The sequence below is a fragment of the Salvelinus namaycush genome, chromosome 18, assembly GCF_016432855.1.
Source record: "Salvelinus namaycush isolate Seneca chromosome 18, SaNama_1.0, whole genome shotgun sequence".
Taxonomy (NCBI): domain Eukaryota; kingdom Metazoa; phylum Chordata; class Actinopteri; order Salmoniformes; family Salmonidae; genus Salvelinus; species Salvelinus namaycush.
Window position 1 is genome coordinate 27,521,517 of NC_052324.1, and position 60,948 is coordinate 27,582,464.

At 44.3% G+C, this 60,948-nt stretch overlaps 1 protein-coding gene across 1 annotated transcript; it reads right to left on the bottom strand.

Annotated features, from left to right (window-relative positions):
• Positions 1–1,674: 1,674 nt before the first annotated feature.
• LOC120063283 (coronin-1C-A-like) lies at positions 1,675–59,530 on the bottom strand. Its single transcript, XM_039013564.1, has 11 exons — positions 59,413–59,530; positions 35,826–36,025; positions 13,098–13,220; positions 9,966–10,095; positions 7,944–8,125; positions 7,669–7,788; positions 7,444–7,548; positions 7,095–7,240; positions 6,540–6,597; positions 6,103–6,345; positions 1,675–4,764 (listed from the first exon to the last, which is right to left on the bottom strand). Exons 2-11 carry the CDS (start codon positions 36,021–36,023, stop codon positions 4,645–4,647), a joined length of 1,425 nt encoding a protein of 474 aa, XP_038869492.1. The 5' UTR covers positions 36,024–36,025; positions 59,413–59,530; the 3' UTR covers positions 1,675–4,644.
• Positions 59,531–60,948: the final 1,418 nt, after the last annotated feature.

Here is a 60,948-nt window from a genome sequence, read left to right on the forward strand (position 1 = left end):
GCTGTTTTTTTGGTCCATATGGGTTTTTTTTTTATATATGATTTTTATGTTTTTTTTTGTCAATTTTTTGGACCATATGGGGTATGGTCGCATACATGGGTTTCAGACAAGGAAAGCTAGAATCTCTTGATAAAGAATAGCAAGTATGTGAGAGCAAAAGTATATGAGCGTACACTTAATACCTTGACATACAATGCATTAGTAAAGTATTCAGACACCTTCGCATTTATTACGTTACAGCCTTATTCTAAAATGAATTACATCAAAATTGTTTCTAAACACAATACCCCATAATTGACAAAGCGAAAAACAGGTTTAGAAATTTGTGCAAAACTAAAGAAAATTAAAAAAATAAATACCTTACATAAGTATTCAGACCCTTTGCGATTAGACTCAAAATTAAGGTACATCATTTCCATTGATCATCCTTGAGATGTTTCTACAACTTGGAGTACACGTGTGGTAAATTCAATTGATTGGACCGGATTTGGAAAGGTACACACCTGTCTATATAAGGTCCCACAGTTGACAGTATATGTCAGAGCAAAAACCAAGCCATGAGGTCGAAATAATTCCTCGTAAAGCTCCGAGACAGGATTGTGTCGAGGCACAGATCTGGGGAAGGGTACCAAAACATTTCTGTAGCATTGAAGGTCCCCAAGAACACTGTGGCCTCCATCATTCTTAAATGGGAGAAGTTTGGAACCACCAAGACTCTTCCTCGAGCCTGCCACCCGGCCAACTGAGCTGGCCGCCCTGCCACTCCTCAGTAAAAGGCAAGACCGCCCGCTTGGAGTTTGCCGAAATGCACCTAAAGGACTCTGACCATGAGAAACATGATTCTCTGGTCTGATGAAACCAAGATTGAACTCTTTGGCCTGAATGCCAAGCGTCACGTCTGGAGGAAACCTGCACCATCCCTAAGGTGAAGCATGGTGGTGGCAGCATCATGCTATGGGGATGTTTTTCAGCAGCAGGGACTGCGAGACTAGTCAGGATCGAGGGAAAGATGAACGGAGCAAAGTAGAGAGAGATCCTTGATGAAAACCTGCTCTAGAGCCCTCAGGACCTCAGACTGGGGCGAAGGTTCACCTTCCAAAACAGGACAAAGACCTTAAGCACACAGCCAAGAAAACGCAGAAGTGGCTTCAGGACAAGTCTCTGAATGTCATTGAGTAGCTCGGCCAGAGCCCAGACTTGAACCCGATCGAACTTCTGGAGAGATTTGAAAATAGCTGTGCAGCATTGCTCCCCATCCAACCAGACAGGCCTTGAGGATTTGCAGAGAATGAGAGAAACTCCAAATACAGGTTTGCTAAGCTTGGCGTCATATCCAAGACTCGAGGCTGTAATCGCCGCCATAGGTGCTTCAAAGTGCTGAGTAAAAGGTTTGAATACTTATGTAAATGTCATATTTTAGCAAATGTATTTAAAAAATAAAACTGTCTACAAACCTGTTTGGTGCATTTTCATAGGGTATTGTGTGTAGATTGAGGGGAAAAAACGACTCAATCCATCTTAGAGTAAGGCTGTAATGTAACCAAATGTGGAATAACTTGAGGGATCTGAATACTTTCCAAATGCATTGCATCTCAGATATTGCTTGTTTGAAGATGGTCAAGTCATGTTTGCCCAGTCCTCTGCATCACTCATTAACTTGACAACAGAATACACTTTAATTTTTTTATTTCTTTATTCATTTCTGATAATCGATAAGTTTGATACTTGAAGCAGAAAAAAAGAAAGAAAAATGCTCTACAGACCTCCACAAGAGGCTGAATTCTAGTTTTTTTTCTTCTTCTGTTATTCATTTCTCTTTTGTATTTGTAACACGTGATAGAATGGAGATTCTGTTCAGTCATGACGCATTATGGCAAGGAACGCAGACAAGAGGTAACGTTCAAAACCCACCAGAACCCAACTCCCAAACACACTGCAGCCCAAAACAATAAACAAAACAAATAAATGAAAACAAATATTTACAAAGCTTTAAATCATTTTCTATGCCTTTATTTCAAACATCACATACATCTCTCTACAGCATATTTCTCCAACCTACAGTGTCCCTTTGAATAGCTATTCACCAATATTCCAAACATCACAGCTCTCGCTGCCTTGAGTGGACCAAGGAGGCTGAGAAGAAGCACTTACAGGGCAGTACAGGACAAGGCCCAAGACACCCTCCCCTGACTGATTCATATCTCTACAGCACAGTAGAACACATTGAAGTAATTCTCAACCCCATTAAAATATTACAGAACACCAGACAATGCATATTTCGTGTAAAATTGCATCCTCGGATGTAATCTTAGATCCTGTGAGGCCAAGATGGAGTGATTGATAAGCATACATCTCAGTGCTTTCTATGCCCAACACACACTGTCAAAGTTCCTCTCAGGGTGCCTATCCACTCTCCTGCTAAATAACTCACACCATTCTCAAACCAGTCATCATTAAGCACTTCCTGTGCACAACTATGGCACTTTCTGATCTCTTCAATGGCAACACACTTTAAAGGCTAACAAACTCAACCTTAAACCTAACCCACCCTCCCGCTGAAAAAATATGCATAACAAAAATAGCATGACAACAGAACTATTATCGCAGTTGGCAACACCATCAAATATTCGGACGATCCAAACGACTCCGTGTTCCTCTGATTCTCTAGTGATGTGAGCGAGTATTTAAGGGGAAACTATTTAAAATCCTGATAAGTACATAGTGGGATATCTGCAACGGGAGAGCCGGAGAAGGAAGCACAGGATAAAAACACAGTATATTAACATCACCACACAATTCTGTTATCATTGGCCAGAACCTTGGTCACACCCTATGGTGAATCCATATAATAATCTAAAAATCCCCTCACATTCTCTATCTGAAAAAAAATAAAACTACAACTCCAACCAGGCCAAAGACATTCGAGACAAATTCACACATCCTGAAAGCCTTCCCTCTCCACGTTACATCTTGTCAAAATTGTTGTTTCAGATACACCCCTGTTACTCACCCTCTGGTTGGCTGTATGGATATGGGCCAATGAAGTGGTGAATAGTGAGCATCCTGACACACCCTGAACACAAGGGCATGGTTCAACATTGGGGTTTATGACAGCACAAACACCTCAAATCAAATCAAAGGCAGAACAAGGCTGATACACTACTAAACTTCTGGAAATGTTTACCAGCTACATAGACCACAATTCCATTGGTCCTTCTCCGGGCAGCACACAGGACATTGCCACAAGAACCCGTACAAGCCACCCAGGTGACTCCATGTCATGAGTCAGCAGAACTGTAACTTACAGTGCAGAACTTATTACAGTACATACATACCATCTGTGTCACAGGGCCAGAGGGGGACAATGACAAACAAGGAACATAGTGGCAAACTATGGCACATTTGTTTCATAAGACTGGAATGCTAACAATGCTGATGGCAGAGGTCACCTAAATGACAGGAACGCTAACAATGCTGATGGCAGAGGTCACCTAAATGATTGAAAAGGATTTTTGGATTGGGGCATGTGCATTGTAAACAACTCCAAAAAAGAAAAACAGTTCAAGTGAACATCTAAGGCTACGAGAAGTACAAGGTGCAGGGTGACATCTCACCTGTCGTTTTCATCTACAAAGCTAAGGGGAGTCCACTGATACCCCTTCTGTTCCATAAAATTGATGGAGATGATCAAAACGTTGTTCAAGTTGCAAACATAAGTTATACCTGGTATCAAATTATATGTAAGGACTGCATGTTTGCTGCTTGCTTAGTAAAACAAGCTAGAGTAAGAGAGATAAAATATGGAGAATAAACAGTGGAGATTCAAATCTCTTGAGTAGAATATATATGAATGTATTAACTCTGGTCAGAATCAGGAGATGTTAACAAGTGTACAGACAGTGGTCCTGTTAAGATGGGAGGAGAGGGAAGAATTTAGAGGTTCAGAAAAGCCAGGCGGGAGAGCGAGAACACTTACAGCAAGAATCACACCACCACCTCAGAGCTTTTCAGCAAAGACAACAGAACTACTATGATACATCAGGATTGAGTGTTTGATAGTTTCTCATAATGAGTTGGTTCTCCTCCATTGTCTTTTACAGTAATTGTTTGATTATTGAAATCTGCCATCCCCCCTCGCATTACCAGCCTATTGCATTGGTCCCTTATAGTTTGTATTTTGAATCTTCCTGGAAAACAAAGAGAAAATTGTTTTTGAAGAAAAATACTGTCAAGGAGGTGTGTAAACATAACTCCTTTAAAATTTGGCAACATAAGTAGTTGGGGTAGACAAAATACTGATATCTACATATAAAACATTTGGGTTTACCCAAATAGAAATGGTTCACGTTGGAATTTTTTGGGTCACAATCTTAAAAGCAAAAGGAATATGCAAGACTTTTTCATACAACAAACAAGACTAAACCGCCACTTATTAAAAGGAATGGAATAGTTTCCCATATTTCTCTCTTATTCCATCATGTTAACTGAGGGTTAGGGGCTGGCTAAGAAAAGTTCATCTCGGGAATGTTGCTTGGGATCGTTGCTAGGCAGGTTTCAGGCGGAACGCTGTCATTGAGATTGGCAGTGACGGGTCCTGCCCACCTCCTAGCCAATGGATCGTCCTGAATTTTGGTGGGAGGGTCCTTAAATGGCGATCTTGGACATCTGCTCCTCGAGTTGGATGATTCGCTTCTCCTGACTGCTGACCAGGTCCTTGAGGGATTTGATTTCTTTCAAGACCTCATCCAGCTTGGCTTCGTTTTTCTGAGGAATACAGAGACAGGAGCAAGACATGAGGCCCTTTCTGGAGGTGTTGGTACCAGTCCTAGTATAATTAAAGCTTTTGCACTAAGACAAAATGACAGTAAATGCAACAGATTTGGTATATTGTTATCTAAAACCAAATTTAGTCGACAGCAGGGTTCCATAACTGGTGATTTTATTTGGACCCCAAATTAGCAATTGAATATATATATTTTTTAAATAATAATAAAATATTTTTATTGTTGGACATAAACTAAAAACACCAGCAAATCAGCTCCAAATGATTATTTTGGAATTCTGTTCCAAATGTTTTCTTCAAATATTATATCCGTTTTGGGCTTCTTGTGGTCATTTTGCAGTCTACAAAATATTTGTAATTATGTACCAGCCCCTTGACCATCCGTTCAAGAAAAAGAAAAACATTGGCCCGTGACTGAATCTAGTTGATGATCCCTGGTCTACACACTGTATATATCTAGTGAATTTCTCCAGATGCCTTTTTAAATCCTGAGATCCATTCTATCCCTGCAGGCATGCAGGGCTCCAGTATCCCGTAGCACCCTGAGGGTTAACATGGTGCGCCTGCAGAGCAGCAGCCCAGTCTGCCATGATTACAGGCCAGAGCTGCAGATCGAAGCGGAGGCCAGGGCTGGGCCCTGCGCGGGCAGCTGTGTTGTGGGCGAGGTGGGGCAGGAGCAGCAACCGCCCCTCATTGAGTCAGAGAGAGTGAGGGGGGTGGAGACTTCTAGTAACCACCTTATGAAGTCAGGCAGCCACCCCCTTCTAAAACACACCCAGCCAACAAACTCTTCATGTTCCAAGGCCCCAGCTGCAACATGTCAAGGCCAAGGCTGAACTAAAGGCCATTTGATGACTGTTTCAGTGGTGAAGGGTGTAACAATCAGACTAGTCCTGTGAAAGCACTGTACATACCCAAGGAGATACATACTGAAATGTTGATATACTGATCCAGTCTGGTGTCAACTTTCACTCAAAACACTAGTGGTACATTTCACATACAGAATAATATCCTGGTGTCTGGTGAGTAGTACTTGTTTACATAAAATAGAGCAGTGTTACCCAACTCCTGTCCTCTAGTACCCCGAACAGTACATATTTTTATTGTAGTCCCGAACAAGCACACCTGATTCAACTTGTCAACTAATCATCAGGCCCTCAGTTTACTCAGGTATGTTAGTCAGGACTACAACACAAATGTGTGCCGTTGAGGATACTCTAGAACTGGAGTAAGGACCACTGAAATAGAGTGGAGAGAGACTATGTCTCTCCCATACAACCCAGTCAGAGTCCACCCCAGACAGAGACAGAAGTCCTCACTCTAGATGGAGTGGGCGAGGCAGACTTGTTGGCTGGGCCCCTTTTCTCCGTGTTCTTGCTCAGCTTGTTGTCCAGGATGTTTTTCTTGACCACCTTGAGGTCGCGGTTCTTGCCAGGGACGTAGCCGTTCTTCAAGGATATGAGGATGGGCTCGCCATTCTTCCCCTCGAACCAATCCTCCGCCTCGATGGCACAGTCTGGTCCTGCCGTGTCTGGGTACAGGTCGTCCTGGAACAGGTCAGACTGCAGAGCGAGAGCGGCACAGAGACTGCTGTTAGAGAACGCTGTACCAAACACATAGGGCCCGTTACCTGGACACAGATTAAATGTGTCCAGTAAAACACCCTATAATATTCTATCCCTCAAAACAGACAGTTTCAGTTAAAATGTGGCATTGATTGTTGAAATCATGAAGATTTCAGAATGAAGAAGCTCACCTTTCTGGGCACAGTCATGATGATAGGTTCACACTTCCTTTCGTGCAGTTTATAAAACCTGCCAACATAGAAGCAAAAATAAGTATATTATTCAAAACATCACATAACAGGCCCACTGTCTAACATCTTCATCTTTTTTTCATCTTTTACAAACACTGCAGCCCAGCCCAATGCACTTCTACTTCCAGGACACTGGCAATACTCAGGCAGCCTCAGTAAACATGGAGTTGTATAACTGCATGGTACACAATTCTGGTTGGCAGGGCCGGAGTTAATCTGTTTATACGGAGAGAGCTCTCCTCCAACATGTGGTTATGTGCTGCCTCCTGGTGGACATGGACAGGTAATAGCGCCACATTACAAGTCGTCTTCCGTTTAGGGCCACCTCATAGACCCTCATCATAGACCCAGCCAAGCACCACCCCACTTGGTTCTAGACCTTCCCACTAGAACTTGCTGGAATGAATCAGGGGTGTGCCCAACAAAACATGATATTCAGATATGATAGAGCAGTCCTAAAATGGCTGATCCATTTCCCTATTCAGCGAGCCCTACCTGGCGATCTCACACTTGTTGACATCCAGACCTCTCTTGGGCATGTATCCCATCCCCCTCTGGGGCTCCTTGGTGGTGAAGGTGCTGAGGTAGTGGACAAATGGGGCCTCGTCCGTGATCTCAAAGTAGCGGATGCTGCTGTCACCCTACAAACCACAGATGACGGCCTTTTAGTGTTTGTCTGAATTCCTTTTTTTTTATGACTCAATGAGCAGCAATAGACTCAAGTTTAAGATACAGTATAATGTTTTAGTAATGACTTCATCGATCAAAGTACGACTTGTTATAAGTCACTTGCACAGCAGATCAAATGGATGTGTATGTAATCTTCCGGAAAAACTCCACTCACCTTACCACACAGGTAAACCACATTGGTGTCTGGGTCATAGAAGGGCAAGAGAACTCCATTGCTGGTGTCCATCTCATGCACTGAGATGGCCTCGTCCATGGCTTGCTGTAAATGAAACATTGACATAGTCAGTTACTGAACAGTCCAGTAACATCTTTAATATAGGGAATATAGGGTTCCGTTTGGGACTCGAGTTGTGATGGTGAGGAGGACTGGGTGACCCACCGGGTTCCACAGGGCTAGCTGTCTCTCACTCATACGGCTGAAGCCCGTGGTGAACACGTTTCCGTCCGACAGGAAGATGGCCCTCATGGGCCGTGCCCCCTCATGGGCCTTCTCTTTCTCCTGTGACAAAGAGGGTCAACATCAACATAATGTACGTACATCCTAAATCCTCACCTCAGAGATCCCTTCAAATTAGATTTTTAGGGAAAGTTACCGGAATTTGACAACCCTATACAGCAGGTTTGTTAGTGAAAATTATTGTCAGTGGTGCTCACCCCTACGATCTCCTCCTTGCGGGGGTCGATGACACGGATGGTCTTGTCCTTGCAGGCAGTGCAGATGAGGCTGCCGTTGCGGTTCCAGCAGGCGCTGAAGATGACGTCAGGGTGCATGTCCTCCAGCTGAATCATGGCTTCGCCTGTCCCCACATTCCAGATGATGATCAGGTTGTCACAGCCTGAGGATTAAACACATTTAACAAACACACAAGAGAAGCATGGACACAACCACTGATGTGGCAAGATAATATCTACAACTCTTAGCTCATTCTGGTTTGGTTCCGACATGGAGGGGGAAAACACGGTGAACATGGTCATTCTCAAAGGGATACTGCAAGATTCTGGCAATTAAGCAATGACGAAGTCTACAGGTAAAGTAGCATACGCTAGCGTACCTGTAGACCTTCAGTCATTTCTCTAACGCTAGTCAGCATTGGCTTGCGAAACTACCTCTTACTTCTGCATGTAAACATAACAAATGACATCCACAAGTTCATTGGAGTCTTGGTAAGTAGAAAAACAGCACAATTGCCAAAATCTTGCAGTATCCCTTTAAGGCAATTGTCAGTGTGTCAATGAGGACAGATGTGCGTTGATCAGACATCTGTGTTTGGGGAAAATTACGCCACAAGCTCACAGCAGGTTACCACTTTTCTCAGAGCGAGGAGGGGATGAGAGCTGATGGCGACTGAGAATACAACCACAAAAGCAGAGGCACACAGGCTGAACCAGAACTATAATGATAACAAGGACAGGAGGACACTAGTGTTGTCACGATACCAGAATTTTTACTTTTGATACCATCACAATACCACGGCAAAAAAAGGCATGGAGACAGAAACTTCACTACTGCTCTGTTCAATCGTTAGGCATCTTCTGAGTTCATCATTACATTGGAAATGTTTGACATCAGAGACAGACATGTACGCATTAATGAATCAATTATACAATCAATTGGACTTTATTGGTTAAAACAAGTACATAACAATGGTAATCATTTATTAGTACGAAAATGTATACACTCAGCAGTGAGTCACTTCGGATAGGAGTCTGCTAAATAACGAAAATGTAAATGTTTTAATTGGAATGGTAAATCTCTATTGATAAACTGGATAAATCAAGATGTAATCTAGGCCTATTCGCAATACAGATGAACGCATATTCAATAGGAGTGTGTGTGCATGCATTGAGTAATTGAGCTTGTTTTGGCTAATTTCATCTGTTTCCCTTCCATTTGGGACTTATAAGCATTTCACTGTAAGGTTGATACCTGTTGTATTTGGCGCACGTGACAAATAAACTGATTTAATATTGTACCGTACTGATCAACAACATTTGCATAGAAGTAACTTATTTTATAAAAGAGTGCGCCGTCTCTTTAACCTCTAATGACATCATTCACGAGGCAAGAGGGGGGCGGTCCGTCAGCCTTATTCACACACAGTCAGTTCGCTAAGGCAATAGATCATCTTTGGGAGAGACATGAGAGAGACCGATTAAGTGAATGAATAAAGTTTGTGGCAATCAGCTTTGAAATCAGCATATTTTGCATTATGGTTTGCATATTATCACAAACAAAGTACTCGGGTAGTGAATTGATGTTAGCTTCAGCTGTAAGCTAGCACGGAAAGTTAGCCTACAAAGCAGGAAGCTGACGGAATCTTAATGCATTGTAAAGTGTTCTAGCCTGTATAGACATTGTTTTGCGAACAGTAATTAACAGGTTCAACATTTCTACATGCCGTGTCGCATTATTCAAGTGTGTAAACTTCTGTGCAGCATTAGTGGGGAGCAAACCTGATGCAGCCCAGACTCCCAGTGCAGACTAAGTGGAGCAGGCACAGTGCGCTCGCACTAAGGGGGACCTTCAGCAGCGCTGATACAGACTTGATCCGTGAGAAATTTGACAGAAGTAGCGAAATTAACAAAAATGATTGTACCGAACCATTTTTTATGTTCTAGTATCGAAAAAGTACAGACGTTTTGGTATACCATGCAACACTAGAGGATACCACTCACCAGCACTGAGCAGGACGTTGCGTGCCGTGGGGTGCCATGTGATGATGCCAACCCTTTTGGAGTGTCCCTCCAGGACCACCACAGGCTCAGACAGGCCAGTAACCAGTCCGTTCTCAGGGATCTGCCACACCTGCAGACAGAGACAAGGGTCAGAGGTCAGGGCATAGCTAGGGTCAATATAGCATACGGAATTTAAATCAAATTTGTCATATACGCCAAATACAACATTTCACCTTACAGTGAAATGCTTACTTAACTGCATTGTTGGTTTAAGGGCTTGTAAGAAAAATGTGTTAAGTAAAAAATTGAAAATAAAAGTAACAAATAATTAAACAGCAGCAGTAAAATAACAAGAGCGAGGATTTATACAGGGGGTACCGGTACAGAGTCAATGTGCGTGGGCACCGGTTAGTCGAGGTAATATATACACTGCTCAAAAAAATAAAGGGAACACTTAAACAACACAATGTAACTCCAAGTCAATCACACTTCTGTGAAATCAAACTGTCCACTTAGGAAGCAACACTGATTGACAATAAATTTCACATGCTGTTGTGCAAATGGAATAGACAAAAGGTGGAAATTATAGGCAATTAGTAAGACACCCCCAATAAAGGAGTGGTTCTGCAGGTGGTGACCACACACCACTTCTCAGTTCCTATGCTTCCTGGCTGATGTTTTGGTCACTTTTGAATGCTGGCGGTGCTTTCACTCTAGTGGTAGCATGAGACGGAGTCTACAGCCCACACAAGTGGCTCAGGTAGTGCAGTTCATCCAGGATGGCACATCAATGCGAGCTGTGGCAAAAAGGTTTGCTGTGTCTGTCAGCGTATTGTCCAGAGCATGGAGGCGCTACCAGGAGACAGGCCAGTACATCAGGAGACGTGGAGGAGGCCGTAGGAGGGCAACAACCCAGCAGCAGGACCGCTACCTCCGCCTTTGTGCAAGGAGGAGCACTGCCAGAGCCCTGCAAAATGACCTCCAGCAGGCCACAAATGTGCATGTGTCTGCTCAAACGGTCAGAAACAGACTCCATGAGGGTGGTATGAGGGCCCGACGTCCACAGGTGGGGGTTGTGCTTACAGCCCAACACCGTGCAGGACGTTTGGCATTTGCCAGAGAACACCAAGATTGGCAAATTCGCCACTGGCTCCCTGTGCTCTTCACAGATGAAAGCAGGTTCACACTGAGCACGTGACAGACGTGACAGAGTCTGGAGACGCCGTGGAGAACGTTCTGCTGCCTGCAACATCCTCCAGCATGACCGGTTTGGCGGTGGGTCAGTCATAGTGTGGGGTGGCATTTCTTTGTGGGGCCGCACAGCCCTCCATGTGCTCGCCAGAGGTAGCCTGACTGCCATTAGGTACCGAGATGAGATCCTCAGACCCCTTGTGAGACCATATGCTGACACATGCACATTTGTGGCCTGCTGGAGGTCATTTTGCAGGGCTCTGGCAGTGCACCTCCTTGCACAAAGGCGGAGGTAGCGGTCCTGCTGCTGGGTTGTTGCCCTCCTACGGCCTCCTCCACGTCTCCTGATGTACTGGCCTGTCTCCTGGTAGCGCCTCCATGCTCTGGACACTACGCTGACAGACACAGCAAACCTTTTTGCCACAGCTCGCATTGATGTGCCATCCTGGATGAACTGCACTACCTGAGCCACTTGTGTGGGCTGTAGACTCCGTCTCATGCTACCACTAGAGTGAAAGCACCGCCAGCATTCAAAAGTGACCAAAACATCAGCCAGGAAGCATAGGAACTGAGAAGTGGTCTGTGGTTACCACCTGCAGAACCACTCCTTTATTGGGGGTGTCTTACTAATTGCCTATAATTTCCACCTTTTGTCTATTCCATTTGCACAACAGCATGTTACATTTATTGTCAATCAGTGTTGCTTCCTAAGTGGACAGTTTGATTTCACAGAAGTGTGATTGACTTGGAGTTACATTGTGTTGTTTAAGTGTTCCCTTTATTTTTTTGAGCAGTGTACATGTAGGTAGAGTTAAAGCGTCAGAGAGTATGGCTGCAGTTCCCCTGCAGTTACGTGTCGTAAAGCACTAAACTAAAATCGACCGCAGAAAGCTGTACATTCACATGAACAAACTTGTCAAAAACTCTTCTACATTGACATTACTGTGACAGGAAGTTAGTAGATCACACAACCATGAGACTCAAGGGGGCAGCAGAGATCTAAAGTCACTCACCATACTGACGTACATCCTGAGTAGCTTACTTCCCACTGACAATACAGCCAGTAGACTACACAAATACGGTAAACATTGCAGAATCAGAACATTGATCTATGGAAATAAAGACTAAAGTTGAAAGTCATTATCTCACCGACAGCAGTAGACTGACATTATGAAAGGCATGTGTTTCAGTAGTCAAACCACAGCATTACTACTGAACCTCTAGACTAATCAGAGCTCCTACTCCAGCTGCAATAGGTCACTACGGATACAGCAGTCTCAACAGCAACAGCAGCTCATCAGGAAACGTCATCTAAAGTCAACATTACTTTTAGGGAACCAATTCAGTGTGTATTTCTAGCAGCAATATTAAATGTTCTAAAGAGAGGAACCTTTGGCCGTTCAACTTCTGTAAATGCACTCGGAACACTGCATCCATTTCACAGACAGGTCTTCTGGTGTTGAGAGAGTTGCATGGGGAAGTCAACGCCTACAGGTGGGGAAGTGGTAGAAGCATACCGAAGTACACTGAGCACACTGATCACTGCCGTTCACAGCCCAAATAAGGACATATGGAGAAAAGTACAGTACCAGCCTCAAACAAGTTAGTGACCTCAGCCATATAAAAAAGGCTAAATCATTCCCCAGAGCTGATTCCTATACGACTTGTCTCTCTCTGTGTCTAATCTAATCCAGACTAGAGGGCGAGCCCTGCCTGCACCCATGCTTAGCTACCATATCACTATCTGAATCAGCACCCTTCCCTACGCTATCAGTGTCTGGCCTTTCACAACCAAAACTTGTCATCTCCTGTCGGTTGGCATTGGTGAGAGGGTGTGTGTAGATGGACAGGTTAAGTATGAACAAACATTGCTGTACGGCTCCACTGAGAGGCAGTCTCTGCTGAGGCGTGTGTCAGGGAGAGGGGTGATTGGAACCTTACCATAACTGTGCAGTCCTCCGAGCCGCTGGCGATGACCTGGTCATTGTGGGGGCACCAGTCGATGTCCAGCACAGGGCCTGTGTGACCACACACTGTGGGGTAGGCCTTGTCAATGCGGCCCGCCTGTGGAGAAACAAGCAGATACAGACATGAGATAAAGTCACGGATGTCTATAACGCCTGGTGATCTGAGGGAACAACTTGACCTGAGTTTAACTTAAACCATGAAATCACAGGGTTAGGCCGACCAACCAGAGACCATGTACAAAACAAGGAGTATGCAATTGAGATGTTCCCTGTGAGCCGAGGGCAACAGGCCGAGGAGGAGGAGCTCAGTCAAACATTAACCAGACACATTTTGACTACCTGTATTTAAATCTGTGTTTTCAACCAAATTACACAGTCCATTAATGCATTAAGAGCATAGAGGGGAACAGAGACACAGAGAGAGAGAGACTCACCAGCCTAGCACGGTCATAGCCTCTAAAAACGATTTCTGTTTGCAATTCTGCTGCAGAGCTATATCCTAGGACTCATTTAGATTACAGCTTACCCTTGTTGAATATGTAAATGATGGCGTGTTGGTGGTGATGACGTCAGACACACACCAGCAGAAGCTTATTTTTTGCTCTTTAAAGTGAAACCCTGAGCTAACCTCCAATCTGAGCCTCTTATATAATTCCCCTAAACAACACACAGGCCAGATGGCCAGGAATCACTTCCCCAGCCATCACATACACAAAACAAAGGAGCCAGACAAAGGGAAGGCTTTCCCACCCTATCAGCTGACTTCCTGATGACATCAGTCTGGTCTGAAGGCGGTTACTATCTTGACCTCTGGCCCTATCGTGACTGGAGGATCAGGTGCTCTCCACGGTGTGAAGAATGGGTAATGTGAGGTCTGAAGATGCTGAGGGGGATTAGGGTTGGATTCGGGAGACTGACGCACCCTTTTCCATGAACCCGTCAGTTGATTGCCCAACCAGACCACCACAGAGCCCGACAGTCAGATGATGTCACCGAGACAGAGAGCCCTGCTGGCTGCAGCCATATTTAAAGCATGATGGTCTGCCTCATGAAAATCACTCAATGCCCACAGCCATTCTAGCAGTAGACTGGGCACCATGACAACAATGGTTTCAGAGGGGCTAAATTTAAGTGCTGCATATTCAGTCACAGGGAGAGAAGAGCTTTTCCAGGTCTCTACTGTAGACATTAGAAAACATAATAACAGGGCCTGTAAGCATTAGGCACACCAGCCTTTAACGTTGACTTCAAAACTCAAGAGAAATGCTTAGAATGACCATTCAGATAACCTAAGAGCATGAAGTCCAAGAGAACGAACATATTCAGGTATGAAGAAACTCTGTCCTCATGGACATGTAATCGAGGCGTATGTGGACAGAGGGAGGTAACAAACGACGAACCTGAGTGGGCGGTCTAGGCCCTATGTCTAAATGCTTGTGTAACAGCAGGCAGTGGACTGGCCACTAGGACCCAGACAGCCATTTCAGACCAGGATATGAGTCAGTATGTTGTCTGAAGTCTCCTCCATATTGCTCTATTACTTCCCTGCCTGCTGTGGCACTGGGCCAAAAAAGGACTGGCCAGTTCAACTCTGCTGCTCACATGTCACAATACACCACACAGTGTTAGGTTAAAACCTGATTACAATAGTGGTCAGTGAGTCACAGTAGTCCAACACAAACTAAAATGAATCTCTTTCATTTTGGGAGTGCCAGACATGGCCATGGGGATAGTGGTCATAGAAGACTGTCAATTGGTTCACACCACAACACACTGCCCAGGACACAATCACAGCCCTCCCTACAGCAGCGCTGGGCCGTGACACAAACTCCAATATCAGTGATCAAAGTCTGAGTGTATTATACCTGTGTGTGTATATGAATCTAAAAAGCACATGACCATGCCTCGCCCTGTCCAGAGAACACTCCCGGAAATCTAACAGAATAATCAGCAGCTGTTCTGGGCCTGGAAGGGAAGGATAGGCTCCTCTGAATACATAGCCAGAGAGGGAGGTGAGCAGTTTCTGGAATGAGAGAAAGGTTTACGTGGTTACAAACAGCAGCCCATATTGCAGCAGTGGCCTGAAAGTAATTCTCAATCTCCCGCTGTTGGGGGGGTGGCCTGTTAGCAGCAGGATGTGCAGCAGGAAAGACAAATCAGTGTAGAGGGGGTGTAGGCTAGCTAGGCTATATCAGCAGAGGACCAGGTGTGACAGAGGGATGTAGGCTAGGCCTATAATAGCACAGGATACTGCTCAGTACTAGCATTTCCTCTTAGCTGCTTCGGCCTTGCTCAGATCAACAACATACAGCTAGCTAGCAGCTGTGTTCGAGAGCATCAAACTGATGTATCATGGGGGAATTGTGACTGACTGATATTATTGAGTAGTTATTTATGATGCATGGTGATTTGTACAGTCAGTTTCGACTCGCCTTTAAAGTCGGCTGCAATGTGGAACACGCCCAATGTTTTTCATCAGGCTGGGTGGTTGGTTGTATAATGTCGTTAATGTCAGCAGAGGTGTGGTTTCCCTGGCTTCATGTGATTGTGACATGTTGAGCTGCAGGTTTTCAGCAGACTTTATTTTCTTCACAGGGACAACAAAAGGTGTGAAGATGGCAGACTAGGATCTGGGTATGTGTAGTACATAGGCAAATACACTGAGCGCACAAAACTTGAGGTTCTTTCCATGACAGACTGACCAGTTGAAAGCTATGATCCCTTATTGATGTCATCTGTTAAATCCACAGACATGTTAAAAGAAGGCCTGGAGACAATTGAGACATGGATTGTGTATGTGTGCCATTCAGAGGGTGACAAAAGATTTAAGTGCCTTTGAACGGGGTTTGGTAGTAGTTGCCAGGCACAACAGGTTGAGTGTGTGAAGAACTGCAACACTGCTGGGTTTTTCACACTCAACAGTTTCATGTTTAACAACAATGATCTTTCAACCAAAGGACATCCAGCCAACTTGACAACTGTGGAAAGCATTGGAGTCAACATGGGCCAATATCCCTGTGGAAAGCCTTCGACACCTTGTAGAGTCCATGCCCTGACTAATGGAGGCTGTTCTGAGGGCAAAAGGGGGGTGCAACTCAATATTAGAAAGGCGTTCCTAATGTTTTGTTCACTCTGTGGTATTTGCTGCCTGCCCGTCTCTGTGGTATTTGCTGCCTGCCCGTCTGTGGTATTTGCTGCCTGCCCGTCTCTGTGGTATTTGCTGCCTGCCCGTCTCTGTGGTATTTGCTGCCTGCCCGTCTCTGTGGTATTTGCTGCCTGCCCGTCTCTGTGGTATTTGCTGCCTGCCCGTCTCTGTGGTATTTCCCGCTCCGCTGACATCAGCAGTGTCATGTCCTCTAACTGCTGCCTGGTTCACAGACCCCAGAGAGATTAGAGACAGTGCCCCAAATGGCATCCTAATCCCTATATAGTGTACTTCTTTTTGCCAGAGCCCTATGGGTTCTGGTCAATAGGAGGGCGTTATATAGGGGACAGGGTTACATTTGGTACGCACTTGCAGACTAGGAACATGTGCACAGAGTCTAGGGAGGACCTCGGCACTCTACAGGAGACTCACATTTCACATGGAAACTAATACACACATCACACACCAGTTCAATTGATACGCTTTGTTGTTCTTCACCAAAAAAAACTAGGAGTACAGTACAGACTGTCCCCCAACCAACAATCTACGTGGATGACTTGTGAAGAGGGGACAGAGACCAACAGCAGTGAGGGGCTACTGTAGGCCTGGCTGTTAACACACAGTTCACATGGCTGCTGTAGGCTTGTTTACACACAGCTCATAGGGCTGCTGACATGCCGTCCAGTGGGACTGAGAGCCTGTCATTCCAGTCATCCCAGGCAGCTCTGATAGGGCTGTGACTAATGGAGGGAGCGGGGGTGTTGAACGCACCACTGAGGTGTTAATCGTGTTTGTCTTTGCTATACACAATATGGAATTCCACGGTACGAGAGAAGTACAGAGGATCTCGCGTCAAGCCTGAATAAATATTATTTGATAGCGTTGTGATCAACTACAAAAGGCTGGAATGTTGTGTATGGTGAGGTCACTGATGGTTAGGAAAGGACTGCCAATAAACAGATCCTAGCCAAACTGTTAAAACATTTCCAAGGCAGGCACGGCACCACCATGCTGCTGTTTATGAGGAGAACAGACAGTATACACATCTCACTCTATTACACCACAACTTCAATGCATAACCATTTGTCATTTAGCAGACATTCTTATCCAGAGTCCAACTTCCTTGATTCAGGTGAACACAGGTAACTAAGCTAGATTCTCAGAGATAGTGAAGAGCAGTAGGATGACTGGCCTGTGGCAACCTGCCTCTGCTCTGACTGAATTGCTCCTCCCTGAGACGCAGCCTGAGGCAGGTATGTATAGCTGTGTTTACACAGGCAGCCCAATTCTGATAAAACATTGTGTTCTTTCCCCTCTTCACTAATTGGACTTTTGACCATTAAGATCAGCTCGGTAAAATGTGATGTGAATAGATGTGATTGGTCAAAAAAAATATTAGTAGGAAAAATATTGGAATTGGGCTGCCTGTGTAAATGTAGCCAAAAGATACGGCCAGCCTTGATTCTTATTACAGTGTCATAATATTTACCCCCATGTAATTCGGTAACCACAGAACTGTATTGAACTGGAACCATTCCGGAGGAGAAGGTGCCAGGTGAGCAATTGCTAAAGCTATAGATAAGAGGATAGGCACTGATAAACGATGCTTGTAAGTACAGAGAATAGTGCTCTAAGCTAAAGATCAGGCAGAGTACAAGGGCCGGCAACAAGTATAAACACAGTGAAAAGACTGTTAGCTATTTGGCACAGCCCCTTTACATGCCTGCCTTGAGTGACATCACAGAACACTTTCACCAAAAAAAAAAAAAGAGCTGCTCCTGAAACAGATCAAACCAGCAAAGAAGCACGGCATGGCAGACCAGACCACTGGTCATAATCGCCACGGCAAACAGTCCAGTGGGAGAGACCGGAGACTGGGTAGGAGTGTGTTTCATGTAGACAAGGAGGTGGGAGTTGAGACATGTGACAGCCTGTTGAGCAAACCACTGACTTGAGTAGAAAGGATGAATAGCACGGTCAAAATAATACGCAACCCATCAAATAAATAGGCTAAAGCCTGAATTGAATAAAGCAATCCAAATGTAAGCAGACTCCGTCCCCAACATACATTTTTCATTGGATTGTTAAATATGATACTGTATTCTGTAAATGACCAGAACACCTAAGGACCTTGACAAGGCTATGTGCTGTATGATATCCTATGAGAGAATGCATCAAGCAAGCAGACCTTCTGGATAGCAATAAGTGAAGCTACACAAAATTGTGTCTGAACCTCATAAGATATAACAAAACAAAATGGACGATGGCAAAGTTAACACTTTGAATCCGTAAAACCCAAGAGAGGAGTCACGCACAAACACATCCTTACAGCAAAACATGTGATACACTATGGGAGGGCTCGTACACGCATGCTTCCCCTCTGCGCACCATGGAAATGTCCACCTTTCCGCTTCCCTTTGAGTGTACGGCCTTGAGAGCACAGCTGAGGCTGCAGACCGGTCAGACCCTGGGCTGGTCTCCATGAGAAATGCAGCACAATGAGAGGAGAGGTACAGTACAGGCAAACTGGACACCACTGTGAGGCGCTCTACTCTGACTGTACATGGCTGGAGATATGCTCCAGCTTTAACACGTGAATGGAGGGGTAGATCAGAGGGCAGGTGGTCAGAAATTAGTGATGACAGGGCAGGAGCCAAGACCATCATGTGGCTGCCCAGGCCCAGTTAGGTTAGGAGAGCCTTCAGGTACACAAAGGGGGAGGGGGAAACTATTACCTAGGGAAAATGTTTTGTTTTAGATATCAAAAGAGGAATGAATCCTGGGCCCAGCATGTCTTACAAACCCCATTAACAAAAAGGTTTAGAGGGACATGACTGTCACTCAACCAGCAAAACACTACCACTAGTGAGAAGAAATTATACTTGGTTCATTCACAATGTTCCATACATTTCCTTGCCTTTCAGGGGAAAAAATGAAATGATATACACTGCTCAAAAAAATAAAGGGAACACTTAAACAACACAATGTAACTCCAAGTCAATCACACTTCTGTGAAATCAAACTGTCCACTTAGGAAGCAACACTGATTGTCAATTTCACATGCTGTTGTGCAAATGGAATAGACAAAAGGTGGAAATTATAGGCAATTAGCAAGACACCCCCAATAAAGGAGTTGTTCTGCAGGTGGTGACCACAGACCACTTCTCAGTTCCTATGCTTCCTGGCTGATGTTTTGGTCACTTTTGAATGCTGGCGGTGCTTTCACTCTAGTGGTAGCATGAGACGGAGTCTACAGCCCACACAAGTGGCTCAGGTAGTGCAGCTCATCCAGGATGGCACATCAATGCGAGCTGTGGCAAGAAGGTTTGCTGTGTCTGTCAGCGTAGTGTCCAGAGCATGGAGGCGCTACCAGGAGACAGGCCAGTACATCAGGAGACGTGGAGGAGGCCGTAGGAGGGCAACAACCCAGCAGCAGGACCGCTACCTCCGCCTTTGTGCAAGGAGGAGCAGGAGGAGCACTGCCAGAGCCCTGCAAAATGACCTCCAGCAGGCCACAAATGTGCATGTGTCTGCTCAAACGGTCAGAAACAGACTCCATGAGGGTGGTATGAGGGCCCGACGTCCACAGGTGGGGGTTGTGCTTACAGCCCAACACCGTGCAGGACGTTTGGCATTTGCCAGAGAACACCAAGATTGGCAAATTCGCCACTGGCTCCCTGTGCTCTTCACAGATGAAAGCAGGTTCACACTGAGCACGTGACAGACGTGACAGAGTCTGGAGACGCCGTGGAGAACGTTCTGCTGCCTGCAACATCATCCAGCATGACCGGTTTGGCGGTGGGTCAGTCATGGTGTGGGGTGGCATTTCTTTGGGGGGGGGGCTCGCCAGAGGTAGCCTGACTGCCATTAGGTACTGAGATGAGATCCTCAGACCCCTTGTGAGACCATATGCTGGTGCGGTTGGCCCTGGGTTCCTCCTAATGCAAGACAATGCTAGACCTCATGTGGCTGGAGTGTGTCAGCAGTTCCTGCAAGAGGAAGGCATTGATGCTATGGACTGGCCCGCCCTTTCCCCAGACCTGAATCCAATTGAGCACATCTGGGACATCATGTCTCGCTCCATCCACCAACGCCACGTTGCACCACAGACTGTCCAGGAGTTGGCGGATGCTTTAGTCCAGGTCTGGGAGGAGATGCCTCAGGAGACCATCCGCCACCTCATCAGGAGCATGCCCAGGCGTTGTAGGGAGGTCATACAGGCACGTGGAGGCCACACACACTACTGAGCCTCATTTTGACTTGTTTTAAGGACATTACATCAAAGTTGGATCAGCCTGTAGTGTTGTTTTCCACTTTAATTTTGAGTGTGACTCCAAATCCAGACCTCCATGGGTTGATAAATTTGATTTCCATTGATAATTTGTGTGTGATTGTTGTCAGCACATTCAACTATGTAAAGAAAAAAGTATTTAATAAGAATATTTCATTCATTCAGATCTAGGATGTGTTATTTTAGTGTTCCCTTTATTTTTTTGAGCAGTGTACAATGAAAACCTGCACCAAGCAAGCATAGTAGAGGTCGACCGATTAAATCGGAATGGCCGATTAATTAGGGCCGATTTCAAGTTTTCATAACAATCGGAAATCGGTATTTTTGGGCGCCGATTTGCCGTTTAAAAAAATAAATAATTAACACCTTTATTTAATCTTTATTTAACTAGGCAAGTCAGTTAAGAACACATTCTTATTTTCAATGACAGCCTAGGAACGTTCTGCCTCGTTCAGGGGAAGAACGATAGATTTTTAACCTTGTCAGCTCGGGGGATCCAATCTTGCAACCTTACAGTTAACTAGTCCAATGCTCTAACACCTGATTACATTGCACTCCACGAGGAGCCTGCCTGTTAGCGAATGCAGTAAGCTACGGTAAGTTGCTAGCTAGCATTAAACTTATCTTATACAAAACAATCAATCAATGACTGTCATTGCTCCAATGTGTACTTAACCATAAACATCAATGCCTTTCTTAAAATCAATACACAAGTATATATTTTTAAACCTGCATATTTAGCTAAAAGAAATCCAGGTTAGCAGGCAATATTAACCAGGTGAAATTGTGTCATTTCTCTTGCGTTCATTGCACGCAGAGTCAGGGTATATGCAACAGTTTGAGCCGCCTGGCTCTTTGCGAACTAATTTGCCAGAATTTTACGTAATTATGACAACATTGAAGGTTGTGCAATGTAACAGGAATATTTAGACTCATGGATGCCACCCGTTAAATAAAATACGAAACGGAATAAACGTTTTGTTTTCGAGGTGATAGTTTCCGGATTAGTCAAAGGTATATGGTTTAGAGAGAAATAGTCGACGCGTTATAATTCCTGTAATAACTTGCGGCTGAACTTGAAAGGGGTTCCTTCGTTATTTTACCGTTCATGTCTTCCATAGAGAATGTCTTGATCTACTTCAAATAAGGTCTGTGTTTCGCGGAAGAGCAGACTAACAGGGGACCATGCAGACGAGCTCTGCTTTCTGCACTACAACCTAAGACCCATGAAAGCTGGTGGTTCGTTTTAACATATGTTCTCATGTTATTTGAGACTAAATTGATTTTATTTATGTATTATATTAAGTTAAAATAAGTGTTCATTGTTCATTCAGTATTGTTGCAATTGTCATTATTACAAAAATGTGTGTGTATGATATATATAAATACATTTTTTTATTTTTTATTTAAAAGCGTCCGATTAATCGGTAGCGGCTTTTTTTGTCCTCCAATAATCGGTATCGGCGTTGAAAAATCATAATCGGTCGACCTCTAAAGCATAGTCCTAATCTTTAAATTAGAAAATCAATGGCACTAATAACAAACAGAACATGGCAATGAGATCCACAGAGAATCTGGCTGACAAACACTACACATAAAAAAAATCTCCCTCTCCTCCAGGCCTCATCTCCAGCCTATCCCTGAAATCAACGGGAACTGGCAGTGCTGGCAGCCAATGACGAGGAAGGGAGGAAATGGTCCTGTAAGGCTGTCAGGCGGGGTGCAGTGAATGGCCATATATGGTAAAATCTGCAGTCAGCAGGACTCAGTGGCAGCAGTGGAGAAAGCAGTAGCAGAGGCAGTATAGGGCTCCTGGAATACAGATTGAGCAGAGTGGGCAAAGACCATTATAATACCCCCCTCTTGCATGTTTAAGAGTTAAGTAGGGCGTATGTGTGTGAGGGATTCAGTCAGCCAGAAAGAGCCGGCTTTGGGCAAAATAAATTAAAAAAGCAGATAAATTCAAAAATTTGGCGCAGGCAACGTGTCAGTGAGAATAAATACAAATCCATTGAAAAAGACTGCTTTTTAGCCCTTTCATTGATATAAATACATTTGCTTATCGGTGTATAGGTCATTTTTCATAATTTAGTGGAATTAATTGCAGCGTGTGTATTTTTGTTGGTCATTATGCATCTCATTTAACATACCCGCACAGCGTACAGATACAGAGCCTAGTTTGAGTGGAAAATGTGTCAGACAGCGTGAGAGCTGCTGCTACAGTGCCTCAAACAGCTCGTTCGTTACTGCTGGAGTGAAACATGCTTTTTTACTAGTCCAATCATTGTGCAACAATTCTAAATGCAATCGTGTGATAAAAAAGTTGATGGCCACAACTAAAAATAGTATTTTTATTTCTCAGCTGGTAATTGAAGTACGCTTCCCATCCACCATCCAAGTGCACAGGCAACGGTAGGGAGGCTTAAGCGCCTCACACCACTGGAGGGAGTATGCATTTTGAAAACATACTTAATGGTGTTTGAAACCAGAACGTTTAACTTCATATTATAAACTCAGCAAAAAAAGAAAATGTCCTCTCACTGTCAACTGCGTTTATTTTCAGCAAACTTAACATGTGTAAATATTTGTATTAAACGTAACAAGATTCCACAACTGAGACAAACTGAACAAGTTCCACAGACATCTGACTAACCGAAATGGAATAATATGTCCCTGAACAAAGGGGGGGGGCGCTGAAAATCCAAAGTAACAGTCAGTATCTGGTGTGGCCACCAGCTGCATTAAGTACTGCAGTGCATCTCCTCCTCATGGACTGCACCAGATTTGCCAGTTCTTGCTGTGAGATGTTACCCCACTCTTTCACCAAGTTCCCAGACATTTCTGGGGTGGACGGCCCTTGCCCTCCGATCCAACAGGTCCCAGACACGCTCAATGGGATTGAGATCCGGGGCTCTTAACTGGCCATGGTAGAACACGGACATTCCTGTCTTGCAGAAAATCACGCACAGAACGAGCAGTATGGCAGGTGGCATTGTCATGCTGGAGGGTCGGCATTGTCATGCTGGAGGGTCATGTCAGGATGAGCCTGCAAGAAGGGTACCACATGAGGGAGGATGACATCTTCCCTGTAACGCACAGCGTTGATTGCCTGCAATGACAACAAGCTCAGTCCGATGATGCTATTACACACCGCCCCAGACCATGACGGATCCTCCACCTCGATCCCGCTCCAGAGTACAGGCCTCGGTGTAACGCTCATTCCTTCGGCAATAAACGCGAATCCGACCATCACCCCTGGTGAGATAAAACCGCCACTCGTCAGTGAAGAGCATTTCTTGCCAGTCCTGTCTGATCCAGCGACAGTGGGTTTGTGCCCATAGGCAACGTTGTTGCCGGTGATGTCTGGTGAGGACCTGCCTTACAACAGGCCTACAAGCCCTCAGTCCAGCCTCTCTCAGCCGATTGCGGACAGTCTGAGCACTGGAGGGATTGTGCATTTCTGGTGTAACTCGGGCAGTTGTTGCCATCCTGTACCTGCCCCGCAGGTGTGATGTTCGGATGTACCGATCCTGTGCAGGTGTTGTTACACATGGTCTGCCACTGCGAGGACGATCAGCTGTCCGTCCTGTCTCCCTGTAGCACTGTCTTAGGCGTCTCACAGTACAGACATTGCAATTTATTGCCCTAGCCACATCTGCAGCCCTCATGCCTCCTTGCAGCTTGCCTAAGGCACATTCATGCAGATGAGCAGGGACCCTAGACATCTTTCTTTTGGTGTTTTTCAGAGTCAGTAGAAAGGCCTCTTTAGTGTCCTAAGTTTTCATAACTGACCTTAATTGCCTACCATCTGTAAGCGTCTTAACAACCGTTCCATAGGTGCATGTTCATTCATTGTTTATGGTTCATTGAACAAACATGGGAAACTGTGTTTAAACCCTTTACAATGAAGACCTGTGAAGTGATTTGGATTTTTACGAATTACCTATGAAAGACAGGGTCCTGAAAAAGGGAAGTTTCTTTTGTTGCTGAGTTTATTATGAGGCATGTCTTACCTTGCTTCGAAGTAGCCTAGTCAAAACCAGACCACAGAAACGTGGCGGCAACGGCATCTCCATCAAGTGCCGGGTACTTTTTTCTCCTGCTAATTGCATTATGGAACGAACATTTGAGTATAACTTACTGCCTTGTGCACATTACTGCGCTTATAGTTTATCAACATTTTAAGCTAAACGTTCTGATCGGTTGCATCAGCCTCACTACTTATAACAATGTAGCCTAATGGTTCTATGAATTTGGGATCCATCGTTCCACTACTGTCCCAGAGTCTGTTTGGAATTGGCCATTTATTTCTTGCAGAGAACGACAAGCTGACCAATAGAATATGTAAACCTTCCTACTATAGGGGATAGTAGACTGACATAGGCTAGTGATTTTGCTGTTTGCTACTTGTCTTGTTGGCTGAGGAAAAGTAACGGAACAGCTTAAATATCTTCAAAGTGCACATCGGAATTCGGTAAGAAGGAAGCATGCCGTTGCATCCTCGAGTTGCATGTTAAGATGAATTACCATAATGTAAATGTGATTTGTCATTCTGCGCACCGTGGGTGGATGCTTGAATTAGATTACACACCCAATGCACATGGGTCTGGTACATTTCTCAAATGTCCAGTTAATTTAAATGCTGCCGGTCAAATCTGTCAGGTACCACGAACGGAAACCCTGGTGTGTGTGTGTGTGTGTGTGTGTGTGTGAGGAAGAGCACGTGTGTGTAATACACCCAGGGATCTCTTAAGCCAAAAGGGTGAGCTCTGGATGAATGAGGGATTGAGGACTGGCCCAAACAAAACATGGCCGAATCTGATTTCTCTCTACTGTGAAGAAAGAGTTTTTGAACCACTGGTTGAGAACATGACCTCGTACACAGTGTCCTGACTGTACTTTTATCCCAAAAGAGTCCCAGAACGGACAGAAGAAACCTACTGACTCAGTCAGAATAACTTTATTGTAACACACTGATCAACACATGGTGACTACACATGGGAAATAAAGAAAGAGGCTACTGAGCCAGCCAGTCACCAAGAAGAATTCAACAATTTCATGCTTGACTGACTCACATGAGGGCTTTCAAGGTATGAGAATATAAATCATAAATTGTGGTTTATTTATTTTTTCCCTTAGAGACCCCCCCCCACCCCTCTACAGAGTTGGGTCAGGCAGATTGAGAGGACAAAGCAGGAATGTCTCAGTGCAGTTGCTACAGCATGCAGTCTCCCACTGCTTCCTTCATATGGAAATGAGGGAATATATTACATTGCGTCAGGCGCAGAGAGAAAGGAGATTGAAAGCATGAGGGTTGAAGACATCATGCATTCAGTCAGACACCTGACACCTCCACACATCCCTCTCGGTCCTGACAGGACGCAGCCAAACATGCAGGCAGCAACAATGAGGCGAGGCGCTGAGTCATCTTGGCCTGCCACAGGAACCACCTCCTACACAGAGACACACCCAGCTCATCTCTGTGATACTGACTGACCAATACCACAGGCAACTTATGGCCACACACATCGATCCACAAGCTCAAGCCAACGTGTCCAAGCACACACACACACACACACAGGATAATAGACAAGTGCAAGGAAAGTATGAAGGGTGAATCTCAAGACACCTTCAGTCAAAGCTCAAACCTACACTTACATGGAGGGTTTATGTGGTTCTCGGACTTAACACCAACCATGCTGGATGTGGATAGGGAGGTAGAACATTTGAAGATAAAATGAGGGCCACAGTACGCATATCAGAAGGGCCATATTTTGGGGATTGGATTCAAGGAACAGCACCCTCGTTCCACATCCAGCCCCCCTCAGCAGGCCGAATGCTGCGGTGACAAAGAGCCTGGCTGGGAGTGAGCGAGAGACAAAGGATCTGAGCAGCTGGCTGCCCAAACAGGCTGTGAACAGCACAGCATGGGCAGATGGGCCTGTCCACCCTCACATGGGCTATAGTGTGTGTGTGTGTGCGCGCTCATGAAAAAGAGAAGACATGGCAGAGAGTCAGAGAGACATGCGAAGACATATTGATCTGAACCCTGTGCCCTGCTATGAGGCTACGTTTGACATTGTGTGTAGGGGTTGAGCCATTAAGATTCTTTATTTTTTTTCACCTTTATTTAACCAGGTAGGCCAGTTGAGAACAAGTTCTCATTTACAACTGCGACCATGCATTTAGTTTTACTTGCATTTAAGAGCAGTTGGAGGCCACGGAAGGAGAGTTGTATGGTATTGAAGCTCGTCTGGAGGTTAGTTAACACAGTGTCCAAAGAAGGGCCAGAAGTATACAGAATGGTGTCGTCTGCGTAGAGATGGATCAGAGACTCACCAGCAGCAAGAGCGACATCATTGATGTATACAGAGAAGAGAGTTGGCCCGAGAATTGAACCCTGTGGCACCCCCATAAAGACTGCCAGAGGTCTAGACAACAGGCCCTCCAATTTGTCTATCAGAGAAGTAGTTGGTGAACCAGGCGAGGCAGTCATTTGAGAAACCAAGGCTGTTGAGTCTGCCGATAAGAATGTGGTGATTGACAGAGTCGAAAGCCTTGGCCAGGTCGATGAATACAGCTGCACAGTATTGTCTCTTATCGATGGCGGTTATATCATTTAGGACCTTGAGCGTGGCTGAGGTGCACCCATGACCAGCTCTGAAACCAGATTGCATAGCGGAGAAGGTATGGTGGGATTTGAAATGGTCGGTGAGCTGTTTGTTAACTTGGCTTTCGAAGACTTTAGAAAAGGTAGGGTAGGACAGATATAGGCCTGTAACACTTTGGGTCTAGAGTGTCTCCCCTTTTGAAGAAGGGGATAAAGGCGGCAGCTTTCCAATCTTTGGGGATCTCAGACGATACGAAAGAGGTTGAACAGGCTAGTAAAAGCGGTTGCAACAATTGCCGCGGATAATTTTAGAAATAGAGGGTCCAGATTGTCTAGCCCAGCTGATTTGTAGGGGTCCAGATTTTGCAGCTCTTTCAGAACATCAGCTATCTGGAGTTGGGTGAAGGAGAAATGGGGGAGGCTTGGGAAAGATGCTGTGGAGGGTGCAGAGCTTTTGACCGGGATAGGGTTAGCCAGGTGGAAAGCATGGCCAGCCGTACAAAAATGCTTATTGAAATTCTCAATTATCGTGGATTTATCGTGGTGACTGTGTTTCCTAGCCTCAGTGCAGTGGGCAGCTGGGAGGAGGTGCTCTTACTCTCCATGGACTTTAGTGTCCCAGAACTTTTTGGAGTTTGTGCTACAGGATGCAAATTTCTGTTAGGAAAGCAAAGACTAGCTTTTTCAAACTGCCTGTGTATATTGGTTCCCTGAAAAGTTGCATATCGCGGGGGCTATTCGATGCTAATGCAGTACGCCACAGGATGTTTTTGTGCTGGTCAAGGGCAGTCAGGTCTGGAGTGAGCCAAAGGCTATATCTGTTCCTGGTTCTATATTTTTTGAAAGGGGCATGCTCATTTAAGATGGTGAGGAAGGCACTTTTAAAAGAATAACCAGGCATCCTCTACTGACGGAATGAGGTCAATATCCTTACAGGATACCCGGGCCATGTCGATTAGAACGGCCTGCTTGCTGACGTGTTTAGGGAGCGTTTGACAGTGATGAGGGGTGGTCATTTGACCGAAGACCCATTACGGACGCAGGATATGAGGCAGTGAACGCTGAGATCCTGGTTGAAGACAGCAGAGGTGTATTTAGAGGGCAGGTTGGTCAGGATGATATCTATGAGGGTGCCCATGTTTACGGATTTGGGGTTATACATGGTAGGTTCATTGATAATTTGTGTGAGATTGAGTGCATCTAGCTTAGATTGTAGGACGGCCGGGGTGTTAAGCATGTCCTAGTTTAGGTCACCTAACAGTACGAGCTCTGAAGATAGATGGGGGGCAATCAATTCACATATGGTGTCCAGGACACAGCTGGGGGCTGAAGGTGGTCTATAACAAGCGGCAACAGAGAGAGACTTGTTTCTGGAAAGGTGGCTTCTTAAAAGTAGAAGCTCGAATTGTTTGGGCACAGACCTGGATAGGATGACAGAACTCTGCAGGCTAACTCCGCCCCGTTTGGCAGTTCTATCTTGTCGGAAAATGTTATAGTTGGGGGTGGAAATTTCAGGATTTTGGGTGGCCTTCCTAAGCCAGGATTCAAACACGGCTAGGACATCCGGGTTGGCAGAGTGTGCTAAAGCAGTGAATAAAACAAACTTTGAGGAGGCTTCTAATGTTAACATACATGAAACCAAGGCTTTTACGGTTACAGAAGTCAACAAATGAGCACCTGGGGAATAGGAGTGGAGCTAGGCGCTGTTGGGCCTGGATTAACCTCTACATCACCAGAGGAACAGAGGAGGAGTAGGATAAGGGTACGGCTAAAGGCTATAAGAACTGGTCGTCTAGTGTGTTCGGAACAGAGAGTAAAAGGATCAGGTTTCTGGGCGCGGAAGAATAGGCATAATGTACAAACAAGGGTATTGTAGGATGTGAATACTGTGGAGGTAAACCTAGGCATTGAGTGACGATGAGAGGTTGTGTCTCTAGAGACACCATTTAAAAACCAGGTGAGGTCACCGCATGTGTGGGAGGGGGAACAAAAGGGCTAGCTAAGGCATATTGAGCAGGGCTGGAGGCTCTACAGTGAAATAAGATAATAAACACTAACCAAAACGGACAAGGCATATTGACATTAGGGAGAGCAATGCGTAGCCGAGTGATCATAGGGTCCAGTGAGTAGCTAGGTGAGCTATAGAAACGGCAACTCAAACAGCTAGCAGGCCGGGGCTAGCAGAAGGGCCTTAGGGGGACGTCGCAACGGAAGAGTCTGTTGAAGCCCCCTCGGACGGTTACGTCGGCACACCAGTCGTGATGGATCGGCAGGGAACTGTGTAGGCAGTAAAAAGGTCCAGGCCAATTGGCAAAATAGGTATTGTAGCCCAAGAAATTGGCTGACGGACCTCTTCAGCTAGCCAGGAGGTGGGCCTAGCTCGGGGCTAGCTCCAGGAGTAGCCACTCGGATAGCAGCTAGCTGCGGTGATCATGTGTAAAGGTTCACAGCTTGCGGTAGGAATCCGGAGATGAGGAGATGTGGTAGAGAAAAAGCAGTCCGATATGCTCTGGTTTGAATCGCGCTGTGCAGACTGGCAGGAGTTGACCGGGCTGAGGTTAGCTGATGACCGCTAGCAGTGGCTGACTACTAGCTAGTAGATAGTTAGCTGGCTAGCTTCTGTTGGGGATTCCAGTTCTAAAGTATAGAAAATAGCAGATCCATACCACATTGGGGGAGATGGGTTGCAGGAGAGTATGTTGAAATTGAGGTTAAAAATATATACGAATGTCTTGTCGTGTCCCGTGTATGTCTGACTGCTACGCCATCTTGGATAGACCACCACACCGGGAGTGCCTGTTTTGTTGAGGAAGAAATACTCAGCTAAGCCATGATCAGAATACCTAGAGCTCCATAGCCTCATTCAAATCAGAAAGGTCATCTATAAAATCAGGAAGTTGTCTCCAAATCTATGGCGCAAAGTCATTTTAAAAGGCTGCAGTTGCAGAAGACAACCCTGAAACCCTGATACTGCAGTGTTAATAAATGCAGTGTAACATTCCTGTTTGTAGAGTAGTATTCTCCACGCTGCCATAGAGATAGATGTGTGTTCTCTAAAGTTATATGGAGACAGCAGCCTGAACCTACCCTTTCTCTGAAATATTACATTTTTGGTAACCAAAGCCACAAGCCAAATAATTCAAAACACTTAATGGCCATTTGAAACGATATTAACTTTTCTTAGTGTTTTAGAGCATAGCGTGTTGATGGAACATTAAAAAGGAGATTAGTCCATGCTGCCAGCCAGTATGTAATCAGATCTGAAAACATGGGAGCCTTTTTTAATCCTCAGCTTGCGGAAATTGCCCTTCGCTCTGCGCGTAAAAGCAATCACTCTGTCCACTTTTAATTCACCAGTCAAAGCAGACTTTGTCCTACGAACACACCCTGAAGCCCAAATTTAAATAAAGTATTTTTTTTTACGCGCATGAACGAGCACGTACACGCTGGAATTAGAATGCACAGGAGTAAATGAGAGAACAGACGGGCCGCGAGGGTCAATGGCGTCAAATTATAAAGCAAGTCTATTTTATCCTTGCTTCTACGCGGTTCAATGCTGGTAAAATAAGCAGATAAATTGCATGGTTCGTTTATAGAAAAGGGATTATGATCTTCCCTATGCTAAGTAGACTATAGTAGTTTAAATGTATTGGGCTGTAAGAAGGTTTATCAGTCAAATAGGCTACATATTTGAAAACAATTGCAGCCTACCAGTGTTGATTTCGATCATAGTAGGCATATAGCCTAGGCAGGCTACAGCTGGGAAACTCAAGGAACTCTGATTTCAAGAGAGCATACTGTTATGTAGACGAACGAGACTAAGTGAATTCTATAAACTGCTCGGGTGTACTAGCTACAACTCTCCTCACGTTCGTGAGCTAACAACTGTTTAGCGCAGGCAGGTACAGTTGATCCCGTGGACATAAGGTGAGTCAAAAGAAACAAATCACAAGAGCTACATAGCAAACACAAATACAACTTAGTTGACATTCGCTACATAGTGTTTGAATTGACCCTCTACTCACGTGCAGATTTTGATGCCATTGACGGCTTTACTGTACAGAGTCAGGGTCAAACCCACAGTAGAATGATCCCTCAGAAGTCAGAGAATCAAAAGCCAGTCTAGCCCAATTATGTATATAAACTATGAATTGCTGATGCTATGCATTGGCCAACAATAGCCTTTGAAGTCACTGGTCGGCCATATTGGCACTCCCCAGAAGAAGCAGTCATCCATAGGAATGACTGGAATTCTACAGTATTTCAATGACATGTTAAGGACAAAATTACATGCATTTAAGTTTGTGTTGTAGTGGGCACAGTAACATAACTTTAAAAAAATTATACTTTAAGGGAAAAAAAATATTTGATGTTTAGCTCACATAATATAATTTAAACATATGCATTAATGTGTCTAATAGAAAGCAAAAACAAAATGTAGACATTAAATACATTTTATAGCTTCCAAAATAATTTTTACAAAGGTGGGGGGAGTGCCAAATGGAGGCGCGGTGGCTTCAAAATCGCACCCCGTCAGTGTGTATATAAATCATTGGTCTATCCCTGAGACACAGCCAGGGTCTGGGAGCGGGACAGGCAGGCGGTGGCTGTATTGAGTAAGGTGCATGGCTGTATTGAGTAAGGTGCATGGCTGTGTGATGACAGGCCAGAGGATCGGCTTCCCAAGACCATAGCAGAGTCAAATGACACGGTCCACCAATGGCCTGCTCTGGTTACAGGCTGTCAAAACCACACAGACAGAACTTACTGTATATCAGGCCATGGCTGGCTGACATTGCCATGGCTGGCTGGCCCCGCTGGACCAGACATACAGGAACACCACCAGGCTCTGTGTGTGCACGTGTCTGCTGCAGCCAGACATCTACTACTGACCACTAATGACACTAATAACAACAACTAATGAGGTTAGAGGGACATTAGACCAGAGACCCCGTTGGCTTCAACGACTGTCTGACCTTCTACACTTGAATTAAACTAATTATGGGGGGGGGGGGGTTGGTCCGACATTAACGATGTCCCGCTGGCCTAGGGCCAGTAAAAACATGTCATGCCAGTGGATCTCGTTAGTCACTGGACCGACATGTTTTTACTGGCTTTAACCATTGTAGACTAAAGACAGAAAAGTCATGCTATTTGTATGAGCAATATGATCAGCCGTTCATTCATGCTGCCGCAAGTCATAACTTCAAGAACTAGGCCTACATGAGTTGATGCCTTCACACAGCACATGTGAGCCGTCCAAAGCAAAAAATCCACTCAGTTTATTTTAGGGAAAGTGATTCACAAAAGTAAACCATCAATTGTGAACATACTAGCAATATGCTGGCTACTGTTGATAGTCTGCAAAAAGAAACTTAGCATTGGGGCTAGCCAGTCAATGTCTCGTTTGGAACGTTTGCCCCTTTAAGACAGTCGTATTTTGATGTAAAAAAAACTCAATGACAATTAAATTAAAAAATGAAATTCAATGCAAGAATAGGCTAATGACTTGCATTTAATTACATTACACCATTTTTTCATACATCATAACCTAATGTAGCCAATTAATTGCTGAACAGAGAAAGCATGCCAACCTGCATGACCCCAGGAGTGGGTGTTCAGGCAACTGTTTACAACCAAACACTGTCCAAATGCTGTTCATCTCCAAGCTGAGGGTAGAGCAAAGTGGTCTGAGCGCTTTAAGGCCCTTATATGGAGCTGAGCAGCACAGAGAGGTCCTGTCCCCAGAGGCCTTTGGTTTAGTTTGTGTTGTACACAATGCAATAACTGAGAGCCTGCCAGCCTATAGTGAGGGTTGGGAAACCTCACTCAGGGAGAGCTGACACAATCATCCCAGTTGCTCAGACACTTAAACTGTTTGTCCTCCCTGTAGTGAAATCTGAAATGCATGTTTATTTACTGTATGCAAAACAGACATTAACTGGAAAACAACCTTGCTGTTAAAAAGGGCAAAGCTGAAGAAAAAAAAGGCTTGCCTGGCTGGCCTTTGCCATCCATCAGGAACAGCCTAGCTTCCAAAGGCATTGTAACACTCCTCACCCTATTCGGTCCTCCTAGGTCCCATGTCCTGCTTGTATCAAATATCTGAAACCAGTTTAGATGCTTTCCTCTAAAAATACACTTTAATACCCCAAAAGGGATAATTTGGGACTTTGGCAATGAAGCCCTTTTTCTACTTCCCACTAGTCAGATTAACTCGTGGAGACCATGTGTGTGTCTCAGTAACTTCCTTCAAACTGCATGCGAACTACACGACAAAGTTTGTGGCCACCTGCTCATCAAACATCTCATTCCAAAATCATGGGCATTAATATGGAGTTGGTCCCCAGTTCGCTGCTATAAAAGCCTCCACTCTTCTGGGAAGGCTTTCCACTAGAAGTTAGAATATTGCTGCAGCCACAAGAGCATTAGAGGTCGAAGACTGATGTTGGGGGATTAGGCCTGGCTCACAGTCGGCGTTCCAATTCATCCCAAAGGCGTTCGATGGAGTTGAGGTCAGGGCTCTGTGCAGACCAGTCAAGTTCTTCCACACCGATCGACAAACCATTTCTGCATGGACTTCGCTTTGTGCACGGGGGCATTGTTATGATGAAACAGGAAAGGGCCTTCTGCAAACTGTTACCACAAATCTGGAAGCACAGAATCATCTAGAATGTCATTGTATGCTGTAGCGTTAAGATTTCCCTTCACTGGAACTAAGGGGCTTAGCCCAAAACATGAATAACAGCCCCAGACCATTGTTCCTCATCCACCAAACTTTACAGTTGGCACTATGCATTGGGGCAGGTAGCGTTCTCCTGGCCAAACCCAGATTTGTCCTTCGTACTGCCAGATGGTCAAGCGTGATTCAGCACTCCAGAGAAGGCATTTCCACTGCTCCAGAGTCCAACGGCGGCAAGCTTTACAGCTGACACTTAGCATTGCACATGGTGAGCTTAGGCTTGTGTGCGGCTCCTCGGCCATGGAAACCCATTTCATGAAGCTCCCGACAAACAGTTCTTGTGCTGACGCTGCGTCCAGAGTCAGTTTGGAAATCAGTAGTGAGTGTTGCAACAGAGGACAGACAATTTATACGTGCTGCAGCACTCAGCTGTTCCATTCTGTGAGCTTGTGGCATACCACTTGTTGCTCCTAGACGTTGTCACTTCACAATAACAGCACTTAGTTGACCGGGGAAGCTCTATCAGGGCAGAAATTTGACAAACTGACTTCTTGGAAAGGTGGCATCCTATGACGATGCCATGTCACTAAGATCTTCAGAAGTAGTAAGGCCATTCTAGTGCAATGTTTGTCTATGGAGATTGCATGGGTGTCTGCTCAACTTTATACACCTGTCAGCAACGGTGTGGCTGAAATAGCCGAATCCACTAATTTGAAGAGGTGTCCACAGCCCAGTGGCTAACTAGCGCCAGCCCAGTGGCTAACTAGCAAAACTAGAGCTATTATGCTAGCTATTACCATAGATGTCCAGTCAATGCGCCAACACTAGTTAGCAATGGCTCGCGAAACTACTTTTATACTGAATGCAGATGCATAAAAATGGTATCCACAAGTTCATCGGACTCTGAGTAAGTAGATAAATGGCTTCACTAGCAAAATCCCATAGTATCCCTTTAAGTAATATTATCCTCCTACATCAACCACGGTGAGTACACAATCACACACACGTCACCCAGCTACTGAGGATATCGGAAAGAGCCAACAGGCACAAATAACAAAAAGGTGGATTTTAGCTGCTACAATATTCTATGGTACTGTATTGTCCCTCAAAAGAAGATGAATGACAATAATGAACTGTAAATCTTTGACAGCTGGTTAATTTAAGGTCATTAAAACAACTGCTGCTAAGCTGACGGGGCTTTTGCTTTCTTTCTGTTCAAAATATAGGAGAGGTGAACACAGACTTGAGTTACTAACAAACCCTTGTATTGATAAAAAAAAAAATGGCACTTATTATGATCTTCAGAATAGTGAATCTGTAGTATCGGTCACCCACATCTGGGCCAGTCAGACTGCAGTCTCTCACCACTGACCACCACCAGTATGTACTGCTGCCTGCACTGCTGAGCAACCCAGCTTGTCAGAATCCATCCAATCTCACACAGCAAAATATCCCCGTCTGTCCACAACCTGAAACATGTTTATGTGATGCTGCTACACAATATGCTGCTGCTTTCTCCTCATGAATGACTAAGGGAAATATGTAGGCTCTCGAACACACACAAAAATAAAAAAATAAATAACTGCAGGGTTGGGATTTGTAGGTGGCCAATGTGTGATTTCCCCTGGATGTGTGTGGGTCTGAGCAGTACATTTCGCTGTGTGTGACGTGCGTGGTTGTTCCCTGCAAACAGGGCGTGTTGAAACTGACTCTGGGAAGGAGGGGGGCTGGCCCAGGCCAAAGCCACGCAGACACACTCCGTCATGTCCCCAGGGGGAGGTGTGTGTGTGGGAAGTGTGTGTCAAAGCCACAGATGTAAGGACAGGTCAAACTAGGCCAAAGCCCAAATCTGCTCAGGCAGCAATAGCACATGCCCATATTAATGTATAAACCTCTGCTTGACATAAGTTTCCTTGCGAAACCCATTGACAGATCTATGCAATGCAGTTTTTAATAGTCAATAATCTGACTCACCTTGTTAAGAGGGAGGACCAGGAAGGCCCCGCCCCCGCTGGCTTCTATGATGATGGCGACAAACTTGGGATTGACGGCGCAGAACGAGCTGTCCCATGTGACCCGTGACACTCTGATGTCATCGTAGCACTGGTCATTCTTCAACGCCTGGCCAAAGACATGACGGAATTTGCTCGCTCGCACAACTCGCCTGAACATATCTGGATAGAGGACGGGGGGGGAGAAAAGTTGGGGTTTAAGTTTGGAAACTGTCACACTCACAATCAAAGGGAAAAGAAAAAACCAAGCAGTCAGGGATTTTAGGCCTATAACATCTCAAATGACAATTCTTTAAAGAAAAGGTGCTACATGGCTGAGAAGTAGAAAGGCTGCAGCTCTCACATGTATACGTGTTTACTGCTTGTGAGACATGGGTGCCTTGAACGTCCTGTCCCCTAGCTGTGACTGCTACTCTGCAAGACAGATTGATTGCATGTGTGACTGAGCCCTTTACACATTCCCCTCCCAGATGTGAGGCTCTGCCTCAGTCAGACTAAGCATGCATCCCAAATGGGACCTGGTCAAAAGTAGTGCACTATATAGGGAATATGGTGCCATTTGGGACGTCACTTAAGGTAATGTTCTACAGCAGCATAGTACAGCCAGAGAGAGGAGGCATATGACAGATCAGACTAACCCTCCTTCCCCATCCCTCTGACACACAACCAGGCTGACATTCAGCATGGGTGCCAATTATCTAGAGTTGAGCAATGAGCATAGCTCTGCTGTATCATTCCTTTGTTCCACCACCAGAATTAGGCCTACACTGGCTATTGTGTACTTCCTCATACACAGGCAACGAGGAGCTAAATAATAAGAGTAGGCAGAAATTAGGCCGAGAGAGCAAGACAGAAAGAGATGATAGCAAAGCTGGGCAAGCAAAGCCTCCCTGAGTGAATTCCTGGACTGGAAAATAATGTTAGCGTAGGCTTTGCCATGAAGGTTAAAGTGTAATCACAGTCTAATAAAACCAAGAGATAAAATGCTTGGCAGGGAGAAATGGTAATCCTCAAATAACCTCAGATATCTAGGCATATACATGGATATTTCTTTAAGCCCCACCCTAGCACATGAACATTTTTGACATAACAAGGCTCACACCTCATCACATTTCATTTGTTTTTCTTTCATCTTGCATTATGCTAACTATCAAACAACTTAGAAATACAAGAACCATCTTTCATCCATTGAATAGCCCACCTACTTAAGTGCCATTTCCCAACAAAAATAAGACATTTCCAATTCAAATATAGTACAGTCAGGGACTTGGTAGGTTGTTCAGATTAAATACTCAGCCAGGAATAAAATCTGAGGGCGCTTTGGAAGACATGTATTTTTAACATCTACAAGTGAAGTCACATCTGAGAGGCCAATAAGCAGTAACCTAGTTTTCAAAGATATCCTCCTGCTAAGGGCAATTCCTTGGTAACAGAATTACGCGGAGTCTCATCTCTCTTTGAAATGATTGTTTGGCATATATTTTAAAGTTAAAGCCATACAACTCCTGTAAATACGTTTGCCAAATGTGGTGTAAATTCTTAAAAGTAGTCCTTCTGCATAATAGTTGTATGGTTGGTTAAACTATGGTTGTGCTACCAGGGCTGGTAAAACCTTGGATCATTGTTATACTAACTTCCGCGACGCATATAAGGCCCTCCCCCGCCCTCCTTTCGGAAAAGCTGACCACGACTCCATTTTGTTGCTTCCAGCCTACAAACAGAAACTAAAACAAGCTCCCTCGCTCAGGTCTGTTCAACGCTGGTCCGACCAATTTGATTCCACGCTTCAAGACTGCCTCGATCACGTGGATTGGGATATGTTCCGCATTGCGTCCAACAACAACATTGACGAATACGCTGATTCGGTGAGCGAGTTCATTAGAAAGTGCATTGACGATGTCGTACCCACAGCAACGATTAAAACATTCCCAAACCAGAAACCGTGGATTGACGGCAGCATTCGCGTGAAACTGAAAGCGCGAACCACTGCTTTTAACCAGAGCAAGGTGACCGGAAACATGACCGAATACAAACAGTGTAGCTATTCTCTCCGCAAGGCAATCAAACTAGCTAAGTCCCAGTACAGAGACAAAATAGAGTCGCAATTCAACAGCTCAGACACAAGAGGTATGTGGCAGGGTCTACAGTCAATCACGGATTACAAAAAGAAAACCAGCCCCGTCGCGGACCAGGATGTCTTGCTCCCAGACAGGCTTAATAACTTTTTTGCTCGCTTTGAGGACAATACCAAAATTTGACACCAAAACCTGCAGGCTCTCCTTCACTGCAGCCGAGGTGAGTAAAACATTTAAACGTGTTAACCCTCGCAAGGCTGCAGGCCCAGACGGCATTCCCAGCCGCGTCCTCAGAGCATGCGCAGACCAGCTGGCTGGTGTGTTTACGGACATATTCAATCAATCCTTATCCCAGTCTGCTGTTCCCACATGCTTCAAGAGGGCAACCATTGTTCCTGTTCCCAAGAAAGCTAAGGTAACTGAGCTAAACGACTACCGCCCCGTAGCACTCACTTCCGTCATCATGAAGTGCTTTGAGAGACTAGTCAAGGACCATATCACCTCCACCCTACCGGACACCCTAGACCCACTCCAATTTGCTTACGGACCCAATAGGTCCACAGACGACGCAATCGCAACCACACTGCACACTGCCCTAACCCATCTGGACAAGAGGAATACCTATGTGAGAATGCTGTTCTTTGACTACAGCTCAGCATTTAACACCATAGTACCCTCCAAACTCGTCATCAAGCTCGAGACCCTGGATCTCGACCCCGCCCTGTGCAACTGGGTCCTGGACTTCCTGACGGGCCGCCCCCAGGTGGTGAGGGTAGGTAACAACATCTCCACCCCGCTGATCCTCAACACTGGGGCCCCACAAGGGTGCGTTCTGAGCCCTCTCCTGTACTCCCTGTTCACCCACGACTGCGTGGCCATGCACGCCTCCAACTCAATCAAGTTTGCGGATGACACTACAGTGGTAGGCTTGATTACCAACAACGACGAGATGGCCTACAGGGAGGAGGTGAGGGCCCTCGGAGTGTGGTGTCAGGAAAATAACCTCACACTCAACAAAAGGAGATGATTGTGGACTTCAGGAAACAGCAGAGGGAGCACCCCCCTATCCACATCGACGGGTCAGTAGTGGAGAAGGTGGAAAGTTAAGTTCCTCGGTGTACACATCACAGACAAACTGAATTGGTCCACCCACACAGACAGCGTTGTGAAGGGGCAGCAGCGCCTCTTCAACCTCAGGAGGCTGAAGAAATTCGGCTTGTCACCAAAAGCACTCAAACTTCTACAGATGCACAATCGAGAGCATCCTGTCGGGCTGTATCACCGCCTGGTACGGCAACTGCTCCGCCCACAACCGTAAGGCTCTCCAGAGGGTAGTGAGGTCTGCACAACGCATCACCGGGGGCAAACTACCTGCCCTCCAGGACACCTACACCACCCGATGTCACAGGAAGGCCATAAAGATCATCAAGGACAACAACCACCCGAGCCACTGCCTGTTCACCCCGCTATCATCCAGAAGGCGAGGTCAGTACAGGTGCATCAAAGCAGGGACCGAGAGACTGAAAAACAGCTTCTATCTCAAGGCCATCAGACTGTTAAACAGCCATCACTAACATTGAGTGGCTGCTGCCAACATACTGACTCAACTCCAGCCACTTTAATAATGGAAATTGATGGAAATGTATGTAAAAATGTATCACTAGCCACTTTAAACAATGCCACTTAATATAATGTTTACATACCCTACATTACTCATCTCATATGTATATACTGTTCTCTATACCATCTACTGCATCTTGCCTATGCCGTTCTGTACCATCACTCATTCATATATGTACATATTCTTTATCCCTTTACACTTGTGTGTATAAGGTAGTAGTTGTGGAATTGTTAGATTACTCGTTGGTTATTACTGCATTGTCGGAACTAGAAGCACAAGCATTTCGCTACACTCGCATTAACATCTGCTAACCATGTGTATGTGACAAATAAAATTTGATTTGACTTTGGTTTTTCAATCGTTTTTGTTTGGTATACATTTTAAAGTGAACAATCCGAGTCTCAGGTGTATTTCTGTTACCATGGAATTGTTCATAACTTAATCACAAAACTGGGCCACTGTCTTAGTTTATTAACTAAGCCTATAGTACCTCTTACAACAGAAAAGTGAATGCTGCCATCATTATGTCATTGAATGCAAAGACAAAACAACCACATTGTGTGCAGACAGGTGTGAAATTGTCGTGTGGGCTCGAATTCATGTTTTTGCGCGATATTCCAAATGCCTGTATCGCAGAATCAAGGTTCTTCTTATTTTTCGTTTTTTTATGAGTGTTTATGGCCGCTTGTTCTCATGTCTTTTTGGTCTGGTCTCGTTCACTCCTTCTGTGCACCTTCCCATTCACACCAGAGATCTGTATATAATGACGATATGCTCATGTCTCCGCCCAAACAATGGGAGTCGTTGTCCCAAACGCGGGAAGGCTTATGTTCAAAATAAGCAAAAAGCTCAGAAATGCATTAAGCTTAATTTGGACAGATTTTAGCGAGAGTGAAACTTCTCGCTTCGCCTGTCTCCCAAGCCCCTCCCCACAACAAAGATGAGGGATCACATGTTCCACTCTGACAACCGGTTTCAACACGCTCTTTGCATTTGAGGTTTGGTTAAACAGAAATCTGTCATATGGACAAACACATGGAGATATTATTTTACTGTAATATAGAAGTTAACATTTTGAACCATATCCTGTTTAAACTCAAATTTCGAGCAGACTAAAACAGATGTACCAATGAACATTCATTCTGGAAAATGAAATGCTCAATGACACGTGCGCATTGCAGTACCACATATCGCTAGCGCAAATCGTTCTCATTCTGATAAGGTAGGCCACTTGATTTCAACATGTGAACAAAGTGGACAGACTAGCATGCTGTTCAAACAGTTGGAGACAGACAGAAGGTTGTGTTCATAACAATTCAACTGTTTTGCCTTGTTCGCTGAATTCAGAGCTTGTGAAATTATACCTTGATCCAAGTTGGATAAACATGAAATATAAATATTAGCTGGCTACTCACTAGCTTGTGCTTGAGAGATCGTTTATGAGACCGGTACTAATGCCTGCTACATTATTCGTGAATGTGCATTATTCATGGTTCTGTTTAAATTTGTTAGAAAAATTGCATTTTTATAGATGGATCTGAAAGCAAGATCAGTGATTAGGTACAACTAGATCAGGATCAGGTACAACTATTTTGATAAAATATTAAATTCGAAGTGGGTCTTATGGTTGTGGAAGGCTTATATTCCACCAATGTATAATTACACAAGCTCTGAATTCATTAGTTTATCGCTTACCGTTTTAAATGCAGTGTATTTGACCTTTAAATTGTACAACAAAGCTTAGAGAAAACATCTAGATATATTTGAGAATCACCCATAAGTTTGAAAAACATTGAGATATGAGTTTTACGCCATATCACCCAGCCCTAACTCAGTTGACTAGATTAATACATTGTTATTCAACAACTCAAATCACCTCTCCTTTTACACCTGATTTGGCAACTAAAAACAGACTAACTTCAACAGATGAAATACAGTGTTGCTGAGGCAACCAGGTAAGGGAGAATTAACTAGGTCCTACATCATATAGCCACATCCCTTCTCTGGGACATAGTATAGCATCTAGCCTACAACTGTTTAGTTTAGCCTGAGAAAGAAGTCTCTCTCCGGAGATCCTCAAAAGGTTCTACAGCTGCAACATCGTGAGCATCCTGACTGGTTGCATCACTGCCTGGTACAGCAATTGCTCGGCCTCTGACCGCAAGGCACTACAGAGGGTAGTGCGTACGGCCCAGTACATCACTGGGGCTAAGCTGCCTGCCATCCAGGACCTCTACACCAGGCGGTGTCAGAGGAAGGCCCTAAACATTGTCAAAGATTGCAGCCACCCTAGTCATAGACTGTTCTCTCTGCTACCGCACGGCAAGTGGTACCAGAGTGCCAAGTCTAGGACAAAAAGGCATCTAAATAGTTTTTACCCCAAAGCCATAAGACTCCTGAACAGGTAACCAAAAGGTTACCCGGACTATTTGCATTGTTTGCCCCCCCAACCCCTCTTTTATACGCTGCTGCTACTCTCTGTTTATCATATATGCAGAGTCACTAACTACACATTCATGAACATTCTACCTCAATAGGGCCGACCAACCAGTGCTCCCGCACATTGGCTAACTGGGCTATCTGCATTGTGTCCCACCCACCACCCCCTCTTTTACACCACTGCTACTCTCTGTTCATCATATATGCATAGTCACTTTAACCATATCTACATGTACACACTACCTCATTCAGCCTCGCTACTTTTATAGCCTGTCTTACTGTCGTTTTATTTCTTTACTTACCTATTGTTCACCTAATACCTTTTTTGCACTATTGGTTAGAGCCTGTAAGTAAGCGTTTGACTGTAAGGTCTACACCTGTTGTATTGGGCACATGTGACAAATAAACTTTGATTTGATCTGACCTTCAGATCTGTGTAGTCTAGCCATGATCCACTGATATGATGCACGACCACCTAGCAGAACAAGGCTATCTACTATTCACATCCTAATTCACTGACGAAGCAGGGCATGTGGTGGTGCCGGTGTGTCAGAGGCGAAGCGAGAGGATTTACCCAGGCCAAAATCTGTCCATGTGAGATTATCCCATTTTTGTATGGAGTTAAGAGTGTGTTGAATTACATGAGGCTTAGTTGATCAACTTACTGATACAAGTTGATGCATGTGGCTTTCTGGCCACTTTCAAAAAAAACTATTTAGGTGTGCCTGTTCACATGCATATCTGCCATCTCATTGGCTAGAGGGCAGATACGCATGATCTCGCATTCATTCAATCATTGAGGACATATATTTCCATTGTTAGAGCGGTCACTCTTATCTTGTCAATATAGTAGATCATCTTTGGTGTCAGTCAGGCAGGAAGTCCTTCCTGTGGAGGGGTGTGGCACTGACACAGGCAGATAATATGCAACACTACTTCCACTGATAACCCTTGTGGAATACAAGCCCAGATCCTCCCATCACCACCCTCCTCACCATGCTACAGGCAGTCGGGCACAGAGCCCATGTATCCCCCCATGCTGGAGCTAAAGGAGGGAAGGGCCTTGGCAGTAAAAGTTAAATGGGTAGGCAATACATTCAATGAATTGTTCTGGTATGCATTTGTCCTTATTTGTTACATCTATGTTAGCAAGGGGAATTAGCCACACTGTTGGAGCTAAAAACACAAGCATTTCGCTACACCCGCAATAACATCTGCTAAACACGTGTATGTGACAAAATAAATTTGATGCTGACCCTCACCTAACTTATGATCTTCATTCTCCAATCTGCTTGTTTCTCAAACCAACACAAACAGAAGAAAACGGGAAATTGTTCTTCCTCAGTGTGAGGGCCGTTTCGTCAAAAATACTCAACAAGGATGACTTTGTTTTAGGAAATGAAAGCCCCCAAGACCCGGTCTGCCCCCCCTCCCACTGGCTGATCTACCACAGTGCTTCTCTGTAATGGCAGGCAGCTCTGTAGTCACTTAAAAATCAACCACCATTTCCTCTGGGAGGCCCAATGCCTAGTCCACTGGGTCCAAACCAACCCAAACAGACACCTTCTCCTGTTGACCTCTTCATTACCTCTGTTGTCATGCTTCAGGCTCAGCCAAGGCCACCCTACTATGGAACAGGGGGTTAACAACAGAAAACAAACCCCTATTAGAAAATGTGTTCTGAGAGACTGAGCTAAGACATACATGCGATAAGAAAAAAGGTTTATCCTATATGAATAACATGAGACTCAGATTTTTCCACACAAAGCCCTGAAAATGTATGTCATAACAGCTGTATGGGCCAATATGGCCACCTAACAACACTTAAAGCCTCACAGGATGTCTTCCATGGTCCTCTATGGCTTTTCCGCATAATATGATTGTGTGCTGCTGGTACATAAACTGATGTAGAGGGAGAGAGAAAAACCCACGTCATTTGAACAATCTAGCGTATTGTCCTGCCAAAAGTATAAACCCACTACAGTGAGTGACACAGGACAGACTAGGCCTTCAACCAGCTGGGAGCTGTGGGGAATTGCCATGGCATTTGGACATTTGTAAATAGAAAAATTGCATAAAATGTCCTTAATCATTTGATGTTTTGGCATGTCAGCCTGTGCAGTTTGAGCCCTCTTGGTCTAGATCTGTTTGTGTGGTCTGAAGGTTGGCTAATGCCAATCAGCTTTAGGGGCACAGTGGGCAGTGTTTCGCACCATCATGCCGACCTAAACCGCACTGTGCTAGCACAGTAGGCCTACCGCTCGTTTCACCTCAGCTGTGTGAAAAGGGCTAAATGTGACCCCAGTCTTGTATGTCTTCATTATGCCAAGGCTGAGGGAACATAGTGGAAACAGCTGGCTTTAGAGCAGCCCAGTACAGAACATTGCTATAACCTGTATGAGTTTCGATCAAGCTGCCTGAACCTGCATATTCCATACTGAGAGCTTGTGATCCAACACAGAGAACACGTGCCAACTCCAGAAATAACTTAAGGCATGATACAGGAAGACATGTAGACGCCAGACATTTTAGTTCTCTATGGTGCCAAGATGTCAGTGGTAGCAAAGATGCATTAAACAGATTACATCAGGAACAAAATCGTGGTGCCCATGTTAAATGGGAAGGAACTGGTGTGTGTGTGTATTTAGACACTGGCTATCTGACAGTCCTCAAGTGGATGACAAGCTAATTGAGGACCACTCCAAATGTTCAATTAAAGCCAGTCTCTCCCTACTGGGTGTCTAATGGCACCATATGGTCTCTTGTCTGGAGGGAGCCAACTCTACAGAATGGGGGAGGCAATCATTGACTTGTGGTCTATTGTGAACAGCAGAGCTCACCAGGGTCCTAGCTCAGTCAGAACAGTGGAGCCTGATTGGTCCCCTGAGTGTGTGCAGGACCATGGCTAATTATCACAGTAAACATTAATGCATAGATGCTGGGGGGGGGGGTACATGTGATACCTGTTCCATGTCGGCTGATGTACGGTTTAATAAATAACAAGGTCAACAGGGTTCCCCTCTGTCCGAGTGATCCATCTGCTGCAAACAGAAAACTTCCCAGGTCTACTACACATCGTACACAGATGGAGTAGAATGAAACTATGCATGGATAATGAGCCGTTTGTTCCTGTAGTGACAGGACCTTTGCCAGCAGAGCAGAGCCGCCCCAGCCAGACACTCATGGCTTGGCCTGCTCATCACAGGCCCTGCCTGTCTGTCTGTCCCACCCATTGGACCCTGGGCTTCCCTCAGTCAGACAAATATCCTGCTGCTCCAGTTTGGTCACCACGCCGGTCTGCCTGACCAGAATGCATAATGAGCATTCTCCATCCCTGGCGGCGAGCAATGCATGCTGGGACATTCTGCTACGGTCCTGCATCAGGGGTCAACGCAGGGTCACGGCTGCAGATCCTGGCAAATATGCTGCGAGTTAGGTGAGGCTGGGACATCTGACAGACAGCTGGACAGAGAGATGGTGGAAAAGCTGTGTTGCCAGATGCACCAGTGGTCTGCTGTAGCCTAATCCGTCAGTCAGCCATGCCTGAAGTTGAGACTTGGTTGAGACTGGATGGCTCTGCCAAGTCGCAGTAAGGTCTCCAGGCCATGTTTGCAAACACAGACGCTGCTTAGCAACATCAGTAAAATACCAGCCATGGAATGTTTAAAAACGTCAAGCATTTATGAGAGGTGTTTGTCTATGACCACAGCACAGTTAATTAAGCCTCATGTCCATGAGCAGTATTTGAAGACAAGCTGCTCTCAGATCAATTGAACCGGTAGAGTGGAATGCCCAATTTCATGCCATGAATCACATACAGATATCACATTTCTATAAACAATAAGAGGGAACATGCCATTATCCAAAAAGTCTCCACACGTACAAAAAAATAAACATTGAAGGGGCTATATCAGGCTACTGCTCGAAGGACAGAGAGCAGGACTGGCAGTCCAGTAGTGTGACATAGGGTAGCAGTCACTGTACCGTAGCTCTACAATGACTAATATGAAGAGATTAGTGGTGTGAAAAATGGCTCATAATGTGTGCTAAATGTGACTGAAGAATTTGTAAGCATTACAGCGTCAGAGAGGGGCCATGCAGTGTTCAGAACTAAGCCAGTCTTTTGCTGCCAATCAAGAAGCAAAGCTCTGTGAGAACAGAAAAGATGTTAGGCTAGGCCAAATTAGGATACTCCGGCAAGTGTAAGAAGATCATGCAGTTCTGCTCGCTGTATCTGGTCCATACAACTTTAAACGTTTTTAAATGTTCAGCTAGTGCATAGAAAACCCACATACGAAACATACTGTACGATTCAAAGGCAATGAATATGAAAAAGTTGACAGGAAGCCAGACAGGTGGGGTTTGACAACTTTGGTATACAACAGTGATAGCTGGGTGAGGGAGTTGTGTAACAGAGCTCGGTCAGAGAGTCTTGCATGGCGGAGCACTGTAGCCTGGCTTTCCTATCCTCTACTTAAGCAATAATACGCCATTTTAAGCGCTTGCTGGTCATTAGTTCTATTCGTATTGACTGCAGTGTAAAGCAAAACCACTACCCAAACACTGGTTGACAGTTCTAGAACAATGCAGGTTGCTATGGCAAAGCATAAGACCTACTTATAAAAAAATGTAAACATCAAAACATGTTGTAACTCGTGACATACTTCCACCTGATATGCCTACTTTGCAGTTAACATTTGAGAAAGTTTTGGGTAGCGTATTTCTGTCAACCCACAAGTTGATCACATCAACTGGCTAGACACGGAGTGATAGACAAACACGTGCACCACACAGACAGACAGGGACAAAATTGTGGGAGCTTACTTGCGAGATGTGTATGACAATTTGCAATGGAACACGTGGAAATTGCATGTACTTTCAGAATTGTTTGGCAAGCGACTCGCGACCGATCTCCTATTGAGGCTCTTCCCACCTTGCTAACTAGCCAACTACACAGCTAGCTCAATCACTTCAGACTGAAGTTGGAAAGACCAAAAACTAGCTGTATTTCATTTCACATGTTTTCTATTGATATTTCTTTGTGTGTGTATCCATAAGGGATGCCCCCTTTTGTATTTATTATGGAGCAACTCTTACTGTGGTCCAGCAAATTTAAGGCAGTTATACAAAAAAACATTTTTTTTATACATTCAGATTTCACAACACATTATGACCAAGCCCCTACTCCACCACATAGCTACAATACAAAATCCCTGTGTAAGTGTGACCTCAGAGCATGTGCAGACCAGCCGGCTGGAGTGTTTACGGACATATTTAATCTCTCCCTAACCCAGTCTACTGTCACCACATGCTTCAAGATGTAAGAATGCTGTTCATTGACTATAGCTCAGCATTCAAAACCATAATACCCTCCAAACTCATCATTAAGCTTGAGAACCTGGGTCTTAACACCGTCCTGTGCAACACCGTCCTGTGCAACTGGGTCCTGGACTTCCTGACGGGCCGCCCCAAGGCGGTGAAGGTAGGAAACACCACTTCGCTGATCCTCAACACGGGCCCCACAAGGATGCGTGCTCAGCCCCCTCCTGTACTCCCTGTTGACCCATGACTGCGTGGCCACGCACGCCCCCAACTCAATCACCAAGTTTGCAGAAGACACAACAGTAGTAGGCTTGATTACCAACAATGACAAAACAGCCTACAGGGAGGAGGTGAGGGCTATGGGAGTATGGTGCCAGGAAAATAACCTCTCATCCAACGTCAAGAAGACACAGTGGACTTAAGGAAACGGCAGAGGGAGCATCCCCCTATCTACGGGACCGTATTGGAGAAGGTGTAAAGCTTCAAGTTCCTCAATGTACACATCAATGACAAACTGAAATGGTCCACCCACACAGTGTGGTGAAGGCGCAACAGCACCTCTTCAACCTCAGGAGGCTGAAGAAATTTGGCTTGTAACCCAAAACTTTTACAGATGCACAATTGAGAGCATCCTGTCGGTCTGCATCACCGCCTGGTACGGCAACTGCACTGCCCACAATCGCAGAGCTCTGCAGAGGGTGGTGCTGTCTGCACAACACATCACCGGGGGCAAACTACCTGCCCTCTAGGAGACCTACACCACCCGATGTCACAGGAAGACCAAAAAGATCATGAAGGACAACAACCACCAGAGCCACTGCCTGTTCACCCCACTTTCATCCAGAAGGCGAGGTCAGTAAATGTGCATCAAAGCTGGGACAGAGACTGAAAAACAACTTCTCTCTCAAGGCAATCAGACTATTAAATAGCCATCACTAGCACACTAGAGCCTGCTGCCCTATATACATAGACTTGGAATCACTGGCCACTTAAATAAAATGGAACAGTAGTCACTTTAATGTTTAAATATTTTGCATTACTCATTTCATATGTATATACCGTGTTCTATCCTATTCTACTATAATATACATTAGTCTATGCCTGACACTGCTCGTCCAAATATTTAGATATTCTTGATTCCATTCCTTTAGGTGTGTATTGTTGTAAAATTGTTAGATATTACTGTTAGAGCTAGAAACACTAGCATTTCGCGACACCCACAATAACACGTGTATGTGACAAAAACAATTTTATTTGTATAGTGCATATGTTATCATGTGTGTATGCATGTCTGTGCGCTACTTCACAGTCCTTGCTGTTCCATAAAGTGTAGTTACAGTTGAAGTGGGAAGTTCACATACAAGTTAATGACTCCAACCTAAGTGTTTCTCAACCACTCCACAAATGTCTTGTTAACAAACTATAGTTTTGGCAAGTCGGTTAGGACATGTACTTTGTGCATGACAAGTAATTTTTCCAACAATTGTTTACAGACAGATTATTTCACTGTATCACAATTCCAGTGGGTCAGAAGTTTACATACACTAAGTTCACTGTGCCTTTAAACAGCTTGGAAAATTCCAGAAAATGTCATGGCCTTAGAAGCTTCTGATAAATGATGTCAATTAGCCTGAGTCAATTGGAGGTGTACCTGTGGATGTATTTCAAGGCCTACCTTCAAACTCAGTGCCTTTTTGCTTGACATCATGGGAAAATCAAAAGAAATTAGCCAAGAATTCAGAAAAAAATTGTTGACCTCCACAAGTCTGGTTCATCCTTGGGAGCCATTTCCAAATGCCTGAAGGTACCACGTTCATCTGTACAAATAATAGTACGCAAGTATAAACACCATGGGACCACGCAGCCGTCATACCGCTCAGGAAGGAGACGCGTTCTGTCTCCTAGAGATGAACGTACATTGCTGCAAAAAGTGCAAATCAATCGCAGAACAGCAAACGACCTTGTGAAGATGCTGGAGGAAACAGGTACAAAAGTATCTATATCCACAGTAAAACGAGTCCTATATCGACAACCTGAAAGGCCGCTCAGCAAGGAAGAAGCCACTGCTCTAAAAAAAACGCCATAAAAAAAGCCATACGGTTTTCAACTGCACATGGGGACAAAGATCGTACTTTTTGGAGAAATGTCCTCTGGTCTGATGAAACAAAAATAGAACTGTTTGGCCATAATGAGGAAAAAGGGGGAGGCTTACAAGCCTAAGAACGCCATCCCAACCGTGAAGCACGGGGGTGGCAGCATCATGTTGTGGGGTTGCCCTGCTGCAGGAGGGACTGGTGCACTTCACAAAATAGATGGCATCAGGAGGAAGGGAAATTATGTGGCTATATTGAAGCAACATCTCAAGACATCAGTCAGGAAGTTAAAGCTTGGTCGCAAATGGGTCTTCCAACTGGACAATGACCCCAAACATACTTCCAAAGTTGTGGAAAAATGGCTTAAGGACAACAAAGTCAAGGAATTGGAGTGGCCATCACGAAGCCCTGACCTCAATTCTATAGAAAATTTGTGGGCAGAACTGAAAAGGCGTGTGCGAGCAAGGAGGCCTGCAAACCTGACTCAGTTACACCAGCTCTGTCAGGAGGAATAGGTGAAAATTCACCCAACTTATTGTGGGAAGCTTGTGGAAGGCTACCTGAAACATTTGACCCAAGTTAAAGAATTTCAAGGCAATGCTACCAAATACTAATTGAGTGCATGTAAACTTCTGACCCACTGGGAATGTGATGAAAGAAATAAAAGCTGAAATAAATCACTACTATTATTCTGACATTTCACATTCTTAAAATAAAGTGGTGATCCCAACTGACCTAAGACAGGGAATTTTTACTAGGATTAAATGTCAGGAATTGTGAAAAACTGAGTTTAAACGTATTTGGTTAAGGTGTATGTTAACTTCTGACTTACACTGTATCTTTAAAAAAAAAATCTAATTTGAACTGCTTGCATCAGTTACTTGATGTGGAATAGAGTTCCATGAGATCATGGCTCTACGTAGTACTGTGCACTTCCCAGTCTGGACTTGGACTGTGAAGAGACCACAATGGCATGTCTTGTGGCGTATGCATGGGTGTCCAACCTGTGCGCCAGTAGTTCAAACAGATAGCTTGTGCATTCAATATGTCAATACCTCCCATAAATACAAGTAGTGATTTAGTAAATCTCTCCACTTTGAGCCAGGAGAGATTGACATGGGGTCCTAAGCGAGATTTGGTTGGTGGCCCCCCCACCTTGTGGGCTAAACCTTTACATTTCCTACAATGACACATTTTGCCAGGGGAGAGAAAATGCTGCAGTTTTAAATTTCATGCAATTCTACAAATTCTGCCATTGAGCAGAGTTAAGAAAATTGCAGATTTAAAACAATTTCCAGCAATTCTACCCATTTTGCTATGGGGTGGAGAGAAATCTTTTCAGTTTTAAGCAAATTTCCTGCCATTCTACACATTTAGCCATGACCTACATCATGTTAATGTCTCTCGTTTCAGGAAACTACGCATCTGTCACACGTCCCTACTTGACAAGAGGCATTTAAAACATAAATGTTGGCCAAAAACGCCTTTTGGAACATGTGAACTTACATGTGCCTTAATAACAAACTAGTAAGCCATCTGTAAATACAAATAATTAAAACAGAGCTTAGTTGGTTTAGACACTGAAAAAGACAAGAACCTCCCGCTAACCATGATTAGCTGAGATAATGGATGGGCTGGACATGCCGAGAGGGGTTTGAATTGGTCTGCCATGTAGCATGCTTCTGTCTAACACACGCTGCTCAGTATGTGTAGATAATCCTTTCTACCGCAGTTTTTTTTTAAAGATATCTTAAAGAACTGCAAAAGTGTTGCTACTGCTCTCCACTTTATGGAGGACGATCGTGCCATGCTGCCTCTCTCAGACTGAAAATTAATCAGATGAGGAAATCCCTGATTTAGGTAAAATCACTTTCATTGAACAAGACATTGTAAAGTCTTCTGATGACAGTGGTGTGGAAGAAACGGCGATCAACAGTGTTGTTGTCAAGGAAGAAGTAGGCCAAGTTTTTAAAATCAGTGGAATGCCCGTTGGAAGCAGAGTATGATAGCTAAGGAGACTGAGAAAATTCTGGCGTTTGTTTGCAAACATGCGGAGGGAGTTGAAAAGAGAACACAGAAAGCTGTTGTATAAAACACCTGTCTCCAGATTACATCTTCAAATTAAGGGCAACCATGACATCTGTGACAGAGGGAGAAGCGTTCATCCATGTATATGGGTAAGAGTCTAGCTTGCTACATTTTCAATGTTAAGTTTCAAATTTTTTCATAAAGTCTTTCATTGCAGGTTAAAGCACAGTTAGCTAGCTAACGTTAGTTGGCTGATCTGTTTTGTAACAGTTTGTATCTAAGAAATCCATTTGCATTGCTAGTTATAGCCTAATGTTAGCTAGCTAGCTAATATTGAACCTAGTTGTTTAGCTTTAGCTAACTGCAGATTTATGCATGGTGGCTAGCTATGAAAATCTGTTTGAATTGCTAGTCGTATGGGTTGGGATTTTTGCCGCGCTCAAAACTGGGAAATATCGGATATCAGTACGTTCAAGACAACTGGGAACTCATTTTTAAAAAAGGACTAGCTCTGACTGGGGGGAAAAAATCATTTGAACTATCATCCAAATCGGAATCTCAGGCCTCTTTCTAGAGCAGGCCTGGGCAACTCCAGTTCTCGGGGGCCTGATTGGGGTCACACTTTTGCCCCAGCCCCAGCTAACACACCTGACTCCAATAATCAACTAATGATGAGCTTCAGTTAATTTCAAATAGTTTACATTAGGGATGGGGTTAAAGTGAGACACCAATCAGGCCCCTGAGGACTGGAATTGTCCAGGCCTGTTCTAGAGCCTCGACTTTCTGACCTGAAGAACACCGACATGTTTTGACCTCGCATTTTTCCAAGTTCCCATTAGGTTCATTGTTTAGCTAGCTACAAGTCTAAACAAAAACACTCCACTTCGCCAGATGATTGCACGACCCATCAAGTTATCCAGGTGTGTCTGGGGGTGACTACGATCATCTATTGTATTTCATGAACATGTGTACATGTCTAGACAATAGTGACACATCCACTTAGCAAGATGTTGCTGTGGTGTGTTTATAGCATTTCACATGACACAATTTAGACAAGCGTGCCTGGGTAAGAATCATCTCATTCTAAAATATGTATGCAATTTTTATCTGAACACTTTCTATTTTTGAAATAGCTACTATGAAAATACGCAGGTAACCATTTCACTGTACCTTTTACACCTTCTGTATCCTGTCCGTGTGACAAATAAAACTTTGATTTTATTATTTGATAGTGTGTGTTTAACAAGACGGTAATGTGAAGAACATGACCTGCACCAAAGTCAGATTAGAATATAGGTTTACTAGACTATTTTTCCTCCTACTTTCAGCACTTTTAGTCTAGAAATCGTTGGTTGTTTACTATGCTACCTTACTCTGTTTATCACATGGCCTCACATGTAAATCCTATTTGTAAATATAATAATTAATAAATAATAATTCATGTAAATCTTAGTTGGGTTGTGTTTCGGAGGATGCACGGCTCTCAACCTTCGCCTCTCCAGAGTTCGTACGGAAGTTGTAGCAGTGAGACAAAACTAACCACCAATTGGATACCACGAAATTGGGGAGAAAAATATGTTTGATTAATTGCAAGAGTATTTTACTAACATCCGTGAATGAATATTGAATATTCTAATAACCGTGTATATCCCTAACTGTAAAGAGCTTAACACTTATCTATAAGCTGGCCCTGCAGGCCTCCTGTCCTGTGTCCGTGACGCACAAAGTGCATTATAGCACAACCAGTGAAGAGAATGACGAGACAGAAAGAGAGCGCCAGACTGAGCACAGCATGTGAAGTAATCAGTGATAACAGAAGAATTCAGTCCATTCCCACTTTCCTTGAGAGCACAGAAGGTTAGAGGTCTCCTCTCCACCAAACAGTCAAAGCGGAGTGCTGGGGAGTAGGGACTGCTGCCTTTTCTTAAACCAAGGCACATTGTTATGCTCTGACATAAGGCTGGGAAGCAGTTAGTGAAAAGAGAGGGGAAGAGTGAAAAAAAAAATCGTAATGCCTTCTTTTATTTCCCTTTCAGCTGAAGACAATCTAACACTATACATGGTTATGTTCATGCATCACAATTAGGCCTACTACAGCATGGCCATCCAATTCTGTCTACAACTATCAGTGCCAAAACTGGTTTGTCAATGAGAAGGCTGCCACACTATAATACTGCCCCGCCCTGACAATGCACCACAAGGATCACTGCAAAACAATACACACAAGGAAATAGACAGTGTCATTCAGGGGGAAAGGTTAGTTCACTGATCAATCTGAAATCATCCTGAGTAAAAGGGAAATTGTACACAGACAGAGCCAGGAAAATGATGAGGAAGGGCTGTATCCTGTCTGATTCCATTCCCCCCACCCACCGACAGATCAGCATCTCCTCTGCTTTAAAGCACCATCGTGTATCTCCCTCCCCTGTCCCTGTGAAAGCCACTAATAATTTTTTAAAGGATGGAGGGGCTAATCCTTGTACATGAAGAATGGGCAGGTGGTCAACCAAAGCAAAGAATAACAATGTCAATCCAAATTGAATTGACTTCTTTTTTAACCATCCGCTCACTACAGAGTGGTTACTAGGGAACCAGACAGATGCTGATGTTATCAAGCACTGAAATTCATAGCTCACTGCAGGGAGCTCAATGACCAGGAAATCCCCAAAACACACGGTTTCCACTAGTTATCACAGCCACAAAGTCAAAATTGGCTATATTTGAACAATTCCTGAAAACAAATTTGCTTTTTGGTTTTAGGATTAGACATAATATTAGTAGTGTGGTTAAGGTTAGTTTTAAAAACTGATTTTAAGATAAAATGTAGAAATAAGCAGGGTTTATGACTTTGTGGCTGCGGTAACAACCAACACACTATGTGGAGAAGGGGAGGGGTAAAGTCAGCCAAGGAAAGAGAATTAGGAAATCTACTAAACTATATGGAATTGTTTTAAGAAAAAGTAATACCAAGGATTATTTACCTATTGGATTTTTTAATATCCCTTGACGTTATTTTATTTTTAAGAATATGCTATTAGCCCATACAAACACCTTGAATAACAGATTCCCTGCATGGAACAGACACTTCAGAGAACTTATTTTAGATGTCTTTTTTCGGGGGATTCCCCCCCCCCGAAAAAAGACATCTAAAATAAGTTCTCTGAAGTGTCTGTACTATATCTGAGAAATACTGTACAAGATAGGAAAACATGTAATTCTTATAGTTTCATTTCACATGCATTTAACACCTTATTTTTGGCAATAAACAGTATAAGCCAGGGGGTTCTTCAAAGCTATATGTAATTGTTTAAAGAAGGTCATACCAACGATCATTTAACTATTTGATTTAATTTTAAGAAACCTTAATTAAGGTATTAAAAAAGTATAATAGAATAACAGATTCCCTACATGGAACAACAGTCCCCCAAAAATATCAAAAAGGAAGTTTGTTCTGAAGTGTCTGTTCTATATCGGAAAGATAAAAGATCAGGAACCCTTTTTTTTTTTCTACATTTCATTATCCGCCTTAGTTTAGGCACTAAACTATCTCCATATATACACTTCCATAATTCTTTAAAACCAGTACCATGGACCTTCAGACAAGTCTTGAGGCTTGTGGGCGTCCTAGAGCATGGTTTCCCAAACCCCCCCTGGTATACGTTTTGGTTTTTGTCCTAGCACTACACAGCTGATTCAAATAACCAACTCATCATCAAGCTTTTATTATTTTAAATCAGCCGTGTAGTGATAGGGCAAAAAACAAAATGTGCACCCAGGGGGGGGGGGGGGCAGGACAGAGTTTGAGATGCTCTGCCACCACGTAGAATACCATCGTGTTCATGAGTCTCAGCTTTCCACAGATATTAGTGTGTAGCCCCAACCGTTCGGACACTGTAGACAGAAGAGGCTGTACCAACTTCAGACGAGTCTTGTGAGCATCCTAGATCCAAAACAGAACACCATCGTGTTCGTGAGTCATTTTTCATTGCAGTGGTCATACTATTTTTAATAGGCCAAACTGTTCGGTCGCTACACAATTGTTTTTGTGAGAAGACCGATTTTCAGGATGTCTCATGGTCTGACATGCACCGTTCTAGCTCTGCCACCTTCCATCGCAGATGCAGAAGGGCGATATTGGCTATTGAGACGCAGCTCATGCAAAAAAACAGATCTCTAGTTTAGTGAATGTCTTCAGGCTCAGGTAGCATCAGTTTGAATTTCCATGCTGATCAAAGCGAGACATTTATATGCTTTATAATGACACTTTTGTTTTGGGAGGGAAATACCGGGTTGCTTAGGAGAAAAGTGATTTATTCTCAGGATGGACATTTGTAAAATATTCAACCCTAGTCGGTGTGTGCACATGAAGTAGCCCTACATAACTTGGCACTGATTAACCACATAGCCCATCAACACAAATGACCACTCTGGAGTGGAGTGGAGTGGAGCCCCCCCCCACCCCCACCCCACAGTGTCTGGCATTATGTTGTCCCAAGGCTTTTCTTTCTGTACTGTCGCCTCAATGCTCTGGCAGACTTGGCCTTTTGTCACTCAGAACGCATAGAGAGACGCCACCTAAATCCTCTTCCCGTAACCAAATCCACAGTGTACCATTGTAATCAAATTCCAGCTACATTCCAGGTGCTGTTTTTTCACCATTCTCCGTTCCTGGGTGACCATGTGGTCTGTGCTCTGCTCTTTGTAAAATACCACGAGGGTACAATGTCAGCAGCACAGTTCAATGGAATGTTGTATTGTTTTACAAACTTGGGACTATGCGCTCAAGGGCCAAAAAGACTGTATCCTGCAAAATACAGACAGAGCCAGTGCAACAAGACAATCCACTGGAACTGATCCACTTATTTCCCCATCTAGGGCATTCGGAAAGTATTCAGACACCTCAACTTTTTCCACATTTTGTTATGTTACAGCCTTATTCTAAAATGGATTAAGTTGTTTTCTCCCCTCGTCAATCTACACACAATACCCCATAATGACAAAGCAAAAACGTTTTTTTTTTGCACATTTCTTAAAAACACTGAAATATCACATTTACCTAAGTATTCAGACCCTTTACTCAGTACTTTGAAGCACCTTTAGCAGCGATTACAGCATCGAGTCTTCTTGGGTATGACGCTACAAGCTTGGCACACCTGTATTTGGGGAGTTTCTCCCATTCAACCTGTTTTCTCTGTCATTATTTGGGGATTGTGTGTAGATCGCTGAGGATTTTTTGTTATTTGATCAATTTTAGAATAAGGCTGTAACGTAACCTAAATGAGGAAAAAGTCAAGTAGTCTGAAAACTCTCCTAAGGCACGGTATCCATCTATGCTCGGACGAACGAGACATTTCAACTACGTTCAAACGGCACATTAAATGTCAAATGAGGTACAGCAGCATTCACTATTTCACCTTGTTCTGGAAGGTCAGGATCTGGTACAGAACCTTACCAGGGACTAGCCTAAACTAGAAGAATAAAATGTCAACTGTTTCAAAGGAGGACAAAGGAAGACAGGCTTTAGGCAGACAACCTAGGCCACACAGCACAGGAGTTTAAGGTGAGAGGTTCTGTTGTTTTACATCCACCAAGACAATAAAATCCACTAAATGAGAAAGTCAAAACAAAAAGTGTGGGCAATAGTTGTGATGAAAGAACCAGTTTTGACCAGATGGATCCACTGCCACATAAATCATGCTGAATGGTGTGCTCATCAGATCAGTGCATGCTCCTGGCCATTTCCCAAATGAGTCACATCTACAGACAGACAAACACACATCACATGACATCTTGGTCTCAAACCTCAACTAGGCCTGTGCAGTCCTGTCTGTCACAAACAATCTCACCCTGGTTCTGACATGGTCAGTCAAGTCCTCCTCTCAAGCTGAGCCGTCATCCAGCCAGCCATGGCCCATTTCACCAGATGAGCCATGGGAGGGGGAAAATGACAGGAAGAAATCACGATGTTTGTAACTGCTGGAACTTCAGAGCAGGTTTGGGAGCACACACACACAGAACTGGGCAAAGGAAATGCGGCTGGCCAAAATACCATTACACTTGGCTTCCCAAAAATGAGGAGAGGTGGATACTGTTGGCAAGACATGAACACCTTTCCATGATGGGTCATGTTTACAGCACCAAAGGTACTTGTGCCTACTAGCCCTAATCAAACAGAGACTAATGGTGTTGGGTGTAATAATACCAGCAAGAACTGGGTGTGATGCAAGAACTCAGAGCACATGTGCAGCTTTGTGTGATGGTTTCTTGATACCTCCACAGGGCAGAAAATAATTGGTTGAATAAACATTGCTTGTGTAGGCCTACTCCAAATCGTTATGAAAATCCTATTTAAAGTTGCAGAATTTTATTTCCCTGTAGAGGAGGAGTCTCAGAAGACGTAAAACCTTCACCTTGGTGATGTGGCCTCGGATAGCACCACCTTGCACAGACAGGACCTGACACAAACTCAAGAATGTGAACCGAGGGATGCAATCAGTTACCATCAGGCAGAAATGCTACCTGAAAATGTGCATGTTCTTGTTGTGTTCTCCCAAATTTCTTAAGGACCTTCATCTTGGAATTCATTTATACAAACGTGGCTGGAGGGGGGGTGTTCGAGGACTTATTGGCCAACCCCCACTCCCTGCATCCTCTGTAGCCTAACACTTCGGTGCATCTCACTCTTAATTTCCCTCTGTATTCTGACCCACTTCCTCTCCCAGCCAAGCCATGGGAGGTGAGGGGTAACTTCAGAGTTAACAGTGGTCTGAGTGGCCAGCCAACCTGCCAGCCAGAGGTTGATGTGACCTGACATCCAGACCAAACATGACCATGGTGTTAACATGTGCCCCTCAGGTCAGACTGACAGCTAGCTATGGCCAGTCCTGCACCCACAATGACTCACTCATTCTCCAATGGAAGGGAACTCCCAAGCTGCTTACGCAAACACACTTCTTTGCAAATAGTTCTGAGGGGGGAATCGAGGCTAATAATAAGCAAATCCTTCTGGTCTGAAAACCAAAATCCCTCAAGTAAAATCAATGTCATAGATCAAAATGCTAATTTTTTTACAGCCTGAAAAGTCAAAGGCTGATCAAAGCTATGGCTGTTCAATCACAGTAACAGATATAAGTAGGTTGGCATTATGCAGGGCCATTCACGGTGACCCATCACCTCGGTTAGAGCAAAGCCATTGCTTAATGTTTATGGGCGATGTCAGATACAAAGAGGGACGCATAACGTCTTTATGGTCAGACTAAAATGTTTGTATACAATTAATTTTATCCAATCGATCCTCGAAACATACCTGTGCCAGTAGGAGCGCAGCTGTGCTGTGGTGACAATGTGCTTTTGTCTGGGAATTGAGTCATTCCTACATTAATTATAAATTCCTTTTTGCAAATGAGGTTATATCTGTGGACACAACTAATTTGATTGTGCTAAAAATTGTTGCAAACCTGCACTCATCAGCAACACCCAGCTACCATTGTAAAGCTGAATGAAGCTCAGCTGTCTGAATCAATACTTTCCAGTTAACTAGCTAACTCTACTTCCTTAATATTATAGTTTTGTTCAGTCTGAGGCTAAATTACATCACCCCATCCTCGTTTTAACTGGAACCACAAGTTAGTTCGGTTCATCAGAAACGATTACATTGTCGTGGAATAATACCCTGCCACAACTGGCTGCAAGACTGGTCATTCATTCCACATGGTGGATAGCTAAGTTAGTCAGTTAATGTCTATCATAAGTACTAAAAGCAAAACAATGTAGCTAGTTAGCTACCTAATTTAGCTAGGTAACTAACTCATTGGCGTTGAAAATGTGTCAATCCCAATTAGCTGTAGCTTTCCTCACTGAATTCAATTAAGTGGTGCCTCGCTAACTAAAGCACATACCGCACAGATTAATACAATAACCAAGTTGGAACTGTGTGTACAACATTATTAAAGATAAAGCAAAAAGACTTACCTTCCAGATCAAAGTACAAATATCCCTGACTGCTGAATTATCTAAAATAGGACTGTCGACGTCTACCCAATTGAATCCACCGCTAATGCCGCTGACAACTCGCTTGTGCTCTCTTTCTCTCTGTCACTGCTGCACCGGACGCAACGCCCTCTCCTATCTCCATTCCCTGCCTCAGTTATGGCTTGGCCAGGCATGTTTGGAAAAGATGAGCAGCAGCCAAGGCCACCAATCACAATCCCCGTTAGAGCTGTGTCAGGAAGCAAGACACATGCCTCCAATATGTAATTGTTAATGTGATAAAGAGTGTGTTATAATTGAATAACATAAAAAGGAAACCCAATTGTTTTTTTCTACATAATAACACATCTACTGTATATTGTTACAATGTGATAAATATGAACGCCTTGAAAATCTGACACTTGAGCAATAAGCATTGACATAATCCCCCTCTCTTTCTTTTAATGACAGATGTGTACAACTTGAAGGCATGGGAGGGGTTGGTGCACTGTCCCTTATAAAAAGTAATGTCCCAGGGCCAGTAGAAGTAGGCTGAAAATCTATTCTGACTGTACCTATGCAAATGTCACCCAGACTCAGTAAAAGGGCAAGAGGGCAGTGTACTGTAGTGTGTTGCTTTAACAGGCTCCTCTAAAGCTGATGACAAATGTTGTTTAGAGGTATTTTAGCTCATAGATTAAATAGAACATGAATTGAGAACAAAATCTACCTCAGGAATTTGTTTATTCTGCTTGCCACAAGATGGCATCATTTTACAAATCCACATAAATAGCGGCTGTATCCGTCCTATCAGCCACCAAATGTTTCCCTGGGCCTTGTTGCGTAGGCCCACGAGAAGGTAGATTTGGAGGAGATTGGGATAAATCATATAACTAAATGAAAAACAATGTTTTGGACCTATGGATCAGAAAAGCCTGTGATTACCAAATACTTTCAGCATACAAATTATTCAAATATACAAGTTTCTGATTCATGCACATGCTGCCCTGTATTCTTTCATTCATCCCCACTTACAGTAGGCTATGTCACATAATGCACAATTCAGATGAAAACTTGTAAAGCTCCTACCTTTTCTCACAGATGGTTTCCTCTCCAGTGTCTTCTCTGGGGATTTCTTGGGGGTGTCAAAAGCCGCCAACATTTGAGCCACATTCACAGACTGGGGTTGCTCTGAAACTCCATCAGGTTTTGCTTCCAATGGCTTTGTCATATCCGGATGCTTCAGCTTTTCTTGTAGTAGAATGTTCTCCTTTAAGAGTTCAGAGACAGGCCTTGATTTAGGAGTATCCTGGTGTTTGCCACTCTCTGAGACAGTGTGGTCCTTGTCCTGGGTAGACTTTTCATCAGAGTGGACTGCAGTGGTGCTCTCTGTGACTTGCTCTGACACAAGCTCTGTTTTTAAAGTCACATCTTGAGACTGAAGCTTCTCATCTTTGTTCTGATTATCCATACTCTCTATCACTACAACTGGGATGTGTGTTATTTGAGGAGGGTCCTTCATTGTCTTAGCCTCCTCCA

Coding starts and splice junctions, on each gene's coding strand:
- LOC120063283 (XM_039013564.1), bottom strand. CDS start 36,023: ATGTTCAGGCGAGTTGTGCGAGCGAGCAAATTCCGTCATGTCTTTGGC. Junction 7,549..7,668: donor AGCTAGCCCTGTGGAACCCG/GTGGGTCACCCA, acceptor TTTCATTTACAG/CAAGCCATGGACGAGGCCAT. Junction 7,241..7,443: donor TGGTTTACCTGTGTGGTAAG/GTGAGTGGAGTT, acceptor TGTGGTTTGTAG/GGTGACAGCAGCATCCGCTA.